This window comes from Cibotium barometz, chromosome 61, assembly GCF_041138505.1.
Source record: "Cibotium barometz isolate CiBa-2024 chromosome 61, ASM4113850v1, whole genome shotgun sequence".
Classification (NCBI taxonomy): domain Eukaryota; kingdom Viridiplantae; phylum Streptophyta; class Polypodiopsida; order Cyatheales; family Cibotiaceae; genus Cibotium; species Cibotium barometz.
This window is the reverse complement of record NC_141106.1, coordinates 10,474,573-10,540,041: the sequence shown is the minus strand read 5'-3', so window position 1 is coordinate 10,540,041 and position 65,469 is coordinate 10,474,573. Positions and strand designations below refer to the sequence as shown.

The 65,469-nt window shown below is 43.7% G+C and overlaps 1 protein-coding gene across 1 annotated transcript; it reads right to left on the bottom strand.

Annotated features, from left to right (window-relative positions):
- Positions 1 to 21,374: 21,374 nt before the first annotated feature.
- Positions 21,375 to 52,213, bottom strand: LOC147604537 (uncharacterized). Its single transcript, XM_086794877.1, has 8 exons — positions 51,404 to 52,213; positions 39,496 to 39,551; positions 38,596 to 38,692; positions 26,858 to 26,962; positions 26,653 to 26,757; positions 23,186 to 23,353; positions 21,979 to 22,218; positions 21,375 to 21,877 (listed from the first exon to the last, which is right to left on the bottom strand). The coding sequence occupies exons 1-8, from the start codon at positions 51,782 to 51,784 to the stop codon at positions 21,638 to 21,640; spliced, it is 1,392 nt and encodes a 463-aa protein (XP_086651003.1). The 5' UTR covers positions 51,785 to 52,213; the 3' UTR covers positions 21,375 to 21,637.
- Positions 52,214 to 65,469: the final 13,256 nt, after the last annotated feature.

The window sequence follows — 65,469 nt, the reverse complement described above, 5'->3', positions numbered from 1 at the left end:
GCCAAACCTACTAAAACCATCCAATTAGTCCACCTTGTGGTGTCTAAACGAGGCCGGCGTGTCAAGTTTCTCAACCATGGCTTCTCCTCATAATGGGAGCCTTACAAGACATAAGCTAATAAAACCCTTACAAAATAGAGTGAGAGTGGATATCCAACACCTCTCCTTAATGAATATCCTAAGTGTGGGATTCAATGCCAAGCCATTGTCGATGCCACTCCACCTCGTGTCTACCAAGAGCCTTAGTGAACAAAGTATCACAATTCTCTTTCATGGAACACTAGACCATTTGTATCTCCTCATGCAGATTGATCTCATGCATTAAGTGAGATTAAATCTCAATGTGCTTGATGCAAGCATAAAGTAATAGATTCTTTACAATAGCCATGCAACTTTGGTTGTCACAATGCAACATTTTTGGTTGCTACTCCCATATCCTACAAGATTCACTTGAGCCACTATGCCTCAAAAGAGGCTAACCATGCAATCTTATACTTGAACTCTATTGAAAGAAAAATGAAATAGAAGACTTCTTCTTGCTGATCCAAGAGATGCATCCCGAACCAAGTGTGCATCAATAATGTGCCATTGAGTGCCTAGTTTCCAAATCACCAACCCAATCAATGTCACAAAACCTACAAATATTTTTGCATGTAATATAGATGATGCCATAAGCTAGTGTCTCATAGATATAGCAAAGCATCTTGATCTCTGCTTTCCAATGGTTCTCTCACTGGTTGGAGAACCTACTTAAGGCACCAAATGCAAATCATCATGATGTCTAGCCTGATGTTACACAAGAAAATGAGACTCTCCACAAGTCTCATGTACATCACCTCATCTACCAATGGTGAGGCATCATTCCATAGATACCAAACTTAAAATCACCTCCCTTCAATCCAAAGAAACTAGCACTACTCCTATACACCTAGTTGACTACTTTTGATGCTCAGCTGACCCTATCTAACACTGTCAGACCCTATTGACTCATAATTTAATTGTCTGACACAGTTTTGATTAAACAAACTTTAGCTCTTCACTCACAATTGACTCTTTTCAGCAAGTTCCATAAAAAAACAACACATATAACACCAAAGCATAGAAATTCATCAATCTAGCACATTGTCAGGTCTTTGTATATAAAAAATTGAGGCAATCTCAACAACCCTGAGATGTGAGGTTCCAACAAAGAGAGAAAGCACCAGAAACTAGAGGGATTCTCGACAAATATATTCTAACAATAATGGTTTAGCACCACAAAACCAAAAAACAACCGCCACTTACAGCAGGTCTCAATACTATGGAGTGCTCCAAGTTGAGCAAAAAAATATGGTTTCATCAGGAAAGCTGCAAGGTATGTGATGGTTGGTGATGCTTTGTATTTGAAGGGAATTGATTTGATAATGCGACGGGTACCTTGGAAGGAAGAAATCTACAAAATTCTTAAGGAAAACCATGAAGGAGCATGCGGTGGACATTTTGCCTCAAAGATTACTTTACATAAGGTATTGCAGGAAGGTTATGTATGGCCAAGTGTACATAAAGATGTTAATCATTGGTGCAGGTCATGCAAACAATGCCAAGCTCACAGTAGACGGATATTAAAGCCTGAAATGAGGAAGACAATTCTTGCTTATGATGTTTTTGAAAAATGGGGAATTGATGCTGTGGGACCATTACCTATTACTAGCCAAGGGAAGTGCTACATCTTGACTACAGTTGATTACCTTTCTAGATGGGCAGAAGCAAAGGCAGTGAAACAAATTACTGCTAAGGAGGTGGCAAAGTTTGTATATCAGGATATTTGCTGTAAATTTGGTGTGCCATTGGAATTGCTTTCTGATCAGGGTCTAGGTTTCAGAGCAGAGCTTATGGATTATTTGTGTACAAAGATGAAGATCAGTCGCAGTTTTACCACACCTTACTATCCACAGTGTAATGGCTTGAATGAGCGTTTCAATGGTGAGTTGATCAAGATTTTATCCAAGATGACAGAGTAACAAGGCAAGAATTGGGATCTGGAGTTGCCTGCTGCCTTGTGGGCATACAGGACAGCAATTAAGACTGGTGTACGGGTTTCACTCCATTTCATCTTGTTTATGGGAAAGAAGCCTTATTGCCTATTGAGGTGGAGATACCAGCTGTTAAAATGTTGGGAAAGCTTTTGGAAGAACCTAAAGATGCCCTTAAAGAGCGGCTGTTATATTTACAAGAAGCACAGCTGAACAGGGATAATGCTTTGAAGCATTATGAAGATATGCAGGCAAGGACGTTGGGAAAGTTCAACAAGAAAATTAAAAGCAAAGGAATTATGAAGGATGATTTGGTATTACGTTATAATAGCAGGCTGGATAATTCCTTTTATAAGAAGTTTCAAATTAAGTGGGAAGGACCTTTCTTGGTGATGCAAGGATTTGCAAATGGTACCTATCAAATTGGCAGATTTAAATGGGACTTTACATGCTTCCAAGGTAAATGGATACAGGCTGAAGAAGTATTATGCACGTTTGATGGTGATTGTGCAGGATGCAGTGTCTGAAGATGTGATCTCAGATGAAGGGCAGTTTATGGATATGGATTTAGGTCTTGAAATGCTTTTTACTACTGATCATGAATGATTCAGCAGGCTGGGGGTTGGGCAAAGTATGTCAGGCATTTTTCTGTAAAGGTGTTTTGAGTCCGTGTACATATGGGATGCGTGGTGTGCAATAAAACTTTGCCTTGAATGCCCTGGGAAATGTACAAGCCGGGTGGTTTTGCAGTAAGCTGGTGTATGCACGTGTTTTTTTTCCGGAGCAGATGCTTGAGATATGGAAGTTTTATTGCAATAGTGTGGTGTGCAGATGGTTACTAAAAGCAGGCCACCGACTGGGCAAATGTCGTGTTTGGTATGATGATGCTGATGATGATGGCTGTGGGCAGCTCTTGTATTGAAAGTATGGGCGCCGCACATGAAATTGAGACAAATGATGATGTAAAGGGGTGTGGTTATTATGAAGCTTTAAAAAAAAAGAATAATAAAATAAAAACATGATACACATGGCCAATAAAATTAATGGCCACTTGGGAGTTTTTAAGGGCCGCCATCTTGATGTCTAGAAGGAGCGACGGCGTGAAGAATGGGGAAAGGTGGCAACCGAGAGAGGTGAGGAGGGCCTTGCACAGACGGGGGGGTGGTTCTACTACAGAGGCACGGTAGCTGCGAAAGGTGAAAAGAGAAGCTTCGGGCAGAGCCGGCGGCTGGGAATCGTGAAGGGACCGGTTGCAGAGTCTACAACAGACAGGCACTGGGGCAACCTAAGCTTGAGGAGCTGGGCTAAAGGCTGTACGAGAGGATCCTGGCGAGTGATCGTGCACACAGAGAGGCTGGAGGACGCCAGATGTGGACGCCGACGTAGGGGCTCTGGAGTGCAGCATGAAGCGTAGAGGGTAACTCTGACAGGCATGAAGAGTGGACTGGTTGCCGTCTGTGAGAAGGTGGTCACCTTGCAAAGGCGCTGCGGAGACAGTGTAAGAAGGAGCCGCCTTGTGAAAGCGGCCTGGAGCGAAAGCAGTACAGGTGAGGAGCCTGGCAGGTGGAGCGTAGATGAGCTGGCAGAGAAAGTGGGCTAAGTAGCCACCTAGAGAGATGCTGCAGCAGCTGGCGTGAAGACGTAGGTAGCCTACTGGTGCTGGAGAGAGGCTGGCCACGTGTGGGAGCCAGTGGGACAAGCCGTCGTGTGGTTGGCGACTGGGGAGGCGCCCTGGTCATTGAGAGAAGAGGGTGAAGGTACAAGGGCTATGTAGCCTTGCTGACAGAGACAAGCAGAGAGGACGGGCAGTTTTTTTAAAAAATTCTGAAGACGGCTGGCGTTAAAGGACAGGCTGGCGATGGGTTTAATAAGCCTTTGAAACTGGTGTTTTGGAGGGTTGGGTATTGGATGTGTAGCGGCGGTTGGCTACATAAGTAAAGAAAGTGCCAATTGTGGAAGCAAAGGAATGGGCTGAAGGTGTTAGCTACAAAGGAAAAGCGTGGATTGGTGGCTGTCGTGTCTACAGTGAAGTGAAGGTGGATGAGTGAAGTACCTTGGTGATAGCTGCAGAGGGAGACGACACCAAGACTGGGAGCAAAGAAAGAGATGTGGTAGCTGCTTTTTTTCAAGGCCTCTGGTGTAAGAACAAGAGGAAGATTTGGGCAATGTGTGTGAGTTGTTTGCTGTAAGTGTGTGATAAAAGGAGAGTGCGAGGATGAGTGGTTGAAGCTTGTCATTTGATAAAAAATATGTGTGATGGATCACCCCTTGTAAATGGACAAACAGGGTTTGTGTGATATGTGAGTGGCTTAGCCTTGCTGACAGATAAAAGGCTTTTTTAATGAGATATGTGAGCTGTTGAAACTGCCTTTCTTTGGGTATCTCTGTGTGGTATTTAGAGAGAATTCTTTCCAGCTAGAGAAGCTGGTGGTGCCCCTTATGCTTGTGAGTGTTCCGAAGGTGGTGAGTCGGCAAGCTATAGTGGCCTTCTTGTGTTCCTGAGCTGCTTCACACCCTTCACTAAGGAAGAGCTGATACAGCATGGGACATTGGAAGTCACCTGGTTGGGATGGTCTGATGGTTGAATTCTTTGTTTTGCTGTTTGGGATAAGCTTAGACTTTCGGTCTTTACCATGATTAATGTTGCATGGGAAACAGGATGTATATCTAATTCTTGGAAAGAAGGCCTTGTGTCTTTGGTACCTAAAAAAGCATATGGAGAATCCGTTAGTGATTGGAGACCAATCACAAATTAATGCAAGTTATCTATAAATTGGTAACTAAAATGCCTGCAAATGGTATTGGGGGTCTACTTTTCCATGGTTTACATCCACAACAACATGATTTTGTCCTCTGAAGATAAATTTCGGATCATATTGCTAATGTATATCTGGCGATGGAATATGCCAAATATACTTATCAAGATGTTCTTGTAATGCAAGTGGATGTAGCAAAATCTTTCAATGCAGTTCAATGGGACTACATAGCTGAGGTCATGATGCCTGCAATGGGCTTTGGTTGTAAAAATGTGACAAGCTATTTTTTGGTTATATCGAGATAGTACTTCCCAGTGTGTTTTAGTTCGTGATCTGTCATCGAATTGAACATTGCAAAAATATATGCATCAAGGATGCTCTCTTAGTGCATTACTCTATGTGATTGCCACACTTCGACTTTTGATGTATATGGATGTCCTCACTACACAATAATAATTACATGCTCTGCATTAACCAATGGTCCGCATTTTGTGGCCCAAGCCTATGCAAATCATTCTTTTTTCATGGCTAAAAATGATCCAAATGATCTCAAGTGCATCATGAGAGCTTTGTAATTGTTTGGTAAAGCAGTTGAACTTTATATCAACTTTTCTAAGTCTAAACTTCTTTCGTTGACTTCTTGTGTGACTGGCATGCACTGCTATGGCTAGGATAAATTATTCCATCGAACCACCTGGTTAGATATTTGGGATATCCACCACTGGCCTTGTATATGCCTACACAGGATGCCGTTCATTGGGTATTGAACAAATTGAAGGCCAAGCTAGCATATCGAAAACTTTATACATGGCCTTTACATGCGTGTCTCAGAATTGTTCAATCACTCATTATGGCCTGTGAACAATTTTATTTGGCATTGTTGATTTGGCATAAAATTGATATTCATACTTTTATGTCTGATGCCTTAGATTTTTTGTTGGAAAACCATACGAGAGCACTACATCTTCTGAGACGATGTTTGATCTGCACTCCTATAATGCATGGTGGGTTAAATATACTTGATCTATATTATTTATCTCTTGGTGAGAAAGGCCATCATGACTCCCATGTTTTTTCAACTTCGGCAACCATGGGCCATAATACTTGCAGGCATGTGTGCTTCCATCAAGACTAGAGCTTGTGGGTGGCGATTGGAACATTTCTCTCTAGGAAGCAATGCTTAGTAAATTTAAAGGAAAAATTCCTGGATGCCCTTATGCATCTTCCCTTCTTTGTGCTTGGAAATTAGGTTTATCTTCTATTCACTGGCATAGTAGAGATGCGTTGACTCAGAATTCTTTTCTATTAGAAGTATCCATTGGTCTTCGGTGTTTCATCAACCACTTGTCGTACAAGAACCAGGAAAGGCCTTTTTTGCCTTTATTGGGGAGTTACCATTGTGGCAAATGCCATAACAGATAAGTAATTTACCTTTATTGGGGCCTTTTTTGCCTTTTTGCCTTTATTGGGGAGTTACCATTGTGGCAAATGCCATAACAGATAAGTAATTTGTGTTGACTTTCCCACAAGCCTATCTAAAACATAACTTGGATCTGCATCACATCACTTAAGGACTTGTTGTTTAATAAAAATTAAAATACCATTTTTAACAAAACATAAATACGAGCGTGTGGACTTATTTTCCATGTGCTAATTCTATTAGTAAATAGAGTAAGGATCATTAGAATCAAAAACTAAAATTCTTGATCAACTAGATGTAAGGTAACCATAAACGTTTTTTAAAAAAACACATCTTAAGCATAAGAAGACATTAATAGAATAATAGAATTAGAGTATACGGCACAAAATGATGGTTGCACTCCACACTTATGAAGTCCCACAGATCAAGCTTAGTAGAACTCCTAAGAGTGTGGCTATATGATATGGAGGTAACATGTGTAGAGATGGCCCTCATGGCACATCTATATAGGCCAAACGTAGGGTGTCCCCACCATGACCAAATTTTGTTGGTACATGATCACAATCAATGCTTCCATCCGTAGTATAGCTTGGGCCCATGAAGAATTTCAAATAACTCTTATTCAATTGCCCACCTCCCACAATCATCCAGACTCATGAAGAATTTCAAATAACTGTTATGTAGTTACCCACCTCGCACAACCATCCAGACTCATCTTGGGCTCCATTTTAGCCCCACAATATCAAGACAAAAAGAGTAATGTCTACCTACCCTGGTGTGCCCTATTTTTCCAGGTAAATGGCCCACACCTTAGCCCATGAAGAATTCCACATGACTCATATGTAATTGCCCACCTCCTAAACGGGCATCCAGTCTCATCTTAGGCTCCTCTTTAGCCCCCCATTGTGAAGACAAAAAAGAGTAATGTCTTCCTACCCTAGTGTGTCTCATTTTTTGGCTAACGGTCCACATCTACACTATAGCCTATCTAGAATTATGCCAAACCTACTAAAACCATCCAATTAGTCCACCTTGTGGTGTCTAAACGAGGCCGGTGTGTCAAGTTTCTCAACCATGGCTTCTCCTCATAATGGGAGCCTTACAAGACATAAGCTAATAAAACCCTTACAAAATAGAGTAAGAGTGGATATCCAACACCTCTCCTTAATGAATATCCTAAGTGTGGGATTCAATGCCAAGCCATTGTCGATGCCACTCCAACTCGTGTCTACCAAGAGCCTTAGTGAACAAAGTATCACAATTCTCTTTCATGGAACACTAGACCATTTGTATCTCCTCATGCATATTGATCTCATGCATTAAGTGAGATAAATCTCAATGTGCTTGATGCAAGCATAAAGCACTAGATTCTTTACAATAGCCATGCAACTTTGGTTGTCACAATAAAACATTTTTGGTTGCTACTCCCATATCCTACAAGATTCACCTGAGCCACTATGTGCCTCAAAAGAGGCTAACCATGCAATCTTATACTCGAACTCTATTGAAGAAAAATGAAATAGAAGACTGCTTTCTTGCTGATCCAAGAGATGCATCCCAAACCAAGTGTGAATCAATAACGTGCCATTGAGTGCCTAGTTTCCAAATCACCAACCCAATCAATGTCACAAAACCTACAAATATTTTTGCATGTAGTATAGATGATGCCATAAGCTAGTGTCTCATAGATATAGCAAAACATCTTGATCTCTGCTTTCCAATGGTTCTCTCACTGGTTGGAGAACCTACTTAAGGCACCAAATGCAAATCATCACGATGTCTAGACTGGTGTTACACAAGAAAATGAGACTCTCCACAAGTCTATTGTACATCGCCTCATCTACCAATGGTGAGGCATCATTCCATAGATAGCTTTGACTTAATCTCCATAGGTGTCACAACTATCTTCTTGCACTTACCCATGCTAATGCTTTATCTCTAGAACTGCATACTTTTGTTGTGAGATGAAGACCTTAGGGTGGGTGGGTCTTCCCTTGGAGCTCGGGTTTGGAAGAAATCAACGAGAGATCTCTGCGTTGGTCCTTGGGTAGGTGTTGTTGGTCTGGGCCGCAATAGTGACTCCCTGTCTCTCTGCCAAGCTCCAGAAGGAAGAGCCCCACGAATATATAATCCGAGAAGTCCATGATCTAAACAGTGATCCAAACTCGTCTTGAAAGAGGAAATGGAATTTCCCCTTGATCTCATAGTATACTAGACATCGGCATATGTAGTGTTCCTCCATCTCGGTCTATGGCAAAGCTGACACATCCTATCCTCTGGTGTAGCCGTCCCTTGCCCATATCTCATTTGTCTCCACTCTCAAACTCTACAACTGGGATGAGCTACATTGCTTCATCTACCAATGGTGAGGCATCATTCCATAGAAAGCTTTGACTCAATCTCCATAGGTGTCACAACTCTCTTGTACTTACCCATGATGCCAAATGCTTTATCTTTGAAATGGCATACTTTTGTTGTGAGATGAAGACTCTGCTTGACTCCTAGATTTTAATACCCAACCAATAATGCATGAGACCATTGTTTGTCATCTCAAACTCTTGGATTAGTAGCTCCTTGGTCTCAATGATCTTCTATTCACATGACTACGTGTTATACATCATCCACATACAAGATGAGGACTATACACATGCACTTGTCAAGAAAAACATACAAGTTTGTCTCATAGCACTCTATCCGAAAAAAAGAAAAAGAAAACAAGCTTTGTTTTTTTTAATATTAATTCTTGTTTTATTGAAATGTTTAAAAAGTCTTATAATAATCCTCTCTCTAGTTGTATCCAAGTGGTGGTTCCTTGAAGGTAAACATCTAAAACTATATTAATGATTGCAAACAATATCCATACAAGGCACTACAAAATATTATATGTCACAATCCTCCAGAGATCTGTGCCATGGGGAAGGATTTCTTGGAGCATGTAATGAGTGATTAGAGTTGGTGACTCTAAGTCAGTAAGAAGAGTTGGTGACTCTAACTACTGTAGTTATGCATTCATGTAAGGGTTGGTGACCCTAGTGTCTGCATACATAAACTCATGAAAGAGTTGGTAACTCTATTCAGTGAGTATGTTAACTCATGGAAGGGTTGGTGATCCTGGTCAGTTAGTTGGGCTCATGCAAGGGCAAGGCTCTAGTGAGTACAACATTTGGGTCCAACATGGGTCATTCCCATGGTCGTGACAGTTTTTGTGTACAAGCTGGCAAGTTGGGAGATTTAATCCAAATCATCGTGCACAAGCATTTCCCTATGAAGTGCACTTGCATGTGTGACTTGTTTTGTTTTCTTGGGCATTGCATGGTATTTTGCCAGTGAATGTCCACGGGCATCGAGGATGCCTGGACACCCCGTGGACGCGCGTGCATACCTGTTTGGGATTAAGGCATTGAATTTTACATGTTTTACAGGTGGTTAGTGTGCACACCCAACCTTATTTAATTATTATTTCTTTGTTTACTAAAGTCTATGGTTGCAGGTTCACATTCGTTAAAGTTTGGGCAGACGAACTTATAATTTATAAGAGTGTTCACATCGGGCTGGACTATTTTAATGAACCGGGACCATTTATGAGGTTTGGGCACCCAGGCACTAGACCAAAAGCCCATGACTTGTTAAAAGAGATGGAGGAGTTATTTTTTAGGGCCATGACTTTCTTTTTCTGGGTGCTTAGGGTGTGGAGCTGTTGGAAATAAGTGCTCACTAGGAGTACTTTTAGTCTTGGTCATCTCAGTGTATGCCACGACTTTCTTTTTCTGGGTGCTTAGGGTGTGGAGCTGTTGGAAATAAGTGCTCACTAGGAGTACTTTTAGTCTTGGTCATCTCAGTGTATGCCACGTGGCACCTCTATAATTGTCCCATAAGTACTTCTCACCTATATATTGTGGGTGTCACATCAATGAAAGTATCTATCTTGTGTCTTGTCTACACTCATCTCAAGGTATGTCTAAGCTTTGTGTTTCCTTTTTAGTCTTGCTCTCATTTCAGTTTCAGTTTTAGCTTTGTCTTTCCCCCATTTTTCTTACATGGTATCAGAGCAGGTTTATCCTGGCTCCCTTCAACCCACCATAGCCTCAGCTCACCGACTATCTACTCGCTGCTCTTGCTCTCCACAGTCCATGGCAGCTCAAGTACTGACTCAGCCGTTGCCATTCCTAGTTCGCCCCTGTTTCCTATAAGCGACAGCCCTGCAGTCGCTTGGTTCAGAACAGGCCGCCCCCTTTGCTGTTGGACGCCGCTTAGCTGGCCCTGCTTTTGGTAGTCGACCTGCTGCTGTAGCAGCCCAACAACTAACTGCGCTTCTGTCATCTAGTATTGCACATGCAGCAGCTCAGCAATTTTTTGGAGCCGCCTCAGCTTTGGACGTTTATCGTACTACCTTGATGTGTTCCTTTGGCTGTCTTCTTCATCGACTCAAGGGGCTGTCTCTGCCTGGAATTTATTCCGCTTGAAAAGTCTACAAGGTACTGTGCATTGTCTCCTTCAGTTTGCTGGTCAGCCCCTTTGTTATCCTCATATCTGCAAACTGCTAATTCCTCATGCTTCGATGGGCTGTCACATGCTATGGCCTTGACAAGTGGTGAGAGAGCCGGCTTCTAAAAACAATTTGGATCTTTTCTTTCATTTATTTCTGCAATCTTGTAAGGGAATAGACACTGCCCTTGCATTTTAGCAAGAGGTAAGACCTTCCCACATGGCCTCTTCTACTCATTCTCTCATGTCTATTGACAAATTCAATGGGTCCAACTTTCATACTTGGCAAATCAAAATCAAGTGCCATCTTATGAAAGAAAGTCTTTGGGACGTTGTTCACCCTGCTGCTCCCAAAGATTTCGACATTGAGCAAGTTATCACTTATGCTCCCACTGCCAAGAATGACAAAGCCTATGCTATCATCTTGCTCGGTCTTGGAGATGATTACATTCATCACATCTCCGACACATAGTCTGCTTCTCGAGCATGGATTACTTTGGATACCCTTTTTGGACCCCGCTCTAAAAACTCTAAGATTGCACTTATGATCTCATTCTTTGATCTATATATGCAGGAGGGAGTTACTATAGCCTCTCATGTCAATTATTTTCGCAGTCTTATGGTTCAGCTTGCATCAGCTTGCATCAGTGAAGTCCCCCATCTCCGAAGATATTGCTATTGCTGTGCTTCTCAAAAGCTTACCTGACACCTATGCTACACTTGTCACTACCTTCAAGTATCACAATAATCCTACTCTTGAAGGTATCATCAATGCTCTCCAAGAAGAGGAAAGAACAAAACAACAAAAGGTAACTGACACTGCATTTCTAGCAAAGAAAGGAAGTTCTAAGGTAAGAAAGCCTTGCACCCATTGTGGAAAAACTAATCATATGGAGAAGGACTGCTTCAAGGCTCATCCATGCACCATTTGTGGCCGTGATAATCACCGGGAGAAGGACTGCTACTCTAAAACCTCTACATCAGCCCCCGCATCTACCTTAGCCCATGTTGCTGCAGCATCTTCATCGACAGATCTTGCTGTTCATTCCTCACATGATGAGGAGTGGGCTTTCTGATTACTTCACCTTTCTTTTCTACCACTTTAACCACCGATGATGTAGGTCAACAAGGGGTTCTAGTGTCTTACTCATTATGCTTTTTGACCTCTCTCTTGTCCCTACCCAAGAGGCAAAGATTTCCCTTGAGGAGGGGATGTCTTCAAGGTCCATCTTTCTGTCTACAGTCAGGTCTACAGTCAGTCTTCTGTCTATCTAGTCTTGTCTATCTGTCTATTTGTCTATCAATCTGACTGTGTCTTGTTTTAGATCCATCTTGTCCCTATCCTTGTGGACCCATATGAGGATATCACTTGAGGAGGGGTGTCTCAGGATCTTTTGTCTGTCATGTCTTGTCTCTCAGTCTATAGGTCTTTATGTCTATCTTCTAGTCTTGTCTTTCTGTCTTTCTCCTAGTGTCCACTTAAGGAGGGTGTTGGAAATAAGTGCTCACTAGGAGTACTTTTAGTCTTGGTCATCTCAGTGTATGCCACGTGGCACCTCTATAATTGTCCCATAAGTACTTCTCACCTATATATTGTGGGTGTCACATCAATGAAAGTATCTATCTTGTGTCTTGTCTACACTCATCTCAAGGTATGTCTAAGCTTTGTGTTTCCTTTTTAGTCTTGCTCTCATTTCAGTTTCAGTTTTAGCTTTGTCTTTCCCCCATTTTTCTTACAGGAGCAAGCTAAGGGCAACCAAGAGAGCTGGTCGACTATATCTCTAGAGAGCACATGGACTGAGCACATGGACTGTGGACATCAAAGAAGGGAGATATGAAGCTGGCCGACTACTTCTCTTCTTCTCTTTAGTGCTGAAACAGAGTATAGGTGGCTGGTCGACTATTGATATACCTGTAGAGCAAAGCTAGCCGACTACTTCTCCTCTCCTCTTTAGTGCTGGCCGGGTTATACACAGGCCAGAGGAACCACACAAGTCGCACATAAACTCCATAGGGCTAGTCGACTTTCTGTATTGATTCTCAGCCATACTTCATGGGTCTCCTTGAGATGGAACAGATACATGTTGTGCCAAGCTTCAACACAGTTTCATGGAATGCAAAACGATTGGTCTAGGTGTTGTTTTGGGCTTGTTTGGAGCTGCTGAATTGCACAATCATGTGGACAGCCATGAAACTAAGGAACAGTTGGTGACTATTAAGCCCAAGTTGGTGACCAAGGGCTTGGTTTCATTGGACAACAGTTGGTGACTGCTTTGGCCCTAGTCGGTGTGACCGATGGTTGGCTTTATTTGGACAGAAGTTGGTGACTGCTTGGGCCTTGGTTGGTGACTTAGGATTTGTTTTCTCTATTGGGCAGTTGGTGGTGACTACCTTGCTATGGTTAGTGACCGAGAGCTTGTATTATGTTGTTTTACATAGATTTGGATAAATCAGGTGCCATTGGAGGAGTGGAACTCCTAGGCACCCACATCTTGTACAAGAGATTACTCTATTGGTAATAAAGATGTGGGTGCCAACAGAGTAATCTCTTGTACAAGAGATTACTCTTGTACAAGAGATTAATCTCAAGGAGGGCTGGCCAACTTCAGCCCCTATTGTTGTGTCATGTGCAGGATTGTCTTATGCGGTTACAGGATGTATATGTACATGATTTACATGACAGATGTGTTAATTCATGCTTATGTTGTGATGTATGTTGAATGTATGCTGTGATTCGGGGCCACTAGTTTTCTGTATTACATGTGCTCGTCTGTGGACGACATAACGAAAACAATCACTATAGTGATGCCGAAACTCTACTCACTCTCAAGTTAGTTGATCAACATACACTCTTTCATGCTCAGCACTCTCTCTTTACAAAAACCAAGTAAGAACAAGCAGCTTTCTTTATTACCTTATTGACATATACATGACTAACAATAGGTATGGTACTTCTTGGAGTACCAGCATCTATAACAATCTCTTTACCTCTATGCATAAATGAGATCTTATTTTCTCTGTATGATTTCTTTGGCTCCATACAAGCATGCTAAGGCATTCCCAGCTAAACATCACAACTAGTGAGAGGAGGAACCATAAAGCTCTCATGATCAAGGTAGCCCTATATGTGAATGTGAAGCTTGCCAATGATTGGCGTAACATTCACTCCTTTACCCTCAAAAGCTGCATCTGCATCCTTTTGAGTGCCATAATCTGATACATCCAATCCTATGCGGGTAGCCATCTGCACATAAATGAAATTGTCCGTGGATGCATCATCAAAAAGAAACAGTGCGGGTTGATCTTTTAGTTGTTCCCCATGCTTTACATATGAGCCTTTCAGTTGAAGTATGTCCTATATTTCCCAATACATCTGGCACAACATTTACATGGGGCTTCTTGGTGCCACTATCTACATTTTTTGGGTTTCGTGGGCACCCATAATACACGTGATCTTTACTTCCACATCCAAAACATTTTCCCTCACATGTATACTCAATCCTTTGCTGTTTTGATAGCCCATGATCATTGTGTTTGCCCCACGGCTTCTTGAATGGACGTTCCTTTATACCCTATGCATCTTTATGATCACCTTTTAGGGGTTGTCCGCTCGTTTTCTAGTCATATAACCAGTCCTCTTTTTGGCCTTGAAAGAATCTGAAATTGACTTAGATTTGTCATGTTTTATGTGCAATGTCTCCGCCACGGTAATCTAATGCGTTAATTGCTGAAGGGTTTGGTTTGGGTACACTTCAAGGATCTCTTGAATGATCGAATGCAACCCAAACTCAAACTTTCTTGTCTTCTCTACATCAGATAGTCTCATGAAAGGGGTAACTTAACTCCCCTTCTTCTTTTTTCAGCCAATCCCATTCCTTACACACATTTTTAGCAAAGTTTGGTGGTAAGAATTGATCATAAAACTGAGTTTGAATTCAACCCATGTGCGGGCAACACTATGATCCAAGAGTTTGGCCATCCACTAATAACTAGTTGTATCTCTTAGATGCATACCCACATGTCTCAATTTAGACTTCTTCGAGAAGTCTTTATTGCAAAAAGCTCTGCTGCCATGGCCTCAAAGGCTGCATCATCAGGAGAAATTTTCCTTTTTATACTCAAGATTTTTTGCACATCTGGATCCTTTCTCATAGATCTTCCCTGCATAGTTTTATCACGGTATTGTCTAACTTGGAGCCTCAAGGCCTCCAACTCAGACCTTACACAAATACGAGTGGCACCGCAGGATGTACATAAAACTGCTTTCCGAACGCAATTTGGGATTTATGAGTTCTTAGTAGTGCCGTTTACACTTACCAACGGACCGGCCATGCTCAATCGGATGATGGACGTGATTTTCAGAAAGCATAGACAGTTTATTGGAACCTCTTCGATGATATCATTATGTTTTCCAAAGATGAAGAACAACACCGCAAGCACTTGGTTGTTGTGTTCAAAGAGCTTCGTAATCACAAGCTCTACATAAATGGTAAGAAGAGTGAATTCTTCTTATTGGAAATTCACTATCTTGGTCACATTGTATCAAAGGAAGGCGTACGCATGGACCCGATCAAATTGCAAACAATCAAGGACTGCTGGCTAGAGTTGCGCACAGTGCATGAAATTTGAAGTTTTTTGGAATTATGCTCGTATTACTAGCACTTCATTAAGCACTTTGTTGAAATTTCTTTGCCATTACATGATCTCCCCAAGAAAAAGACAGTTTTCAGTGGAGAGATGTACAAAAGAAAGCTTTTCATGGTTTAAAAAAGAAGCCATCATGTCTGGACCGGTTTTGATTGTGCCAAATTTGCACAAACCATTCTTCGCTGAATGTGATGCTTTTGGAGATTGTATTGGTGTCATGTTAAACCAAGGACATATTGTTGCATACGAAATCCGTTGATTGCAACATGTGAAACTTCACTTGTTGCAAGTTTATGAGAAAGAGCTTTTAGCAGTCATTTATGCTCTCATGATGTGGAAGCATTATTTTGTTAGGAGCTGAATTTACCGTTAAGACGGATCATCAAAGTCTTTGGTACTTTCTTACTTAAGCGAAGTTGTCCAAAAAGCATATGAGAAGGGCAAATTTCTCCTCTACGTTTCATTTTTAGATTCTACACTCTCGGAAAGAAGAATGTAGTGGCTAATGCACTTTCTCGAAGGCCTCAAGTTCATGCCATTACTGTGGCCTATGATCAAGACCTCTCAAATATGCGAGATGCCTATCACACGGATGATGATTTTCAGCATAAATGGGTTGATTTACACTAGGGTAATTTAGTCCCGAACTAGATGATGCACAACCACCTTTGCGTGCATAAAAACTGCCTTCTCGCAGGTCAGGACAGCCATATAAAGATCCCACAAAAAGCATCAGAAAGCTGCAGATACACATCGAAAATAGTTATAGCTCAAGGAGGGTGATTGGGTTTTATTCAAATTCCTAAAAGCTCGCCTCTGTAAGAAGACAGGCAAAGAGAGTGTATCCCAAGATATCTTGCAGGTATTATAATCCATTTCAAATCTTGGAGAAGATCGATGAGGTGTCTTTTTGATTGGTGTTACCAAATCATTGACATATACATAATGCCTTTCATGTCAGTCTCTTGAAACCATATGTTGGTCAAGATCCTTTGGAACCGATAGTGGAGTACCAATCGGAGATTGATGAATTGGAAGAAATCTTGAGCAGCCTGAGCAGATTGTCTTTCTTCACAAGGAACGAAAAGCGCCTCATGGCAAGCTTGTTCGTAGATATCTCATTAAATTCACAAACTACCTATAGCACTTGGGGTTGATGAGAAATACTTTAAGGAATACCCATATCTCCTTACAACATATATGGATGCTTTTCAGGAGAGAACAACTGATTAGAAGCCGAGGGGGATGTCACAATCCTCTAGAGATATGTGCCATGCGAAAGGATTTATTGGAGCATGATGGATTCACTCATGTAAAAGTTGGTGACTTAATGAGTGATTAGAGTTGGTGACTCTAAGTCAGTAAGAAGAGTTGGTGACTCTGACTACTGTAGTTATGCATTCATGCAAGGTTTGGTGACCCTAGTGTCTGCATAAACTCATGAAAGAGTTGGTGACTCTGTTAGTGAGTATGTTAACTCATGGAAGGGTTGGTGATCTTGGTGAGTTAGTTGGGCTCATGCAAGGGCAATGGCTCTAGTGAGTACAACATGGGTCGTTCCCATGGTCGCAACAACAACAGTTTTTGTGTACAAGATGGCAAGTTCGAAGATTTAATCCAAATCATCATGCACATGCATTTGCCTATGAAATGCACTTGCATGTGTGACTTATTTTGTTTTCCTGGGCATTGCATAGTATTTTGCTTGTGAATGTTCACAGGCATCGAGGACGCTTGAACACCCCATGGACGTGCGTGTGCACACCTGTTTGGGATTAAGGCGGTGAATTTTATGTGTTTTGCAGGTGGTTAGTGTGCACACTCCACCTTATTTAATTATTATTTCTTTGTTTACTAAAGTCTATGGTTGCAGGTTCACATTCATTAAAGTTTGGGCAAACAAACTTCTAATTTATAAGAGTGTTCACATCGGGCTGGACTATTTTAATGAACCGGGACCATTTATGAGGTTTGGGCACCTGAGCACTAGACCAAAAGACCATGAGTTGCTAAAAGAGCTTGATGAGTTATTTTTAAGGACCACAACTTGCTTTTTCTCGGTGCTTGGGGTGTGGCGCAAGCTAAGGGCAGCCAAGAGAGTTGGTCGACTATATCTCTAGTGAGCACATGGGCTAGGGACAGCAAAGAAGGGAGATATGAAGCTAGTCGACTACTTCTCTTCTCCTCTCTAGTGCTAGAACAGAGTACAGGTGGTTGGTCGACTGTTGATATACCTGCATTAGAGCTGGCCGACTACTTCTCCTCTCCTCTTTAGTGTTGGCCGGGTTGTACATAGGCTACAGGGACCACACAAGTCGCACAAACTCCATAGAGCTGGTCGACTACTTCTCCTCTTTAGTGTTGGCCGGGTTGTACATAGGCTACAGGGACCACACAAGTCGCACAAACTCCATAGAGCTGGTCGACTTTCTGAATTTGTACTAAATTACAACAAATCTCAATCATACCTCATGGGTCTCCTTGTTGAGATAGAACAGATACAAGTTGTGCCAAGCTTCAACACAGTTTCATGGGATGCAAAACGATTGGTCTAGGTGCTGTTTTGGGCCCACTTGGAGCTACTAAATTGCACAATCGTGTGGACAGCCGTGAAACTAAGGAACAGTTGGTGATTGTTAAGCCCAGGTTGGTGACCAAGGGCTTGGTTTCATTGGACAGCAGTTGGTGACTGCTTTGGCCCTGGGGGGTTGGTGACCGAGGTTTGGCTCTATTTGGACAGCAATTGGTGACTGCTTGGGTCTTGGTTGGTGATCGAGGATTTGTTTTCTCTATTGGGCAGTTAGTGACTATCTTGCTCTAGTTGGTGACCGAGATCTTGTGTTGCTTTGTTTTACACAGATTTAGATAAATCTGGTGCCATCAAAGGAGTGGAATTCATGGGCACCCGCATCTTTTACAAGAGACTACTCTGTTGGTAATAAAGATACCTTGGAGAGGGGGGGGGGAGGGGGGGTGCTGGCCCAACGTCAACCCCTAGTGCTGTGTCATGTGAAAGATTATCTTATGTGGTTACAGGATGTATATGTACATGATGTACGTGACAGATGTGTTGATTCATGCTTATATTGTTATGTATGTTGAATGTATGTTATGATTCGTGCCATTAGTTTTCTGTATTACACGGGCTCGTCTATGACATTATAAGAGCTTTGAAATTTCAGAATTACAAGTGACATGAAATTGCCACAAAAGAAACATGTTAAAAGGCCACTATCAATAGTTTGGAAAATATTGAAGAGAATTTGTAAATAGAGAGAGAGAGAGAGTATTGTCAAGATGCAAGATAGGCAAGGAGTATTGATTACTGATCCTGCTTGTGTTCTAGATGCATGTATGGACTTTTATCGTCATTTGTTGAATCCACAGGAGGTCATATGTCCTAATGTCATTGTAGCTAGAGAGTCTTTATTTCACTTTCACCAAGTATCAAATGTTTCTGCAAATGAATTGAAAAGAGGTATTTCTGAGAATGAGGTGGAAGTTGTGTTGAAGCATTTGCCTAAAGGAAAAAGTCCAAGATGGGATGGGCTCCCCAATGAACTTTTCACAAAGTATATTGATGAGTTAAAGGCCCCTATCACTTCTATTTTTCAAGAGGTGTGGAATATAGGTATCTTGCCTGCGAGTTGGAAGATTGGGCTTGTATGTTTACTGCCTAAAGTTCCATCCCCAGTCTATCTATGTCAATGGAGACTAATCACATTAATGGGAGCCATGAATAAGATATTTGCAAAGGTCTTGGCGGCCAATAGGTTCTAGTGTTTTCTTCCTACTTTGATTCATCCAAGGCAATATGGATTTATTAAAGGTCAGTACAAATTGGAATTGATTATACAAGGGCTTCGTGGCAAGAGGTGGTTATGATTCAACTGGATATTGAAAAGGTTTATAATCACCTTAGTTGGTCTTTTCTTTCACAGCTTATGCAAGCTATGGCATTTGGCCCTCGCATGTCTTCTTTGATTTATACTATTAGCCAACATGCAGTGACTGGGCTTATGATTAATGTGGGGTGACTAAGCCCATTCATTTGACAAGATTGGTCAAGCAGGGATGTCCACTTAACCCTCTCTTATTTGCAATTGTTACACATCCAATCTTATCTCAACTGGATAAGCTAGCGAAGGACGGTGAAGTTGTAGGTCTTACACTTCCAAGCGGACAGCAAATGGTCGGCCATGCATTAGCAGATGATTCTTTCATGTTCCTTAAGGCTCAAAGAGATAATGTTCAGAAAGCTATGGCTGTTCGGGATACTTTTGGTCTTGCTTCAAGGTTATGCATTAATATGCAGAAATCTGCTCTAATAAGCTGTACGGAGAGGGATTTGCTTGGTTTGGGATGGAATGGACAAGTCATACAAAGGGGATGGAATGGGCAAGTCATACAAAGGGGATGCATCACACGCCACTTGGGTTATCCGATTGGAGTTGATGTTAATTCACACGCTTTGTTGGCATGGATTTTTGCAAGGATAAATGATAAGTTTGTGTATTGAAAATCTCAAGGTTGGCCTATGCATGTTCAGCTCAAAGTGACATAACCCATTATGATTAGCATGATATCTTTTTTCTTGCCTTTATTGTCATGGATGGAAAAAGCTTTGCATCAAATACAACAGCCAATTCGATTTATGCTATGGAAAAGAATGAGAAATAATCCAGAGCAGACGTGGATTTCTTGGGAACATGTTACTACTTCGAAGAGAAGAGGAGGGGCAATCCTATTAGATGTCACATTACATATGGTAGCTAGGAGATAACCTTTATTGCAAAATATGTGCGTATCTCAAGAGCCATGGGTGGTAATATCTCTTCTTTCTCATTTGATGATCTCATGGAAGGTGGCATTGTCACACACTAAATAGAAGCCGTCAGATTAATGGTTGCAGTTAAATTTTCTGGCATGTGAGATGTTAACTACTTCACGACTTTCGAAGTGGCCTGGCAAACTTATCGAGCGACCAAAATTCAATAGACTAGTGGAAATTCTAGATGCTTTTTTTGCCACATAGAGACCGCTTATTGTCTTTTCGAAAAATCTGTCAATATCGTATTCCACATGGATATGTACAGTTATGGAAAAAGGCGAGGTAAGCAGTTACACCATTTGGTGATATTCCTCAGTTGGAGGATCAACAACCTTAGTTAGATTGAGCATTTAGAAAGCCTCAAGACATTGTCCAACGTATAACAAATCAAGTGTACCATATGATGGTGGAAGATAAGCGTTGGATCACTGCGAAGGCTAATAGAGTACAGAATATCAAGAAGAGTAGAACCTAGTGGAAGAAAGTAATCTTACAGGGCTAGTGGCCTAAGATTCCATATCAAGGAAAGGTGTTCCGATGGCGCACGCTAGTTGGAAGCCTACCATTAGAAAACCAGTTACGAAAGTGACGGATTGCTTCTGGCAATTGTGTGTTTTGTACTACATGCTTGGAAATATGTACGCATCTATTCATTTCATGTCCGGTGGCAAAAAGAAAGTGTAGAATTTTCTTTCTCACGTATGGACTCCATAGACAGGTAAGCCCGTAAAAGTTGGAGACTGGATTTTTGGCAAGATTATGAATGGACCAGATAACCCAGAACATTCAGTTTTCTTTCATTTTTTCAAGTGGACAGGTTTGGGGTTAACTAGAAATGCCTTCATATTTGATGCAAAAGTTGGTATTACAACTCACATAGGTCGTATAAAAGGGTTACTATTGTGACAAGTCTCTTTCTTGCGGTCAAGTCATTTGGTGGAGAATGACACGGCTATGAATTGGATAAGGGTACTCCGAGCTACACCTGTGGTTCGGAGTAATTAGTGAGGGAAAGCTAGTACATCACATGGCAACCATGTGGCCATTTGAAAAGTAATTTTGGTAATATATTTTCTATCACGAGAAAGAGAGGGGGAGAGAGAGAGAGAGAGAGAGAGAGAGAGAGAGAGGTAACATGCAAGTACATTATATAGGAAGTGTAAAACAATTATTACCGAGGGATATCCCCATTTGGGATTAGCATAAATGAAGGTACATAAGAATACACAACGTCATATTGATGGCATTCCCATTCGAATAAATACAAACAGCTTCGGATTATGAACAACTACACTTGAATACTCACAAATATGCAGAGGCATGCAGCAACCCACAATACAAACGTTATCCCTCCTTTGTGGAAGACCATGGATCATCCAGCATTCAAAGCCTTGGCTCTATCCCCACATGGTGACACATACAGAACCTCTACACTTGGGGGTTCTATCCCAAAGTTCTTGTATATGCATTGGAATCTTTTCTTGAGTCAGTTTTGCAAGCCTCCAATATTTAGACACTGCACCTCCAAAATTGAAGAGGCAGACTCTTCCACCCCACCAAACTCCGATAAAGTGGGCACAACCAACGTTTCCATGGCATGGGTTAGGTCCCTCATTTCTCCACCTAAAGCCCGGAACTCCCGCACTATCTTCTGCATTTTGTGCTCATGTTTGAGCTGCTCTTGTTTGTGCAAAGCTTCCAGGTCCCTTAGTATGTTCTTGTGGCGCTGCATGTTTCACAAACAACACAAATTATGTTTATGAATCACAAAAAAGTGTTGGTACATTTCAAGGGGATGACAGTGCATTGAATAGTTTAAGAGGATGCCTGGGAGCAACACTTGAGGTCTCTGTCTTTGTTCTTCCTGAGCTCATCCCGTGTTTGTGCTGCACGCTGGAGCAGGATTGCCATTTCCGTTTGTTGTTTTGCCCTCAACGCTTGCTCCTTGAGTCCAACCTCAGCATGGTAGGCTGCAAGAGTTGCTTGGAGCTCTTTCATCTCTTTACGGTCTGCATGTCTCTTTACTTTCTGTGCTTCTAAATATTTACCTTGCTTCCCAAGGAACGTCTGAAAATGAACAATACGTGTTTCATAAGATGCTGTGAAGCGCGCCAAGGATAGGTTTAGGTTGTTGGGTTGCTAAAGATCGCACGCGTCAGGGTCACTTTTCCGGCCGTCCGGAACCTAAAAACTGCAAAAATTTTAAATATCAACCTAGGAAGCTGTGCTCTATCCTGAGCATATGAGTGGCCAGGTTGGTGAGGATTGAAAACTGCAAGTTGTGGGTTCAATCTCCACCAGACGCAGTGGGTTGGGTGTGTGCTTTGATGCACGCATACACTCACTTTTGTGGGCATCTGCTCTCCTTCCATGCTGGGAATGCTCAGCTGGAAAAGGCTTTGGCCACAACATGGGACCTGCCAGTTGAATGACCCAAACCAAGCGTAGTAGAAGTATCCTCTGCACTGTAACACAGCCCATACCCACTTACTTGCAAAGCAACCCACACACAATCCCAAAATGATACTTTTTTCATCAAGGTACACGTTAATGCTGTGGGTACGGTGGGACGGCAAGATTACATGACAGATTGCCTGTCCATCCATGGTCAGTGATTACGATGGGCCCCTATGCTGAAGGGTGACAATGTTCTGTATCCAGCGACCAGCCTTTGATGGACTGGAAAAATGTATCAATACTGGGTTCTCACTCTGTTTCCATCAGCATAGTCATCACGAGTGAGGAAACCGGACACTTATCCTCCCTGAGGTAATCCATCCTAAGTCATGCAGTAGAACAAGAACTTAAGCCATCTTCCTGTCATCTACATGGCTAACATGGCAGAGCTTGCCTATGTGAGCCAAGAAGATTCCCATGCCACGAGCACTCCATAGCCATCCTATTGGACTGCCTGCTTCAACCAACCACACATGCAGTCATCTTTGCCAAATCAACTCTTACGCATTGCACAAAAGTGATGCTCATGCTTTTCGAAAATACTGATGGATGATGGAAGTTACGTTTTAATATATACCTGGACTTTCCTTTCATTGAGAAGCTCTCGAGATAATTGTGGCTTTTTTGGAGTTCTCAAATCCATTTTACTCCTGAAATTTTGCAACCCAATAGCATGTTGTTGTTTCAAAAACTGAGCATGCTGTATGACTTCATTCTGGAAAACCTTGAACCTCTCACCCCAAAGCTGCAGTTGAAGGTGCATTTATTGTATCAAAAATGGGAATTTCATCATATGCGCATACAAGAACCCTTAATAAGCAGTATACATTCCAGTTAGAAAATTGGACTTCAGACCACTTGAATATCCAAACAGGTTTTACAGTACAGATTGGTTGAATTATAATATTTCTAGAAAAAAAAAGCTCACCTTTGCCAGGCATAATCACAAGAATCATCTCGAGGTTTTTTTCATTCCAAGGTTTTTCGGGTTTCACATAGAAATATGATGTCCCTTGGCAAACAACCGATATGAAAGACGGTATTCTGCCGCCATCTTCTGGCAAGCCCACGGTCTCTCTCATTTTTCTCTCAGACCATTGGCATCAGCTTTGGGATACTTTTCAGCCTCGGATGATTACCTTCTTCCTTTGGCTATATGCTCACCATAGGTCTATGGTGGGCAGGCACACCGTTAGCCATTGCAGGCCACCAGCTTCATGCAGTCACGTGGCCCCTCCAAGAGTTGCAGCCCCATTGCCTTTGGGATTGCCCACAGGCAAAGCAGGTTTGGTGAGGAATGGTCCATTTGTTCCCCTGTAGTAGGCACATGATTAGCCATTCCAGGCTTCATGCAGTCATTGCGGCACCCTCAAAGAGTCGGCGTGGGGGGGGGGGGGAGTTTGGGGTGGTTGTTTTGTGGGTGGGCACATTCGGGGATTGTCACCAAAAAAGTTCAGAGTCCCCCTGAGTGAAGAGGAGCCCAGGCTCCAAGTGCGCAAGAAGGTTTCTCGTTGTTGCTGCATACGGTCCAAGTCACCAGTGAGGTGTTTTCACCAGAGCATGTGAATGATACTTGTCCAGCTGGAGCAGATAGTCCGAGTGAGGCACTTCCACCAGAGCGTGTGAATGATACTTGTCCGGATGGAGCAGACAGTTTTCACAGGCGGGATATCGGAACTGTCGAGCATGTGAATGATATTTGTCCAGCTGGAGCAGACAGTCCAAGTGGGGCACTTCCACCGGAGTGTGTGAATGATATTTGTCCATATGGAGCAGACAGTTTTCACAGGCGGATATCGGAACTGTCGATAGCCTTGGTGCATCAGGCTCGCCAGATGTGCCAGGTGGCAATGCTGCTAATGAGCTCCCACCACTGGCTGACCCAGGTCTTGGTGGTCCACTGGGGCACCGGGATTGAGGAGGCAGGGATCGCTGAGATTAGTAAGTGTGTGAACTAAAAGGCAAGACCTGTGCAATCTTCCTCGTACAGTAGAATGGATTGCACCTCCATGGCCCATGCAATCACACCACACATGATGAAGTGGAGAGTGCTAATGGAGAATCCCCCAGCATGCTTGCTGTGCCTTCAAGCAATCCCAAAGGACGGAGTTCTCCCTCCTCTCGTTCTTCTGGTGTAATTAACCTCATATGAGGGTTTCTTGTAGCTTGTTTCCTCTTTTGAGGGTTGAAGACTGTGCTGTGCAGACTCTTTCTTTTTGACAATTAGAAAGATCTACTCTGGGGAAATAAAACCATTTGGGGTTTGCCGCTTTTCCCTTGGGATGTGTTGACAGCTAGCCACAACCGATATACGCCGATTGTCACAATAACTGATGAAGTGGAGCAATACACCATCACAAGATTATGAGATTTGTCTTTGCAAGGTTTGTTAACGTAGATATGCCCTTGAAATCTCAATCTTACTACAAATAATGCATAGCCCAACTTAAGAGTTAAAAAATTTTCCTGATTTGCAGCATTTCTCTGCATGAAATAGATAACAAAGATTATGGGAAATGCCCAAAACACTGGGTTTTTGGGTAGTTTCTTCCATTTCAAGGTGTGCCAAGGTCTACAACTGTTACATGAGGAAGGTTAAAGAATCTTTTACTTGACAATGCAGAGATCTTCAAACTGATTTGAGAGAGAGAGAGAGAGAGAGAGAGAGAGAGAAGAGTAAACAGGATTGGGCCCCAATAACCCTCAGAAGGACTCCCACCCATAGGTGTGTGAAGTAAAGGACTAACCTTGTGGGCTGTCAAACCCTGAATATACTGACCAAAAGACTTGCAGAAGGCTGGTGTATAGAGCTGAATGCTGGCTCATGTTTAGTCTATGCTGGACAGTTTGTTGACTTGCGTTTTCAGCTTCTGCAGGCTGTCCTATGTAGACCTGTGTTTGCTCTTCAATGCTGATTTGGGACTGCTTGTTGACCTCTGGTACTTGTGTTTAGGGCTGAGGGCTGCCTTCTAGCAGTTGTATCAACTTTATGGTATGCAAGAATGATGAGATGTGGCTGTAGGGACTGGACACACCCTATAAGGAGCTGGCTGATTGGGATAAAGCAGGCCGACAAGGCGCTTTGCCTGGCTGTGGGTGAGAAAAAGCCCTTTTTGTGCTTTTTCTTCATGCGCCTACACATTAGGCCCCCTTGCCCATGGCTGTGGGTATCCAAACTCACTTATGGTATTGCTAGTGCCTTGTAAAAGGGTTTGCACATACCAGGACCTACACATTTGACTCTAACCTGACAATGGGCCCCCGACCACTGGCCTAATAAGTGCCCAGGACGACACGACGCATTACATCATACAAGAGGGTTACAAATGAGTGCAAGACGGGCACAACACTGACTTGTGCAGACGGGCATGACTTGACTACTCCTTGGCGGTACACTGGTGACTCGTCCTTGGACAAGGGCTCCCAATATGCCTAGTGTCCAGCCTTAGGGCCTTGCACTTGAGTTGGTGTAGTACGTTCACAGCATCCAAGTGCAGGATGCATGTGACAGCAACGCATTTCGATCATTAATGGGGAGAAATACTTCAAATGGCAAGGAAGAAACTGCTGAAAAGGCCGAAACACAATGTGTTAAAAAAATGGAAACAGCTGAGAGGCTCAAATCAGCTATTCTCAAGAATAGCTGTTTTTTTTTTCTTTTTTCTTTTTTCTCCTACTCTCCTATTCCTTTACAAATACATGCTTTTTCGCCTCCTCCCTTGCTGACATGGCATTCCCACATTTCAGCTCTCAAATGTTTCTCCGTTTTTGTTTCCCTATTCCCGTTTCCCATAACTATGTTTGGAAATGTCATGAACTGAAATGAAGGAGATATCTTAAAAGCGTGGTGAAGAAAGAGTACAAAAATAAGAAAGCTTCAACCCTAGACAAGCGTGCAAGAGTGCGGGCACACGCAAACACACACGCACGGACAAACACTCACACCCACACTCGTGCATGCTGCAATTACCCTCTCTTGTCAACAAACGCAGCCTTGTATGCCGCGCTCACACACAAGTGCACGGGTGCAGAGAGCGTAATTACCCTATTCTTTTCAACAAGCTCAGCCTTGTATGCAGCTTCAGCAGCTTCTTTTTCCTTGACATGTGTCTCCATAATGGTTGTCCTCTTCTTGTTTTCTAGGAATATCTGTGAAACGTGACAATACAGGACACTTCATTAGCGTCTTCAGCACAAGTTTTCATCTTAACTTCCTAGAAATAGGCTTTGAAAAGAGAGGTGATTCAACCTTTAAAGCTTGAAGTTGTTTGGCTACAATTGATGCTTGCAAGTAGTTTCCATCATTCTCCCATCTTTTTCTACAGTTCTCAAGGCTCTTGATCATGTCCTTCAGCTGTAGACACTGAGATCTGTCAGAAGAAAGGTGGTCATATCATATGCCAGGCAGAAATTTTTGGCTCGCCTTTGTACAAACAGGACTATGAGACATGTCTTGTTTGCTTAGTTATGTAACAGAAAACATAAATTTTAATTTAGAATTCTCTCTCTCTCTCTCTCTCTCTCTCTCTCTCTCTCTCTCTCTCTCTCTCTCAAGTGGCACGATAGCTTCAGATCCGAAAGATCCTCCAGAGTCAGGAGTGCTCCACTACACGTGGTGGATGTACAGTATCTAAATGAAGTCATAAATGCCGAGGAGATACATTGATATCTATTGGCCAAATAGAGATCTTGCACCTGAAATGTTGTGTCCTCCCTTTCTTTTATCTATTGGCCAAATAGAGATCTTACACCTGAAAATCTGACCCTTTGGTTTTTTGTACTGTGTGTGTGTGTGTGTGTGTGTGTGTGTGTGTGTGTGAGATGTTATTTGGAATGTATTGCGGGATCCGGGGGGAAATGCAAATATGGATGAGAGTTAAATCCCCTCATTTCTCTGTCATGTACATAAGATGCTTCCAATAAAGTGGGTTACCTATAATGTACAAGGTATTTGCCATCCTCATAAATGGAGATGTTTATGGGATTATGTATATATGAAGAGACCACATATAGTTTGTTTGCAAGAACATAATAAGCATGAGCATGGTGGCCAGATGTCACATGCGGAAGCTGTAGGAGTCTTCTTTAAGCCTTAAACACTTGTCCTGGAGCAACCTAATGCAAAACGCAAGCAAGAGATGGAGCGAGAGATAGCTGAGTTTCAACATATTCATAGTGTAGAAAAAGGGAGAGTCACCCTATATGCCACTATATTATGATATCATGAGGTTTGCCAGCATGGGAGACATATTACTATTGGGAGACTTTAATGCACATACAGGCACAGAGCAGACAGTGTTGTATGATACTCAGGAGGCTATGTACCCGGAGATCATGGCAGAGGATGTAGGGTTGCAGAGATCAGCACAGGATGAGGGGAAGATTACAGATTATTACAGATTATGGAAGGCATTTCCTCACACTCGGGAGTGCACTTGGGTTGGTCATATACAATGGCCTATTGAGATGGCAAGGATCAGATGCTCTCACACACTGGAACTCTAAAGGGGGAGCGAGCACAGTGGACTACTTGATGGGATCTCCTTCATTGATACCTGATGTGCGGGGTTTCACGATTTCCAGTCGGCTCATTGGCATAGCAACCGATCATGCATACCCGAGTTTCACACGAGTAGGTAGATCCCCGAGAGATGGGCCAGCCACTCATCTACCCAGGTACCCGAGGTATCAGTTTACACGTGAGACAGTTGGGGTTTACTGAGATGCAATATCTGATGACTTGTTTGCTTTAGACCCGCATAGCCCTCTGGCGAGATTACGAGAGGATTGGCAGGTGTACTACATGCATCCACCTCATATGAGTTTCCCTGCACTATGATCCCTCCCCCCCCCCCGCAGCATTGCCCCACAGAACAGTTGGTATGATGATGAGTGTCGTGAGACACGAGCACAGCTACAGCGTGAGATTGCCATTGGGACTCACACGCATAGACAGGCCAGGATGATCTTTCGGCCCCTTGTGTGGAGGAAGAAACGAGCCTACATGACTAAGTTAGAGGAGTGTGGAGGAAGAAACGAGCCCCACAGAACAGTTGGTATGATGATGAGTGTCGTGAGACACGAGCACAGCTACAGCGTGAGATTGCCATTGGGACTCACACGCATGGACAGGCCAGGATGATCTTTTGGCGCCTTGTGTGGAGGAAGAAACGAGCCTACATGACTAAGTTAGAGGAGGAGATCTACCAACTCTTCCAGGGGAAGGACAACAAGAGGGCATGGAGGATGTTTCAGGAGAGACAGCCTGGTACTCCGATTACTGCACCGGAGGCATGGCATGCTTATGCTAGAGAGCTATATGATGCACCAGGACAGCCCTCCACCCCCCCCTCCACTAGGAGCTAGACAGGCTAGCAGCACCTTTTTTACTATGAGGATGGTGCTAGATGCAATAGACAAGTTACAAAATGGAAAGGCACAGGATCATAATGGGCTAGTTGGAGAGCACTTCTCATATGCGCGCGACACTTTGGCTCCGCTGATCGTACATATGTTTAATCGTGCCATTTGTGAAGGTTTCCCGACAAGCTGGACAGAGCATATCATTGTACCACTCTTTAAGAGTGGGGACCCCATGGTACGAGGCAACTAAAGGACGATCATGATTGGTCATTACTTGGCCAAACTATATGGCTCTATATTGGAGTCGGAGCTGAGCCGCTGGGCAGAGGCATGGTCATCGAGCACAGGGATAGGCTCGCTTCATGAGAGGATTTACTACCTTGGATCACATATTGACACTGCGGCCACTTATTGAAGAGGGCAGGGCACAGAAGAGAAGGATATATTGCTGCTTTGTGGACTTCAGCAAAGCCTTCGATACTGCACCACGTGCTAGGCTTATGCACAGATTGCATGACATTGAGGTACCTGAGGATATGCAGTGGGGGATATATGCTTTGTATGAGTCTGTGTGACAGGCAGAGTCGGAGCTCTAGTCGGACTATCCGATATGGTGACCAGCACGATAGAGGTGAAGCAGGGATGCTCACTATTGCCCACCCTCTTTGGACTGTACATTAATGTGGTCTCCAATTATGTAGACAGATTGGGAGGCCCAGGGGCATGCCTAACAGGGTGTTGATACCCATCTTGTTATATCCTGATGATATTGTTCTAATCTCAGACTCTCCGGAGGGATTACAAAGACATCTGGATGCATTACAGGCATTTTGTGCGGATAGAGATCTGACAGTGAACCTTGGGAAAACCAAGTTTATGGTGTTTAACACCACACAAGCATGGGTGACGAGATTAGAGCCTCATTTCACTTTCCGAGGGGAGCCGGTTGAGTACGTCAGGTCATATGTCTACTTGGGAGTTACTTTCACAGGACCACGTTTCTCCCTGAAGGAGGCAGCAGCAGCTACATTAGCTCGAGGGCATGCATGTTTGGAAACCATAATTTAGAAAACCATAATTTTTCAGGGCATGAAGTGAAAATCTTCTATTTTCTCTGCAACTATGAGCTCTCACATGTTCATACATCGTCTTCAGTTACTAGAGACTGAGTTGAGTCATGAGACTCCTGATTTTGTTGATATGTGCAGCAAGAGATTCTCCTGTCTTCACTTGCAACTCAAAGAAAGTGATTTTCAAATATAGCTTTGAGTTTTTAGCACTGGCACCGAAGAGCAAATCAAGATTTGCCCAAGAGGAAGAGGGGGAGAAGCAACTGCAAAAAGGGCAAAGCTCTGCACATTACAAGAGCGGGGAAGCAGCAGCAGGCACTTGTGCCTTTGCCAAAGGCCCAGGTATCCCACACAGCAGCTTGCACAGAGAGGAGCAAAGCGCTCTAGGGCTTCCACAGCCAAAGAAAGAATCAGCAAAATGCCTCCCTGTGCAGCCGGCAAGCACAGTTTAATGGCCAAAATTTCCACACCTGGAAAATGAAGATAAAGTTTCATTTGATGAAAGAAAATCTGTGGAGTTCGGTGAAGAGGACTACCAATGCAACCTCTTCCTCCGATGTTGATGCAACCAATGAAGAAGAGCCCAAAACAAAACAAGATCTATGTAGAGCAGAGAGGGCATAAGCCATCATTGTGTTTGGGCATGACTTGAGGTGTTTCCATCGCATAATGGGGGCGTGCCTTATGTATGTCCATGAATGGTGGTAATCCTATGTTGAATTCTCCATTAAGAAGAGCTCTCATTGCTATAAACAACTCGGAATCTCCACTCAACCAGGCGGTTATAGTTGTGCTTGTCTGTGAAGCCATAAAATATAACAGTTTGGGGATGTTTAGAGAAGATTGGAAGCCATTTTTGGAGCAGGGTGGTCACCACTTCAGCTTGGAGTTGCCACCTGCCATGCTTGGGGATCAACACGTTAGTCTTATTTCAAATGCCAAACCTCCTCAAGGGCTCAGTAGACTTGATCTAACAAAGCTCAAGTAACAATTAGAGGAGATGTTGGCCAAAGGTTTGTTAAGACCAAGTTTCATCACTATTTGGAGCTCCAATAATTTTCATCAAGAAGAGGAATGGGAGTATGCACTTGTGTGTGGATTATCAAGCACTCAATATCAGGAACAAGTTTCTTCTTTCTCACATCAACGATCAACTAGATCAACTAGCTGTTAAAGTGAGTATCTCATGTGGAAATAAAGTCGTAACTAACTAAGTCGGCCATTTCCATTTTGAGGGTATATATACCCATGCCCACTATTGTATCTAATCATCTATTCATTGCTAATCAAGGTCAAGCGTTGTTCGTCAACTTTTCTCTCTCTCTCTCTGCGTCAACTTCTCTCTCTCTACGTGTATTCAAACTTCCGCTGGATCGATTCTGACATGGTATCAGAGCTGAGTGCTCGTTGATTCTTGGGCACACGGAGGAGTTGGAGAAGGTGGCTGCTGCAGCGTTTCAGCGTGGCAGAGCACAATAGCGAAGTGGCAGAGCACAATAGCGAAGGTGTTGGCGGCCGGTTGAGGTGAAGGTGTTGGCGACCGGTTGAAGCGGCTGGATGGTAGTCGGCTGGTGGTGGGATATTCTGGGCAGCAAGGAGTGTTTTTTTCTTGGCGGGGACTGCAGATGTTACGTTTTCGGGGACATTACCATACCCAGCGCTGAGCTGGACAACTGCCTCTTGGCTCGATTGTGATCGGAGCACGCCCTGCCCAGCGTTTCTTAAAACACTACTGCTCTCTGTGCTTGGCAAACTTTGGAGCAGGCAGACCGGGTCGACTGAGAAGAGGTGGACGGAGTTTTCGAGATGGGACTCCCGTGTTCGAGCAAGGACGACAAACTGAATGGCGACAACTATGCGCATTGGAATTTGATCATGAGGCTGTGGTTTAGCAGAAAAGGCTTATGGGACATTGTTGATGGCTCGGAGGAACGTCCCCGAAGGGATAGCAATCAGTTCACACGTCTTTAGGAGGAGGAGTTTCTCAAATCTCTTGTGGATTGGGATGCCCACAATGCGAAGGCGATGTCGGCGATTGCAGAATCTCTCACCAAGGAAATTTCCCCTGCCATTCAGACTTTAAAGACTGCCAAGGAAATGTGGTCAAAGCTTGCAGGAATGTTTGATCGAGACTCAACAATGCGAGCAGTAACCCTTCTCGGCCAGTTGTTTTCCATCAAGTTTGAAACCGGGACCTCTATGCAGTCACTTCTAATGAAGGCAAAGGTTATCCATGATCAGTTATCGGCTATGAATAGTGCATTAACTAGTACCCAGTTAGCTGCCTTGGTTCTTACGAAGTTGCCTGAGGAGTACGAGATGGTCTCGAGGGCATTACGCTTACAAGTCACGAAGGAAAAGCTGGAATTTGATGATCTCAGCTCTTTTCTCATTGAGGAGGAAGCAGTGCTCATTTCCCAAGGCAAGATTCGGGTTCCGAAGGATGTAGAATCGGCACATGCTGCATCGGAATCCAATAAGAAGTCTAGGAGCCGTTGTTATAAGTGCGGAAAGCGAGACTCCTGACATGACCATTCTATGAGATTCATCCTAGCTCTTCGATGGTGTCCATTGGTGATGCTTCCAACTTGGGGGCTCCTCGGTTGGTAATGTGCAACTTAACTCTTCCTTAGGCTAGCCTTCTACCATTCGGTATGTGCTTCATATTCCCAAGATCTCTAGTAATCTCCTCTCAGTTTTTTAGATTACAGAGAAAGGATATCGTGTCTATTTTGATAGTTTCGTCCTTGAGATCATCGACATCAACACTTTACAGATTGTTGCCAGGCATCCAAGAAGGTCCTTCAACTAGATGAAACCCTCCCACTTCACTTGTGTGGCTTGTCATCATGGCAAGCAACACTGAGATGCCTAATGAGGCATTGGGCTTCTCATATTGTGGACGGCATTTGGCTCGGGATTGCACATCCAAAGCTAAAGCTCAAGGCTCGACAAATGACAAAGGCAAAGGCAAAGCTGACGAGGATGACAGGGACAGTGATTCTAAGAGGGATGCTACGGCGTCTGCCGGTGTGGCGAGGACTTCACTGGCACATGCTCCAGCATTCTAGCTTGGTGGATGGATGCTACCACGTGCTTCAGCCAGAGAGAGGCATGTGAGTGGCAGAGAGGGGCAGTCTGTGCTCCCGTTTTGGTGATTTGGACCCGTGTGTCGGAGTTCAAGGCACATGCATCTGGCATGGAACAGCTTGACAAATCTATGGACGTGATGTGTTCGTAGTTCATTGGTAGTAGACTATGGATGGGATGAGTTCCTTGTTCATTGTGTAGCAGAATTTTGGGCGTCGTGTGTGACAGTTCAAGCATTCAGAGATTTTTGGACGTGATGTGTTCTCAGTTCAACGAATGGGGGATCATGGATGTGGAGTTGTCTGCAATTCATTATTCTATGTGGCAGCTAAAGCTCAAGATGGCATTTTCTTGAGGAGACATGTTGTTTGGTGCATTTTCCGAGGTGTATTCGGTATCCGGCCGGTACTGAGGTGTCCATGGTTGCATCTACATCAACTTGGTTTCTTCATCTATGTCCACTATGAGCTACAGAGAGGGTGTTAAAGTGAGTATCTCATGTGGAAATAAAGTCGTAACTAACTAAGTCGGCCATTTCCATTTTGAGGGTATATATACCCATGCCCACTATTGTATCTAATCATCTATTCATTGCTAATCAAGGTCAAGCGTTGTTCGTCAACTTTTCTCTCTCTCTCTCTGCGTCAACTTCTCTCTCTCTACGTGTATTCAAACTTCCGCTGGATCGATTCTGACACTAGCATATGCTGTAATCTTCAATAAGCTAGAATTGAAATCTGGCTATCATCACATACGGATTTGTGGGTATCTTTAGGGCTAGCAGATACAAAGCCTAAGCTATGGAGGTTCAAACTGAAACATGATGTGTGCAGTAATGACAGAAGGGTAGAGAGATAAGAAAACAAAGCTCAAGAGGCTATATTTGCACGTACAATAGTGCAATGCTCGTATTCATTGATTTGAAGTTCACAAGGTACAATGCTTTTATAGGCAAAATGCCATATCTTTCTCTCAACACTCTATTCAATGACATCATTGCACTCAAACACTTAAGTGGCTATAAGCCCTTGTTCACACACTTGCACACATTCACCTTTAAGAGGTGTTCAAGCACATACACTCATAGGGAGTGTTCACACACTGAAGCTTCGAATATCGAACAAAACCCTCTTCGGAGCTAAGGTGGAGATGCTAGGATGGCTTTCAACAGTCCGTGTCCTCCAATATTAGCAAAAAACACGACATGTTCCCTTCAACTGACTTAGAGGCTCATGAACATGGCTCAAAGGCTAATGAGCATGGCTCAAAGGTTCATGTAACATGGCTCAATGTGAAAGACTCACAGGTCATATCTTGCTTAGAGAGACAAAAGACAACATTCATCAACACAACAAAGAAAAACCCTCCATGTTTCCACGTAGGGATGAGATAACATGGATCCTATTATAAAATAAGGGGGTAAAAACACATAACAGACACGGAAAATTACACATAGGAGATTATTACATCTTGTTTTGGGAGACATCCCAAGCAGAGAACCCTAGACGCTCACACACATAAAATCAACCATAAATAGATTAAAAGTTGGGGTAGAATCCCCCCTCGATGCCCGGTGATGTAGACATTTTTGCAGCATCATTTCCAAACAATGTAAGCTTGGGCCCTCGTTTTACACTCAGGGGCTAGGGCAGAGGACCTGGAGTGGCACAAGTCTAAAGCAGAAGAGAGAGAGCCCCAGATTTTCGTCGATGCAAAGGCTTCATCTTGATGCTGGAAACTTATGCTCAAGATACCCCCAAACTTTTGAGACTGCATGTGCTTTAGATTGATGATTTTTTCAATCCCTAGTGACATCACTGCTTACACACTCAAACATTTAAGTGGCTATAAGCCCTTGTTCATACACACTTGCACACATTCACCTTTAAGAGGTGTTCACACACGTACACTCATAGAGAGTGTTCACACACTAAAGCCCCGAATAGCCAACAGGATTGCACCAGATGACATCCAAAAAAAACACATTTTGGACATCCTTTGAATTGTTCCTAGTTCTTGGTGATGCTCTTTGCATTGACCAGTCAACACGATGATGCTCCCAATTTTCTACTGTATCATTGTGTTTCTTGTTTGCATCCAAAGTCTTCAAAAAATCTAGAATGAGCATATTGACCATTTTGCATTGGCTACATTTATTCCATGAAAACCAAATGCACAAATCTGAGCTTTACTTGATTAAAGTCACCTTTTTGGGCCATATTATCGCACCTGATGGGATTTCTATTGTCTTAAAAAGACAGGCCATTGTATTGTCGCCCAAAAAAAAAAGTAAATGTACACAAGCTTCATGGCTTTTTGACCTGAAAATTTTTTATTGCCATTTTGTGGGGTATTGGAGCAGTGTTGCAATAGAAAGGAGTTGCCTTTGAGAGATGGAAGCTTCACCATGCCATGTTGGGTTACTCTACCTATGACCAAAAGCTTCTTGCGGTTTTCCCATGACTCCACCATCATGATCCACAGAGGGATGACCTAGAGCTGCACACTTCAGGATATTCCTTGATCACATGCCACACCATCCCTGGGAAGACTTGATACCACCACCTAGGAGATTATTGTTTGCATCATTGCCTGGCAAAATATGGAGAGCTGGATGTATTAGGGTGATTAAATGACACTCGATGCATTTGTACCATTTAGGGGAAATATTATTCATACCCTTATGGCCACTTGGGCCGTATATAGGGACCTTCTAGATTAGCAAAGCAAAGCCTATTTTCTTCATGAGAAAGTGGGATCATGGTATCTTCTTCTCTTCAACTCCCATTGGACTTTCTTGGCATCACCGCACCCTGACTGGCTGCGATCATAACAATGTTACTTGGGCTAGCAGAAAATGAGAGAGTGGGATCATGGGATCTTCTTCTCTTCAACTCCCATTGGACTTTCTTGGCATCACCACGCCCCTGACTGGCTACGATCATAACAATGTTACTTGGGCTAGCAGAAAATGCATAGTTTTGTGACGTCCAATTAATTACTTTGAGAGAAATTACTCCAAACGCTGAATTGGATCCCAATAACCCACTACACAGCTGTGGTGTATTTGTTTTTTTATCAAGTCAAAATTAGTACAATGCCCTAAGAATTGTTTCTTTATGTATTCCGATTGAAACAAGAGGCCGGAACTTACTGGTCCAAGCAAGGTCTGTGCCGAAGCACACTAGCTTCTGAGTGGTTGTGAAGGTCTGTGCCACACTGGCTTCCAATTGAAACAAGAGGCCAGAACTTACTCCAAGGAAGGTCTGTGCCAAAGAAGTGCACTGGTCCAAGTAGAGCAACTGACATGTGTCAAGACCCCCAGAAGCTGGTTGGTGTCAGGCAAACCCAAGGGGAGGGTTTCATGAGAATCAATAAGCCAGTTGGGGCTGCCAAGGAAGGCTTTTATGGAGCAACTCCAAAGGATGACGTTCATCCAAGGGGTGGCGCCAAGGGTTCCATGATCAGTTTCAAGAAGAAGGATTCATGGTTGTGTTCAAGGATAGGGCAAGAAGGCAAGGGGACAAAGTGGAACAGATGCGAGGATCTCTACATCAGATTTGGAGTGGAATCAAAGACAGGGCAAGGTTTTCAATGAAAAGGTTGCTAGGAGGGAAGGATGACAAGTTTGGGAGGGGATGTCAAGTGCACACACACATGGACATGGTTGAATCCAAAGCTAATCCCTGATTGGCAGCAGATAAACATTAGGTTTAGGGCACTAGCCAAGCTCGGACAGGCTCGGAAAAAGCTCAGATTGGACACAAATGAAATCGTCCAGGCATTCGAGGAGGGTTTCGTCAGGTCGACAGCTTTTTGTGTTTTTCTGTGTCCACTGGAGTTGGCCGACAGGGCCGACAGTTGGCCAGATGGCCTGGCTTCCAAGAGCCTATAAAAAGGCATAACATTGTTCATTGTTATTCATCTCTCTCCCATATGGAGATAGGTCCTAGATAGGATTTAGAAGGTCATTAGTCACCCTTTTGGGCAGGCCAAAGACCATGGAATTTGTACAGATATATATCTTTTTGTACCATATGAATACACGGCCATCTCTCTCTCCTCTCTCAGTCTATTGATTATTCTTGCATCAAGATGTTCCTATGCAATACTTAGAGCTGAAAGAAGACTCCCAGAGTTTCCACATGTTAGAGTGGGAGTCATGCATGCATATAGCTTAGGTTCTTAGCCAAAGAGAGTCTAGGCATGTCTAGGTCTAGGTAGTCATCCATGCATGTAGCTTAGCCAACTCTAGGTCTAGGTAAGCCACAGAGAGCATAGGACTTTTCTAGGGAGTCATGCATGCATGTAGCTTAGGTTCTAAGCCAAAGCGGCTAGGCAAGAGTCTAGGTCTAGGTAGTAGACAATAAGATCTGTGTTTTGCTTCATAGCAAGCATAAAAAACGGTTCCAATACTTTTTCCAAGGACAATTAGCAACTTGGAAGGACATGATCAAGGCTGATCTTGCTTGGATGAACGATTATGAAAATGTGCAAAACATGCAAAAAAAACCTGTGTTTGCCGTTTCGCCCAAATGTACAAAACAATTTTTTTTTCTTGTTCCCATTTCTGTCTGCCGCAAGCATCTCCCTCGCTTTGCTCCAGTCACCTACTGTCCATGAAGCCACTGCTACCCGTGGGGACTAGCCACCAACCACTGGGGGTAAGTCTCCTTCTCTCTCTCCTCATTTCTCTCTCTCTCCTTCTCTCCTTCTCCTTCTCCTCCCTCTCCTCCTCCTCCTCCTCTTTTTTCTCCTTCTACTTTTTCTTCTTCTTCACCTTCTCTTCCTCCTCCCCCTCTTCTTCTTCTTCTTCTTCTTCTTCTTCTTCTTCTTCTTATTTTCCCCTGTTTCCCTCTCTTCAATTTTTTCCCTCAATTAGGGTTTTTTTCCCCCCTCTTCAATTAAGTCAATTTTTCCTCAATTAGCCTATTTTTTTGTTTTTCCCTTTTCAGGTAGGTCAATTTCTCCCTCAACTAATCAATTTCTCCATAATGCCTCGCCAAAAGGATGGTATCCGGGATGTATGGGTTGAAAGTTGAAATTTCATTCTGCATTGGTCTCACCTTTTTAGGGTTTCCAGTCATAGTTGAGAACAACCTTTTCAATTTTGGAGCACTTGCTCACAGTTTATCATAGATATTGGTAGTAGGCTGTTGGAATTCTTGTGTGCATTTAAGTCTTCTGTTGTCATTATGTCTCTGTTAAACACTTGCATCTAGCCAGCAGCTTTACAGTCAGTAAAAAAGTGAGGTTCCCATGTTCTCATCTTGGAACTCTATGAGCTAAACATATCCCAAAGCGTCGAGCTTCACTACATTACAAAACGAAATTAAGACACCTAGTGATCATGCAAAGCATTTGATAACAGGTTATTTAGATCCCATCTTGCATTTCATACAAATGCTCCAGAAGGTGCATAATCCCTATCTTACAAAAATATAATTAATGTTTTTTGCTTGACCTGTTCCTCATGAGTCACAATGCCAGCCTCATACACCCACTTCCGACCAGGGCTCCTTTGCATAGTTCTGCGAGAATTCGTTGAACAGCCATACACACTGCATAAACAGTTATAACATACAGAGACAATGTTTTTCAGCATGAACTTCCCCTCCCAATAAACATTGAATTTTATAAATATTTGAGCCATAACGAATCACAACTTTTTTTGGGGGTTAAAGAAGAATGCAGTTTGTTAAAGGTTTCCTTTGCTGTGTCCTATCAGAAGTTCCCTCTTACAAAAGATTTTGTCCTTGATGCTGATTAATCCAATATGGCCACAGGGATGGTGGTTCTACAATTACTAACACTCTTGCTGTGAATATGTGAATGCCTACATGACTCCCCATCTAAGTATCTTCAGTTTCCAATGGTGGTTCTACAATTACTAACACTCTTGCTGTGAATATGTGAATGCCTACATGACTCCCCATCTAAGTATCTTCAGTTTCCAATGGTACCTACATATGAGGATGGTGGTTCTATAATCAAAAACAATCCCATGAAAATAGTTGTTGATGAGGCAATGTTTCATGACTAGTTTGTGTAACCATCTTGAGTGCCCACAACAGTACTCAAGTTTCCATGGAGTTTATAGTGCTAGTACACAAAACTGAAAAACAAACAAGAAAAGGAGAAGTATTATCAACGCCTTGTGTACAAATAAGTAAGCATGGCCAGTGGCACCTTGGTGCCTAAAAACATTGGTAACATTATTCGAGTGGTTCAAGGAGCTCATTCTTTGTGGGACGTTGCTTCTGATTACCTACGATGTGTCACAATCTTCCCATCATAAATGCAAGATATTCACATAATAATAACCTTTTTTCCAAAGACCAATCAGCCATTTTATCAAGTGTACCTTGAACTTGAGATAGATGCGTTTCTATTCACCTTCTGAGCTGACTGCAATGTTAACTGTTTTGGACATGCAAAAACAATATGCTCAGACAGTAAGAAACGAAGATCTTTTCACAGAAAAAGAAGGAGCAATCTCTCTTTAAAATCACAAAAGCCTTTGCATAGATTCAAGATTTCAAAGCACCTCTTTTGTGAGTACTTTTATGTAAGAAGTTCAAGATATTACTTATGCATATGACATGTGTTCCATTAGATAACTGCACACAGTTATTGAGAAAGACTTATTTAGAGCCATAATAATCAACGAGGATGTTGTGCTCTATTCTATGCTGTAGTGCTGCTCAAAACCTGATTTTCAGAGCACACCCAGGCATGTTCTTCACGGAGCTGTGGACACCCCCTTCACTGATGTATACCATTTTATACCCCCAGTATGGTACAGGATGGAGCTAGCTAGGTTGCATATCATGATTGTATACTCCATGCATATAGCTTTGCATTCTTCTAGTAGTAGAGCTCCATCCCATGCACACCCAGATTCAGCTTTTTTATTCAGTACTTTTTCATTTTGTTGGGATGACAGAGGATACCCCATACAGGTACTCCGATTTGTCTCATAGGCCGAGTTCGGTCTTTTGGAAGACGTTAATAAAATCTTTCTTTCTTTCTTTCTTTCTCAACTGGCCTCAAGATCCTAAGGTATGGTACACGCATAAGCATTCTCTCTCTCTCTCTCTCTCTCTCTCTCTCTCTCTCTCTCTCTCTCTCTCTCTCTCGACGCGCACGTGCCTTACATGTACGTGTAGTTGGGTGGGAAGATAAGGGAAATCCCCAAGAGGATGCAAAAGCTCTTGCAACAAAAATTGGAGCCCCTGATGTACCCATTACCGGAGCATGGCGAGTAGGCAGAGATGAAACCAGGGCGAAGATATTGATCATCAGGTTTGGTGACTTGGAGAAGAAGAAGGCCTTCCTCTCCAAAAGGATGGCCCTTAAGGGGGAAAAGATTTATTTGGATGAGGACCTTACACCGGCACAGATAGCACACCAGAAGGAACACATGCCGCGTGTGCTTGAGGCAAGGAAAGAGGGGAAATGGGCAGTATACAGAGATGGTCGAGTCATCATTACGGAGAGGAGGCCCGCTTGACGGTGCGCGGCCTATGAGACCTTGCGATTCACGGTGTGGAATTGCAACGGAGCCCTTAGAACAGATGCAGGATACTTTGAGGATACTTTCACACACAGTGATATTGCTATGTATACGGAGACCCATCAGTGCACAAACAAGAGGCTTACTGAAGTCCGGGGTTATAGATGGGAATCAGTTTTCCGCCCTCAGCCACGCATAGTGGGAGGTACCAGAGGATCTGGAGGAGTGGCAATACTTTACAGGGAGGAGCTTCGTGACAAAATACATGTGGTACATAGAGATGCATATGCGAGGTACACGTGGGTCCGAATATGCAGAGAGGGGCTCCGTGAGCTATATGTGGCGGTATGCTACTTTCCCCCAGCCCACTCCAGGTTTGCACCATCAGGAGAGTCGCCCTATATACCACTATATGATGATATCATGAGGTTTGCCAGCATGGGAGACATACTACTATTGGGAGACTTTAATGCACGTACAGGCACAGAGCAGACAGAGTTGTATGATACTCAAGAGGCTATGTACCGGGAGATCGCGGCAGAGGATGTAGGGTTGCAGAGATCAGCACAGGATGAGGGGGAGATTACAGATTATGGCACGCATTTTCTCACACTCGGGAGTGCACATGGGTTGGTCATATACAATGGCTTATTGAGATGGCAAGGATCAGATGCTCTCACACACTGGAACTCTAAAGGGGGAGCGAGCACAGTGGACTACTTGATGGGATCTCCTTCATTGATACCTGATGTGCGGGGTTTCACGATTTCCAGTAGGCCCATTGGCATAGCAGCCGAGTGTCCACGGCCCAGTAGCTGAACGTCCAAGATCTTGCCCACATCTGCAAGAAGGCGGGCCTGGAGAAGATCCCGGATCTCCCCTCTGCTAGGGCGAGTGCCGACTATACGACAGATGGTGGAATGTGCCTGGAGGCGTTCCACCTCTGCGGCGAGGCTCGCTTCCTCTTCTGGCGAAAGAGAAAGCCTGATGGGGGTATCCTCAGGGGCTGCGGGAGAGTCCCTCTAAGGTGGGGCGGGAGGAGCCTCCATCAGAGTCTGAAGCTATGTCGAAGGCGGAGCGAATGCGGAGAGTCCTGCAAGAACCGAGCTGCACACAAAGGGCGGAGGGGGAAGGCGGAAGGCAAAAAACCCCAGGGGACGAAAAAAACATAGAAAGAAGGGGAGGGGGGATAAGGCGGTGAGGACAGAATTAAACCCGGGGGGGGGGGGGGAAGCAGCGTGCAGAGGGGGGGGTTGGGGGGGAAGAGAGGCCGACGGCTGGCGGAGGGGGGGCGGGGCGCTGATGAAGGGAGGGGGGGCGCGAAGGCGAGGAGTAGGGGGCGGGCACGCTAGGGCGTGCAAGAAAGCCAGGCGGAGGGGGGGGAGCTTGCGTGAGGGCAGGCAGGGGGGAGCAGACGCGTGGGCGAGAAGGGGGAGAGTGTGCGCAGGCAGCAGCGCGAGCAAGGGGGGGAGCGTGAGAGGTTCAGCGAGCGATCTATCACGTCTGAGAGGAAGAATTCACTTCACTTAACAAACATTCAAAGTAAAACTTTTTACAAGTAAAAACAAAATTGCTAGAACACTTGTCTACATAGGAAATAACAAAATCTCGATGAAATTTCTTGCAAGCAACTAAATCGCTAGAAGATAAAGAATTGCTATAACAGAGGGAGTACTCTTTCAACAGAATTTCGTGAGTTTCTCAGAAGCCTTTCTCAAAATAGTAGCTTTCCAATGAGAAAAAATGCCTTGAACTCCTAAAGATTCTTCTAGCTTAACTACAAAAAACTAGATATGCCCTTTTCTATGGCCTTAAGAAGACAAGAGTCAACTGACGAAGAAAGTCTACCTTTAGAAAAGAGCTCTTTGAGCGAATGAAATACCAAAGAGCTCTTGATAGATGCCTTATTTCAGACGACCACATATATACATCGCCTACACACACTAGAGGATGTGTAACATGTAGCGGAATTATGCGTAGATGAAGGATCCTGTCACACTAAGTCTCACACCACCTTCTTTATCCTGAGTTTCGCGAGTCTTTAGCAATCCACTTTATCACTTCAAACTTTAAGTGATGAGAGAGAGAGAAAGATCTATACACCTTATTGGGTCCCAAATTACCCACTGAAGGGCCCCCTCCTATTGCTAGCAGTATTTACTTTATTATCTCTGAAGAGAATGAATGAAGGACTGACTTGGGACTGTAGATAAGGCAAACGCACGACCTTTGAAAGACCAAGACTCGGGCTGAACTGTACACGGCTATTGAAGCACCAATGATGACCGATCTCAATGCCAATGCACTCTTCCAATGGAATGTAGGAAGGCTGCAAACTGAGGCTGAGAGAAGGGCAGCTTTGGGACTGTTCTAGGCTGAGTTTATGTGCTGTAAATGAATGAACTAATGCGTTTTACCTTCACCAATAGGGCTGTAGCAAAACGATGATGAGATGGTTTGCTGAATTCTGTTTGTATGCTGAAAACGCAAGGTGTTGAATCGCCTCCTTGGCTGAATGCTGTATGTGATGCATTTTGATGATGAATGGCTGTATGCTCCAAGTGTTAATGCTCCCACGGCTGAGGGGCTGATTCACTTAGCTCCAAATATGATGATGATGAATTAAATGATATGAATCGATGCTATTTATATGCATTAGCTGCTGGTCAGCTGGTTGGGAAACTGGCCGACTGTAGCAATAAATTGCTACATGACTAGAATAAATGGATAATGCTGAAATAAATGGTAAAAATGCCAGAATAAATGTTGTAAAATATGGTAAAAATACTAGATGATATTCCAAGGCTTCTACAGTGGTCTATGTGCATATGGGATGAATGACATGCACAATGCAACCATGCTATAATGCAAACCCTAAGGCTTCTATTGACTCTATATGCATGAATGATTCTCTCCAAGTGGGTTAAGGGACTCGACTGACTGACTGACTCTCTAAGGTTGAGGAATGACCTACGTAGCTCGTGCCTGGCCTCTGCTGCACCAGATGCTCCTAAATCCTAGTTCTACTAATCTTTTACTGGCTGCCCCCTTCTGGATTAGCCCTGAGAAGGTACATGGCATTGATCATGCACATGACATCCCCCTCTGCTCTGATACCAATGTAACGCGCGGAAGCTATGGGAGTCTTCTTTCAGCCCTAAACACTCCTGGAAACCATCTGATGCAAAACGCAGATATGTAGAGAGAGTAGAGAGAGAGAGAGATGTGCTGGAAAATTCAGTATATAGATATAGTACAAAAAGGGTACTCTAGTTCTATAGCCAAAGGCTGCCTTATAAAAGGTGAACATCACCAAAATCTAGCCTAGCACTTGATCCACTCCATAGGGGAGAGAATGATTCTAATAATGAGCACACTTTTCCTTTTATAGTAGTCTTGGACACTTTGGTGTGATAGCCGACTGCTGGTCGGCCAGTCTTGTATGCTTTAAATGCCCCTTTTTTTTGCGCTGCCTGACTGGTGGACTTTTCTTTGATCATCATGCGTCAACCGCCGCCTTGTCCTCTAGAGCGCCTGCAGCCACCTAGTCTCCTGAGGTACAGCCGCCGTCTCTTGATCAAATTCAGCTGACAAACACCTGCAGCCAACTGCCTCTTCCATGCCATGCTCCAAGTCCAATACCACCAAACAGCACTCCTTGCTTCACTTCTGGTTCTTATCTCGTTCAAAGTCTTTATCTGGCTGCCTCTTCTGGATCAGCGTCTGAAGATTGTCCATGGCATTGATCATGCACATGATAGTACTCAATCAATCCTTCAAATTGTTGGAAGATCCGACTCCATCTGGCTTGCCGGTCACTCCATTGGGCACTTGGCATGGTCTGAAGCCACGTTAGTGCTTGGCAGTTTGTTTTGATTGTGAAAACCTGTCCATAAAGAAAAGGCTTCCAATGTTTGAGCGTTGTGATCACACCCAAAAGCTCTTTGTCATAAACCGAATAATTCTTTTTGGTGACATCCAACTTTCTACTATAGTAGGCCACGGGTCTTTTGTCTTGTTGAAGAATTGCACCTATGGCTAAATTTCTATCATCGGTAATGACCTCGAAAGGTTCATCCCAAGATGCTAACTTCAGAACAAGCGCTTTTGAGGCTACTTTCTAGAGTGCACAGAATGCATCAAGCGCCTTGCCTGTAACTATGACTTTTTATCTACGAGTCTTCACACCTTTGAGCAAGTCGGTGAGAGGTGCTGCAAGGTTGGAAAACTGGTGAACCTGCGTACTGTAGGCTTGGCAAAGACCTACGAAAGAACCAATCTCTCAAGCGGTCTAAGGGATGTCCCAATCCAAGATCTCTTGAACCTTTGAGATGTCCAATCAAATCCCAACGAAACCAACGATATAACCCAAGTATTGAACCTCTGTAACGCCGAAGATAGACTTTTTGACGTTTATGTAGAGCCCACTATCTCGCAAAAGTTGCAAAACTTTCTCCACATCTTTCTCATGCTGCTCCGCAGTGGCTGAGAATATAAGTATGTTATCAAGAAATATGAAAACGCACTTACCAATGAGGACTGCGAAAATCATGGACATCATTTTATTGAAGGTTGCGGGTGCATTGGTAAGCCCAAAGGGCATGACTACGAACTCGTAGTGACCACGCACTGTTCGGAAAGCTGTTTTGGGAATGTCACCTTCAAAAATGCGGACCAGATGGTAACCACTCTTCAGGTCGATCTTAGTGAAAAATTTTGCACTGTCTAAATGCTCCAAAATGTACTCAATCCTTGGCATAGGAAACTTATTCTTAATGGTGAGTTTATTTAATGCCCTATAGTCTACACAAAGACGTGCAGACTTGTCCTTCTTTTGGACAAATAGGATGGGTGCAACAAATGGTGAGGAAGATGGCCGAACGAATCCAGCTCGAAGGAGCTCAGACAACTACTTTTCTAGCTCGCCCTCTAAAGTTTTGGAAAGGCGATAGGGAAACCTGTTAGGAGGTTCTGATCCACGGACCAAATCGATATGATGGTCCTCAGGACGAGAGGGGGGAAGACTAGGCGGGAGATCGTCCTAAGCATAATGTCCTGGTGTCTAGACAGGAGGTTTGCTAACTGTGGGACTGAAGATGAAGATGAGATAGCCGCTATCGATGAGGTAGAGACTGTTTGAGCACGAACATAAATCAATGCTGCTTCCGCTCCCGTGTGGATAGCTCGTCGAGCCTGGAGATGAGAAATCAACAGGATGCCAAGAATGCTTTTATTCCCACGAATCATGTCGGGCTCAAGAAAACCTTTCCAGATAGTAAAAGTGTCATGCCTCCAATCTGGAATAGGCTCATACTGACGAAACCATTGGATTCCTAAAATCATGTCACACCCCAAAAAGAGGCGAGACGATGAAATCTTGTTGGAATGAGGCCTTTTGAACTACGAAGGAAAACTGTTGTGCCTTTTGAGATATATGGGTGCGGAGACCAGGTGTAAACTTGTCCACATCCAAATGATAGGGCACTAATGTACAGCTTATTTTGGTAGCCAATTGGGAAGAGATGGCATCCTCAGAAATGCCCATGTCAAATAGGACTACAAATTGGCGGCCCTTGGCAAGAGCCATAAAGCTCGGATGAGGCTTTTTTGTGCAGCATTACTCTCACCCTCCTGCTTAGCATCCAATACCACGGATGGCATATGATGCATAAAAGATAAAAGCTGAACTACGTTGGTGGTAGTAGGCAGGGCTGGAGGAGCAGGAGATGCTGTGGCAACTGTGGAAGAAGGGGGTTTGGAGGCTTGCTCCATTTGCCATTTCTAACAATCCTTCTTACCATGCCCAATGGTATGACAGAAAATCCATATGTTCTCTGACTGGTCCTTCCTTTGCTCCTCCAATGATGCCTACTTTAGCCTTTTCCTCAGGGGTTTTCTTAGGTTTGGATTCATTATTCATTTTACCCCCTGAACTAGAGCTAGAACTGTCATCCTTCTTCGCGTCTTTAGAAGACGTGTTACCTTCCCCAGCTGCGAAGCAGATTGCTGCTGGGGTTTGGTACTAGACTACAATTGCTTAGGCTTGCCTCCATTCATCTTCATTTTGAGCCAAAGTCAAAGCCCAGTCATATGTGCTGGGTTCAAAGTTACGAGCTGTGAACCGGATGTTAGGATCTAATCCACAAATGAATTGATCCATCTTGGCATGCTCACATAACCCTAATTGTTGTGCTAAAGTTATAACCTTATCGGAAAACTGAAGCACGGGTAACCCGTTCTGTCTTAGTCCATAGAACTCATCTACCAGGTTGGTCAAATACTGGGGAGGGAGAAATCTGGCCTTAAGGTCATGGACAAAGGTATCCTAGCGAAAAGTTGACACCTATGATGTGGTCTGTATGAATACTAGACCAACGCTGCCACCAAGTGATTGCCTCACCACGTGAGGTAGGGAACTGCTACGTGGACTTTGTCTTGAGGATCTGTTAGCTTTGCCAATGGAAAATAAGCATTAAACTGATGAATAAATTGATTGACAGCTAAATGATCACACTTACCATCATACTTACTAAAATTCGGTTGAGTTCGGATGACGGTTGATGTCACAAGATGCTAGTTGGTGGCACCTATGGATGGGAAAACTGAAGAGAAGTGCTGATATTTCAGATGCAAGGCCTTCTTTTCCCGTTGGTGTTCAAGTAACATGCGCTCTCGATCAAGCTCTTGTTGGTGCTCCCAAGCGGCGAGTTCAATCTGACACCGGCCTTCTTCAAACCTGCGTTGGGCTTCCTCATAGTCCCATCTGTCTGCTTTTTCTTCCCGCCGTCTAGCTTCGTCCTCTCGTCTTTGTTGTTCCATCTAAAAGAAGAAGGTGACGAAGTCGGGGGGTAACTAGAGGAGTGGGTTTAACCGTTGTTGCCTCCAAGAGTTGGAGACGCTCCATAAGAAGCTAGTTCTGTGCTCGGAGTAGAGCTATGGTATCTACAGTAAGAGGAAGAGGAAGGTCTCCTTCGGGGCAGACGTCTTCCTACTGATGTGTACTCTCCTCTGTAGACATGTTATTGAAGTCGGTGGTCATGCTGGAGCAAAGTATGACCATCCAAGGATGCTCTCATGCTAGGATGCAGTGTGTGTGTGGACAAGCTGAATCTGATACCACTGTAACACATGCAACGGAATCATGCGTAGATGAAGGATCCTATCACACAAAGTCTCACACCGCCTTCTTTATCTTGAGTTTCGCGAGTCTTTAGCAATCCGCTTTATCACTTTTGCTCTAATGCAAACCCTAAGGCTTCTACAAACTCTATATGCATGAATGATTCTCTCCAAGGGGGTCTCTAATAAGGCTGAGAAATGACCTATGTAGCTCGTGCCTAACATATGCTGGTTACAATGCGGTCACGACGTACAACAATATCAAATCCTAAAGGGTTCTACTGTTGTACGATGTTGCACTGATGATGAGACATCTTGTCACCATGCACTACAATGCACAGTGCATGTGACACAGTGGTAGCCTCCCCGGACTAGCTTTGGATTCCTCGATGCAACTGGACCGAGAGGGACATAGCCTATCATGGTATTCCCGGAATTCCAAGTGGTTCGCCTGCTGACACGGCCTTCAGATGGTCCACTCCCTTCCTATCAATATAGCCTTACCTCCTTATCTTCCTTGCTCTCTCAGCACAAGATTAACCACCTCATTTGGATCTGATATCTCTCTACACTAGCAAGACATGGCTCTCTCTCATGGATCTCCCCATAAAATTACAGTTTTATAAAGAGCATTTCTTGCATGTTTCTGAGGATGGTTTCATTGAAGGGGGCATATGTCTCATTCCATATGGATTGCCATTTATTAGCTCAGAGTTTTATCACACTTCCTTCGGATTGAGATTGGCGAGGCAAAGAGCATTCCACAAGAGGCACGGACCTGCATGATTTGCATGACTTGGGAGGTGGAAACAGAGGAGCACTATTTGTTTCAATGCCCATCCTATGAGGTCAAGGGGAGATGTGATTGCCTATTTTGAGATGCTCTTGGGCCTGGCCATTTGGCACACCTAAACACAAAAGCTCTAGCACATTTTCTAACCTCACCCCCACAGATCTTACTGGGCCATGCTCCACACTATTTGATACATTGGTACCCATTTTGCTAGCTTATGCAAACAACATAGTACTGATCTCAAATTGAAGGGCTACAAACACACTTGATGGCATTGCAAGCCTTTTGTGAGTGATAGGACCTCATAAGAACAAGGTTATGATCTTCAACACCTCACGCCTTGTGGATTCCAGACTGAGCAAGGCGGATCATCCTACGTCCCATTTTCTCTGATTGACATATGCAAGGGATCATATGGACATCGTCTCATCTTATGTAAACTTGGGAGTCACCTTTTCTAAACGCTACTTCACACTGTGCCCAATGGCTTAGGCTCGGCTAACGAAAGGGTATGCAGCTTTGGCTTGATTGGAGCGACAGTGCTTCGGTCTCGGAAATCAATGACCTGAGACAGTGGCCCAAATCCCTGTTTAAGGAGGCAATGAAACCTCCCTCGTATCTCATAGTACATTGGGAATCTGCAAAGATAGTGCTCCTTTGTCTCGACCTCTAGCAAACAGAATCGGCAGATCGTGTTCTCTGGTAGTACACTGCTCATCGAGTCTCCACCCTTGGGCGATGTGATGAGACTCTGATCTGGCCAATCGCAATCCTCATGGCATGTGACGTGTGTCTATAAAGATAGCCAGGCTTCTGAATGAAGCCATCCTCGTTAAGCCTCATAAAGTGATTTTGGTAAAACTGCATCTTCATAGGAAGCTACAGGGATCCACTACCAACCATGTGACACAAGTCTCCAGTCTGAAGAGGTCGGCTCAGATAAGTTGGTTAATGTCCTGACGGGTGAGAGGTAACAGTGGTGCATCCAAACTATAGTGGAATGAAGATATGCGATCCAGATGTATATATATATACCTAGATGAATCCACGAACATGCCCAAATTCACCTTTTAGGAATGTGCATGTTATATACACATGGTAGTCAACCCACAAGAGTATATAACTATCAACTCCATTATGCATAGTATGGACTAGATACTACGACATCCCCACTAACGTCATCAGTGCCCAATAGTGGGTGTAGAACTCTGTATCAAGATATGCTCTCTCTCTCTCTCACACACACACACACACACATAAGAGCATAGCCCATGTGAGAGGAACCACTTAGTAACCTTGGCATACCAAACCCTAACATGTCCTGTCTCGATTAGTCACCTAGATGACTCTAGGGCCAGCCGAGGGAGCTTGTCTTTGTCCAAGGTCTAGATTCAGTATATGAAGGTCACTGTTTGCAAGAGGGCATCAACTACCAAAGGGGGCTGCTCCAAACTTTGCAACAATAATAGAGTGGGGCACTGAAGGCTTACTCTGAATCATCCGTGAAAACATCATGACCTGCAATCTTTCTATCCTCCTCTAGTCATCCTCCCCGGGGTATGGTCCCCTAAAGGAGGCACAATGAGTGTCACGTGTGTCACAAAAGCACCCCTAGTGCTATTCTTGTGAAAGTGAGCGTGGGGACTCTACCTGATTGAGCTGCACCGCCACAAAGATCAGTGATGCAAAGGCACAGAGGCAGACCGACCATTGCAAGTTTCTTTCATCTAACCCAAGATGGAGGCCCTCGCCGAGACGACCACAAGATAACCCTAACCCGGATGCCCCTAGGCAGCACACACTGACAGCCCATGTGCCACAGATGCCGCCTCGCCCAAAAGGCATCTCCCTAGACATAGGGGTTCAGGTGCAGCGAGCAAGACAGCCGAACCCACTGGTCCAAGGAGATGCTCCAGCCAACATCTTCAGATCTGAGAGAGCCTCCGGAGATACAAGAATGCCCCTCCATCGGCAGTGGATGTGGACAGCCTCTATAGTCATCGATGTCGAGGACCCACTTGGACCCCCTCATTGTAGCATTGTACCAATGGCACTTACAGGATGCTTGTTTCTTCTCTCATCTCTAGTTGGGTTTTTTTATCGTGTTTTTTTCCATGATTTTGTCACTTCATGGACACATTGTAACACTTTTGGTCTCATAGACCCTTTGGTCTTTTGTAGAAGTTTATAGAACTTTCTTTCTTTCTCAAGTCATGCAATACTAGGATCAAGGATGTTCGGCCATGTATTTACTGGAGCTACACAGACATTGTGAGGGCATACTGAGAAAGTACCCCAAGACCGAGGGCACAAGAACACCTCGTAGACCTCCATCACAGATTTCTTCTCCCATCTTTCAACAGGGAGTGATCAAAGAGCGAGCTCCACTTATACTAAGAGCCACACGCCCCTAACCCCCAAGCCAGCTGCAGATCCCAGACTCCTCAGATGACACAGAGGTTCGACCCCAGGCCGCTTACATTGCAGCAGCTCTACAGGACATTATAGAGGGGGATGATGTCACTTAATAACCACACACGTTGGCATCATGTAGCACCACATGGCTATCCTAGCTTATGTAGCTATCATTTCGCACAATTTTTCCTTTTCCATGATTCATTATTTCACATGGATACTTTGTACTACATTTGGTCTCATAGACACTCTTGTAGATGTTAATAAAATCTCTCTCTCTCTCTCTCTCTCTCTCTCTCTCCCACACGCACTTTATTGACTGCATTGAGCAATCCAGGAGTGTTATAGACAAAGGTATTGATAGCATTCCATTGTTGGCAACACTGCTTTTTCTATAATAGAATGCTTTACAATGGAGGGTGACATTACCATGGCAACATTCTTTCCGTCTCTCTGTTCAACCCTCTCTTTCACAGAAAAGTAGGTCATCTTGATGGCTGTGGCAGGTTGCCGCTTGAGTATATCTCGTGTTGCTCTGATGCCAGAACGCCATGGCCCGCCAGCCACAGCTCCGAACAGATTGTCCATGCTTGCAAATGGGGACAAATGAGCATCCCTCCTCTTGGCGGCAGGATCATGGAAATCTACACTCCATCTTGAGTCCGGTTCAATCTGCCGTGCTCGGAATGGCCGCATAGCATTCATGTCTTTCCGGAAAGACTGCTGAAGTTCCATCCTGGAGGGAAGACTTCTTGCAGAATCTAGGTTTTCTGCATTTTCGCTGTACTGCATCTTTCTGATATAATCCATTAGGGCCTGATTGCAGAAGCTGGCTATGGTTTCTGTCTTGGAAGTCTCTGTCTCTGTTCAAAGAAGGCTGGGATTTCTGTTTACAGATGGCAAGGGTGTCTGTTTACATGTGATTATGGTGGCTAGGGTTTCTGTTCACAAAGATGGCTAGGGTTCCTATTTGCAGGTAGCTAGGGCGTCTGTTCAAAGAGATGACTGGGGTTTCTGTTTACAGAGATGGCGAGGGTTTCCTCTGCGAGTAAGGGCTTCTCTACATACCATAGCTATGTAGGATACACAGGCAAATGCATTCCCTGTGCCTGGAAAGCCTTAAGATGGTGTGCAATACTACTAACGTCGCCATGTTAACCATGCTGATTAGCCCCAGGGTGGTGAGATCATGGGACCTTGCACGCGATCTTTCATCCCTAAGTGGAAACACGTCCATTCAGAGCAGAAACGGTTTCCTGTGAAAATGCGCCGTTTTTGAATCTAATATCCGTTTCAAACTTATCGTCCGGGCGTGCCCGTGTTTGAACAAGCGTTTTTTATCCTTCCATTTGGAGGACCACATTAAGGGTGGGTTGGACACATCTTTTTTGGTTTTTCTTTGCTTTTTTTTTTCAGAAAGAGACTTCTATTAAGTATGGAAAAGACATACAACAATCACAACTATAAGCCAGAAAAAGAATAGAATCACCCCAATATGTAAGGTGATTTCAACCACCACTGATGAGGAGCATCATGATGCCATGAAAGACCTGTGGTACTAGAGGAAAAGAAGATGTCATGGTCCTACTCCCACATAAATATCACGCGCTTTGCCTGCGCAGAATGAGAGGGCCCCTGAATACGATCCCAAGTAGCCATAAGAGTATGGATACTATCACCCCATATAGTACTAATGCACTCAGACCCAAAAATCTAGACACCCTCAATAGCCTCCGTGCATCTAGCTCTCAAGATCTACCATGCTGTAATACTAGCAACAATCTCTCAACTGGTGTCAATCCTCTGTCTGGGGGGTGTATAATCAAAGTGAAGGACATCCTATAATAAACCATGATGGGCAATATCTCTACGAATGAAAATAGCAGAATCTGTACCACTGGCCTCATAAAATCTGTGGACCGGACTAGAAGAGCCAAGCAAATGCCCCCCAAGTCACATGCATGTCTCAGCCACTCAATTTGCCCATAAGTTAGGCTACATAACCCCAAATCTGATGTGTAGTGCTGGATCCCCATAAACAATGTTGTACAGTCTCAGAATCTGCCGCACACCTAGGGCAGGAAGGTGCTGCACCGAAAACCGATCTCCACTGATTGGTGGGAGACCACCATGTAAGAATAACCAAAAGAAATGAGAGATTTGGCTCCTTCTGTATGAGTGCCAAAGTCTATGCCAATATCTGTGTTGTATCACTGGAGAAATATCATAGCTCTCCCAATGAGTCCTAAGAGTAGGGGTCCTATGCATCTGTCGAGTGAGGAGAAGCCTGGCATTCCAAACGATGAAACTGAAAAAAGGAAGGCTTCTCAAAGGATGTTTTTTCTTTGCTTTTGAATTGTTTCTTCTTATGAATTACTTGAAATGTGACTTCTTCTTATTACTTGAAATGTGACTTCAAGTTGTGTTTCAGTTGCATATCCTTATTTAAAGAATAAGGATTATTTAATCTTAAAATTTATCCATAACATTTAATTTTTTTGTCAATACAATTTGTCTATTTTCTAAATGCCATCGTTCTCATTTAGAAAAGTAGAGACTTGAATGGCTTTTTTTAGTAAAATAGTAGGTGTATTATTTTTTCTCTCCCATGTAGCTTGGTTTTTCGTGCTTCTACTCAGTATGCTGATTAAAGCCTTGCCTAGTCCTTGGGTTGCTAACTCGAAGAGCTCTGATGAGGATGAGCTTCAACTATTTTCTAAAGCACTACATGTGCAATGTGCTTCTAGTTCTTTTGATGTCGAAGACAACGGATATTTCTTGTTGTGCCAAAACTAATTTATTTGCTTCCATGACAAAATCTACCTTCTATTCTCCCATGATGAAAAGCCTTCGCTTCTATGATCCCATGGAATCCATGATTTCTTTACTTCCATGAAAAAATGCTAGTTTCTCTACTTGCACAGCTAGCCCTAACTTCTCTGCTACCACGGAAAACCCTAGTTTCTCTACCTCCATGGCCAGAATCCCTTTACAAAGAAATCGCAAAAAATGATAAACGAGACATGCAAGCACAGTAAAAAAACAAGACAAGGTGTAAAGCTTCATGGTGGCTAATGATAACATTAAGCTCCATGCTCAAAAGGTTTCACTTGTGTTTTTCACCCCACAGATGCACTATGAAGCAATTAGGAAGATATCTTCTGCTTGTTGGGGAGGTTTTCTACTAGGGTTTTCATCCTTCGTTGATCATACAAAAATGGCTCCACTCTTATGAGAGGATATTATCCTTCTTTCACTAGATGATGCCCAATGTGGCTCCTACTCATAAGAAAGTGTTTACCCCTTTGTTGCCTAGATGGAGGCAACACACTGCAAAAGCCTCAGTCTCACGGTGCTTGACTTAAGCAATAATGTTTTGTTTTGCAAAAACCACCTCTATAGGGTAGCACAAATGTGTATACAAGAGAATCCATATATGGATAGCTCACTAACATTTCACTACATGTTTTATTATTTTAATTATTCTATTGTTAATGATTCATGTATAGAATTGGTAGGACATCCATTTGCAAATGGTGTGGCTTGTGTGTGTGAGTGTATTGAGTGATGTTGCTTGCTCTCCTCTTCTCCCTCTCCTTCTTATCTCCATATCTCTCCCATTCTTGCACTCATTGTTAACCTAACATTGAGACGTACTATGTTTTACGCCATTAATTTAAATATTCTGAGTCATGGGCCGGGCTTGTCGGCACCATATGTTAAGGATGAAGGGATTGGGTGATCGCCGATGAGAGGCACACCTTGAATATCAGTAGGATAAGGGTTAGGGTCGGCCGGCCATGTATGGGCGCCCAAGTGTGAACGGCCAAGTTACCTATAAGAGTCAAATGTAACCCTAAAATCCTCATTCTCATGTGTTGTGAATAGAAGAGTGCTCTTGCCTTATCCTCTTGGTTTCCTTCTCCTGCATGTGTGAGAGAGAGAGAGAGAGAGTGAGAGAGCGATCGAGCACTGTGTGGTAGCACGGCGGCGGCGAGGCGGTAGAGCGGCGACGGCGGCTCCTTCTTCACGGCTGCGACGCGGGAATCCTTCATGGCAGCGGTTAAGCGGTGAGTGACACACCTTTTGCATTCTATTTGAGCTTCCTTCCCTGGTTGTATGCTTGCAGCCATTCGTGGCTCGCATACGGTGTCCGGCAAGCTATGACCTGTGCGGCAAAAGCGCACATTTTTGGCGCCGCTGCTGGGCTGCCGGGGAGTTGCCCTGCACCAAGCTCCACTTTGCAGCTCGGGCTGCTGCGCGAAGTTTAATTTACACTGCAGGAAAGCGACTGTGTGTTTGTTGTTGAGGTATTTCCGTGTTCTGTTAGGATGTTTCTGCAATTTGTCTTTTGCATTTCTGTTTCTTCTGTTATTTTTCCGCTCCACGTGTGGGCGTGCGTTCTGTTATTTGGTTTTCTGCGTGCGGAGAAATTTTTGAATTCCCAGACCTGTGCTGTGTGTGAACTACGCCGCGGCCAAGGCTGAACCCTAGAAAGACACCGTAGAAAACTTATCTCAAAAAATTTAAAAAAATTAATAATTTTAAAAAATAAAAAAATAAAAATTAAATTTTATTTTTAAAGAAAAAACCAAACGCGTGGAGAGGAAAGATTTTTTAATTAGAGAAAAAAATTTTGAAAAGAAAAACCCCCAATTGACCCCGACCTCGGTCTCGATCTTTTGATATATATATATAGGAGAGTGAGCCTCCATAGCTTTCTTTCAAGTGAGAGCTTATGGGAAGTTGTGCCCTATATGTAGCCCACTCCCAAAGGAGTAAAGTGAGCATGTGGGATAAAGCCCTCACCCTTTCCTCCACAAGCAAATAGGCTTTTGCCCCTTCCCCCATAGGGAAACGGACTGTTTTGAGGACAACAGGAGCTCTGGATAGGCGAACACGATGCTGTAAAGCACGCTAGGACCCTTTAAACGATACGCTCGTTTCGAGCTATCACACGCCCTAGTCCAAGTTCGACCGTAAGTAAGGGGGTCAAAAACGAGTCAAAAACAATCTAAAAACAAGTAAAAACGGGGTGCGAAACACCTAAGAAACCACTTGTGTAAGTTTCAAGGGTAGTTACCAATGCACGTAGGGTACCCACGTCACATGCATCTACGTTTTGGTCGGGTGCTAGAGCTTGAACCACTAGAAAGCGTTTCAGTTTACGCAGGCTCACACCATCCCTCCACGTTAGCATCTTGGCCTTCGGCTGGAACCCAAGGGAGTGCAACCCAAGATCCACGAATAGTGGATAGTGACTCGTCTTCTGACTCAGAAGCCATGGAAGGACACCCTACCAAGAACCTTGATGAGGAGACAAGCCAAAACATGCCAATGTAGGCCCCACAACCCGGATCTAGCATGTTTAGTCGTCTAATAGAGACCTTTAGTAGAGCTACACGCTCTGAACATGCGACAAGCGAAGTAAATGAAGAAGGAGGGATAGTGGATTCGCCATTCACATCTTATGTAGACCCTACCCTCCCAAAGAGTGTCCATGTGGATATTCTACCCACTTCGTTTAATGAGGGCCCTACTGAGCTACCACCTTCCGATACTCTTCCTAAAGTAGAGGTCCCTAGAAGCCAATCCATAAGAAGTGACATTGCGTCCACTTCAAGAGAACCGTTTGGCACACCAAGTCTAGATGGGATATTTCTCAATGAAAATTGGGAATATGATCTACACACACAGACTCTAACGGACCTATACATGGGTTATACATACCATGTAGGTTGATTAGAAGTCCTACAATCTACATCTAGGGCCACTAATCTAGAAGAGCAACAGCAAATGATATGTGAGGTTATTCATAGAATTATCCAAATTGAGAGGCAAAATAGGGGAGTGAACCTAGTTTCCACTGGCCCTATGAGATTTTTGGATACGGGCAAGGCCAAACAACCAACCCTATCACAATTGGAGACTCCCTCGGTGAGTCCCATAGACCCTTCGTATGTTGTTTTGCCTGGAGTCTCAATGCAGGTTGAGCCCACGAGTAGTAACTTTAGCTTTCCAACCTTGGCTCAACTTTCCATTAGGGAATCCGCAATGCCTACCCCAATGATGAGCATAGCTGAAAGTGCACCTGTTACCACTGTAGTTAGTACGACACCGCTACCTAGTGGAACAGTACCTACAACAGTGCGTGCCAGTGCCTATCGACCCTATGTACCTATCGCTACTCATGCTCATGTAGCTCCTACGCCTCTTAGTATGCCAATGGCGTATGCTCCACAACCGCCTTATCACAACCCTTATCCAAGAGGAGCTAGGCCTAACCACATATCATATCCTACGTCATTTGCCAACATACTCAGACCAACGCCAACTCCTATCAGCCAGGCTATCCCAGAAGTGCCTCCACCAGCTATACCTGCTCACCTAGGTGATCTCGCAGTGTTTGCTCAAACGATCGGACGATCTATTGCGGAAAACATGCGGGGCATGCCTGAGAGAGAACCTAGAAGCAAGGCTATACAAGTGGCCAAGCTCACTCAAAACTTCAGTGGTATAACGAAGATGTCAGGAAGCACATTGAAGTCTTCGAACACGTGTGTGATTCTTTGGAAGAGCACAATGAGCTGCATAAGTGTAAAGCACATTGAAGTCTAACACGTGCGTGATTCTTTGGAAGAGCACAATGAGTTGCATAAGTGTAAAGCCTTAGGCTTAACCTTGAGTGGGAAGGCCGGAGATTGGTATCGAATCTTAAGGGTTGAAGAGCGCACTCACTACCCCACTCTCAAGAGATTGGAAGACAACTTGATGATTGCAGGTAAAAAGGTGTCTTCGGAGACAAAATCCGCAAGTATCTGGGCACGAGCCAATGACGGTGAAACCTATTGCCAAGGAGCCAAGATATCTGAAATGTCTATGTGACCGACCTTACTAAGGCTCTCCAAGAATACTTTAGGGGTAATTGAGCTCCCCAGAATAGCCATATGTACCCAAGGAGAGAGCAATAATGGTGTTTGGTGTGCTTAGGACCACATAGCACGAGTGAATGTCCCACATTCAGAGTTAAATTCAATGGGAATTGCAATGCATGTGGTAAGTACGGCTATCAATCTAAAGATTGCCTAGTACTTAAGCGAATGTTGGCAAACCAGGCACCACTAGCCTGGTCAAACACACCTCAAGTACTCGCGCTAATGCCTTCACAACCTGTCGAGCAACCGCCACAGCACATAGTTCCAAGGAATCCAAATATAGTCCAGTCTGTGCCGTTACCACCACCAGTGCTAGGACCACAACCCCCACATTCACCAAGGATTACCTCAATAAACCAGATGGGTTGTGAGTCACATAGTGCGTGTGGGGATTATGAAGAGGAGATAGACCCCACTGCTCCATACGGGATTGATACGTTTGAAATGATTCCCCAGTACTACATGGAGGATCATCTCGGGCAAGTCAAGCCTGTATATCAAGCGGCTGCTCTCGCCACAAGAGGGCAAAACCTTAATACCATGGCAAGGAGACCACCTCTTCAATGCTACGAGTGTGGTGGACCGCATCGTGTAGCGGAGTGCCCTAATAGGCTACAGAAGATCGCTACTCAGATGCAACCAAATCAAGGGAGCACATCGGGAATGCCGGTACTTACATGTAATCGTTGTGGCATAGATCATTTGATTGCTCAATGTCCACATAATCCTAATGCGCCCAAGTACATAAATAAGGGGAAACAAAAGGAAACTTCCTCGGCCCCACAACCAAGTCAATTAATGCCCTCTCGACCACCCAAACTGACTGAGACTCCCCAAGACAAGCCACGTGGGCCAAAAACCCTCAAGAAAAAGATTGGAACTTACCCAAACCCAGTTGAGGAGATTGAACAAGTGCAACACTTAAGGGGTTTGGTGGAAGAAACACAAAGAGAACTGGAGCCAAACCCGAGAAAAATCAAAATTCCAGACACCGTGTTTCCTACGCAAGTTCAGCCTCACGGGAACCATAAACCGTTAGCTATACCGAGTATCATTCGGGAGGAAAGTGAGGATAGGACATCCGAAAGTGAAACACCCTTCTTGCTGGAAAGGATGTTTAGTGAGGGAATGCCTGACCCCATTGAAGAGGAAGTGATTCCATTTTCACCAGTTCCTAGTCAAGGAGCGATATCTCGAAAAGTACCATTGAATGTGTCCAAGCTAATGGATTTCATGTCCTCTGAAATCAGAACCACGATCATATCCAAATTATACGGAGATCCTGAGCTATTCTTAGCTCTTCGGGCATTTCTCAATGGAGAACTAAAGGCGGGGCTACCACAATTTGCAAATATGGATAGACCCGACACGCTGCAAGATGAAGGGGAACATTGGGATCTACAACCCAACCCAGATGAAGACTCGGTCATTGAAATACCTGTGAACAAGTTGGGACAGTACTTTGAAGGTGACGAATCTAATGCCACCCTCCCCATTACTACCAAGGGATTAACTCTAAAGGGAATCCTTGATGGTGGTGCTGGAGTGAGCATTGTGACTAAAAACTGTTGGGAATCCATGGGAAGACCTTACCTTGAAGTCACAAACATAGTGGTTAAGATGGCAAACGGAACCATAGCTAAACCTATTGGAATGTTAAGGGACCTTAAGATCAAGGTCTTGGGATACAAGGTAAAACATACCTTCATTGTAATGGATTTCTCCAAGCATCCTATGTCATATCAAATGATCTTAGGACGTCCTTTCATTAGGGAAGCACAAATGGTGCATGACTGGTCAAAAAACCATGTCTATCTACAATTCCAGGACTCTGTCATTCAAGTTGATCTTGAGAATGGTCGTGCGCATCCTTTAGGAAGCAAGGTTATCATCGATAACCTAATCGATCGGATACCACTGTTCACTCCGCCCCATTAAGGTATTGCTATACATGCAAAAAAGAGATTGATGATGGGAAAGATTCTCCTTATATGGATGTCCTACCAGGTATGACTGAGTCGGATAACTGGATTGGGTACACCTAGCAGCAACCATAGACACATGGGGGAATAGAGGCACAAGCTGGGTAACACCTGAGGGGCAAGATATGCCACCGTTAGTGCCAATAAACATGATAGGTGTTATGCACTTGACTCCTGATGGCGAGGAAGTGGCAAACTCCCTTGACAATGACAGTAGCGCAGACTCTGACCAATGCAACTCTGAGTCATCTGAATTTGAAGAAGAAATTGACTCTGAGCCGGATGGGAGGGATGAATCAAATATTCACCCGAATGGGGAAGCAATGTGCTCAAGGCCTAGGACAATGGCCTCCTGCAGTTCATCCGAAAGTAAAGATCGACCAAGTGAGTTCGAATCTGATAGAAACAAAAATCAAAAACTTGGTAAGAAGAAAACGAGACATAAGCGCCAACGCTATCGAGCTAATGTACGCACTGCAATAAACAAGGAAAGATCCATTGCAGAATGGCTTAGTTATGTAGGAGCCATTGACGTTAATCGGAAGTTAGTGGATAATTGGGGACAATACCTCCAAAGTGTCATGTGGTGTATTCCGCAACCTCATGACGTCGCCCAATTAGAAATTGATGAGAAGCCAAAACTAAGTCGTACTGCAAGAAGGCGGCAAAACCAAGAGTTGGCTCAGCAGCAAAAGGAAGCAAAATTGAAAGAAAAAAGCCTGGCACAACAAGAACCAGTGGACTTACACCCCGCACCCAAGCATTTCAAATCATTCACCACAGGGGAACGTAAAGTGGTCTACACAAAAGCCCAACGAACGCCTACCAATGGGAGTAGCGGTGTCTACGATGGCCCTGCAGTAGTTAAGGAGATAGACTTAGCAGATCCGGGTGAGGAGTCTAAACCAGTTTTTATTGCTCAAGACCTCACCAAGGCGGAAGAAGCTGCACTTACGAAGCTTCTTAAAGAATTCAAGGACATATTTGCCTGGACATATCATGATATGAAGGGTGTTCCACCCTCGGTGGTGCAACACACAATGATTAGCACTGCTAAACTAGTCCAGCAACGTCCCTACCCAATGAATCCTAAGTATGCAAAGATTGTACAAGAGGAAATTGAGAAGCTTGTAAAATGTGGATTCATATACCCTATTGAGCACTCAGAATGGGTTTCTCCGATAGTCATCGTACCAAAGAAGAATGGGAAACTCAGAGTGTGCGTTGATCTCAAAAAGGTTAATGCAGCCACCAGAAGGGATCATTACCCCTTGCCATATTATGAACATGTTCTTGAAAGAGTGGCAGGCAAGGAGGCATATAGCTTTTTAGATGGGTACTCGGGTTACAATCCGATCACAATTGCAGTCGAGGACCAAGCTAAAACAGCATTTATCACGGAGTTTGGAGTGTTTGCCTTTCGCGTCATGGCTTTTGGCTTAACCAATGCACCTGCAACATTCCAACGATTGATAAACACGGTCTTTAAGGAATATCTAAGGGACTTCTGTGAAGCTTTCTTAGATGATCTTTGTGTTCATTCCTCTTGGGACGAGCACTTGATGTGTTTACGAAAAATATTTGAAAGGTGTAGATTATATCGCATCTCATTGAATCCTTTCAAATGCCAATTTTGGGTTAAACACGGAGTTATCTTAGGGCATATAGTGTCCAAAAATGGGATTTCCACTGACGAGAGTAAAATCAAGGTCATTCTGGAATTGCTCCCACCCACCAACTATAAGGGAGTCCAACGCTTTATGGGCCACGTTGGTTATTATCGAAGGTTTATCCTCTTCTTTGCCGAGATAGCTCGACCATTGTATAAGCTTCTCATCGAGTTTATTTGGACCGAAGAATGTGACCGTACCTATGAGCTATTAAAGAAGGCCTTGGCAAGTGCTCCAATCTTGAGAATGCCTAACTGGGATTTACTCTTCCATGTGCATATTGATGCATCAAACTTTGCTATTTAACTCAACCTGGAGAACACAAATTAGACTACCCCATTAGCTTTGCCAGTCGCTAGTTGAACGATGCTGAGATGAACTACACTACTACGGAGCAAGAAGGGTTGGCAATGATATATGCAGTAAGGAAATTTCGTTATTACCTCCTTGCCACCAAGTTTGTTTTCTATGTGGATCATCAAGCATTGTTGTATCTGGTAAACAAACCATGTTCCACAGGAAGAATCACACGATGGCTATTGATTCTTCTTGAGTTTGATTTCACTGTTGTTGTGAGACCTGGCAAAAAACATGTTATGGCTGATCATTTGTCTCGCATACCTAATGGTGAGGCTCCTACGGGGGTTGATGATGACTTACCTGACACTTCCCTGTTCATGGTGGAGACAATGCCTGAATGGAGTGAGAAGATTGTTAACTTTTTGGTTAATGGCTTTCCACCCAAGGAGCTTCGTAAAGATCTAGCTCAAAAGCTGATCAAAGAATGCGAACCCTATTGCCTAATAGCCGGGACTCTTTATAAAAGAGGAAAGGATGACGTTCTTAGGCGTTGTGCCCGAGAGGATGAGTATCTATACATTTTGCAAGAGGCACATATGGGTGTAGTCGGTGGTCACTTCTCAGGAGACTTAACTGCGCGAAAGATCTTACAATCAGGGTATTGGTGGCCCACTATGTTCCAAGCATCACTCTTTGTGAAGGGTTGCGATGAATGCCAAAGATACAAGAAATCCCAGCGGAAAGATCAAATGCCCCTACATCCGATCAAAGTAAACCAACCATTTGAAAAGTGGGGTTTAGATTCATGCAAAAATAAAACTAGTCACACCACTCACACACCCAATATGAAATTGCCTTTTCACAGATTCAACCAATTTAAAACAATCCTTTAATAAAACCATAGTATCACTGATCACAATCTTCCAATTTATCCGGTTGATTCTTAATTTTCCCATCATTCCTTCATCACAGTATCTATGGCATCATTGGCAACTAGGACGCTCACCACCTATCCACTCAGGGGCCGTTTCCTAGTTCCTAGCCCATAATACTCGGCAATATAATCACTTATCAAGATGGACTCTCGTTGAAGATCAGCAAGATCAACCAACAGATCCATATAAAGAGAGTGCTCCGCACCACTTCTTCCAGAGTTAGTTTGGATTCCCAAACGATATCGATCATTACCATCTAGCTTAGGAAGGGGAGAGCCACATGAAGCTTCTAGCTCCTCATGCCAAGCACACACTCATATAGAAGTTTCTACATGCTCTACACCTACTCTTGCCAACACCCAACAAAAAACCGATGAGTCTACGTCTCCCCTTGTAATAGTATCATCGAAAACCATTTCCTCCATTCGTCAATGGGAGCGTACACTACCATCTCTGCAATTGGATGTGGCCACAAGGGTCATAAAAAGCTATCTGCCCACATCACAACCTATGACCCGCTGGACAAATTGGTTCCAAGAGGCTGCAACATCATTGCAAATAATATGATCTACCCAAGGAAAGGGGGAGCATGTACTCACGCTCGACATTCTAATGCTTCCTCAACCTTCTCCCCTGACCATGTAATTGCCAAATTCAAGGGGATGTATATATATAGCTTCATGCATTTAAAAAAAAACAAAGAAAAGAAAAACAAAAAATAGTAAAAAGAGCAAGAGCACAAAAATAAGAGAAATATCCGTATACAATCAAGAACTAGATTGACCTGTCCTACTGATGCTATATCTGTGTTTGCAGATATGGCAGATGCCCGATCATCATACACTTCATCCACTCCTACCTTTGGTGAGAGGTATCATCTGTACCTTTCTCAGATATTCCACATGTGCTATCCTGTAATTGAAACTGAATGCGATCATATAGATGTACTAGCCAGAGAGGAAAATGTTGAGGAATTAGAATGGCTAATTCGCCTATTGACCATGACTGACCCCTACTCCGTAGAGGACATATCCCCGATAGCCCAATGCTTTCCTTTCCCACAAGATGACTATCCTCGCATGGTTACATTCTTGATGAGTTTATGTGGATGGGAAAATGAAAAGGAAATATCTGACAATGATGAATGGACGGATGAAACTCATGGCACTACTGAGGTTGACTTTATTTGTTTGGATGATGCGGATAGAGGCTTAGCCTTAGGGCTAGAGCCAGGACTCTACAACATCCTCTTACCGTATCCTCAGTAGTAGTGTGGTGACTGGTAGGTAGGTTAGTGTTTTCTAGTTTTTTCTAGTTTGGATTCCTTAAACGAGTCGTTAATTTTTCACACTGATATGCCTCTCGAGGTATAGTGCTTGTTAGTTGATTTTACAGGTTGAAAAGTTTGAGGTGGGTTCGCTTTCAAGTCCTGAGATAGCCGCAACACTCATACATAAATATCTCATCAAATTGCGGGCAATTCTCTCATCGCATCAAAGAGATCTCCAAAATACAGGTGTAATTCTTCCATACCCACTCTCTTTCGTTTTTTCTGTCAATTAATTGCATGAACTATAATGCATGACCACATGGAAATTGTCAATATACTACTTAGTTTTTGAAGTTGCTTGACGTGCTAGTGTAAATCATTAATGAGCTTAACCTTATTGGATATATTCCTGAGAATGCATGATGTCTTTAGTTAACCTTGGAATACGATTGTCTTAGGTCTAGGGTAGGTCTAGGGTCAAACCATCTTAATGTTTGACACCTGGCCATGTGTGTGTTGACCTCTAGGACATAGCTTTTACCCCTTTGTCGAAAGGATGCAAGACAAATTATAGTTCAGGAGCGAAGATCAAAAGAAATAGATTTATTTTTTAAAAAAAAGCCTACAATAAATGGCAATACAAGTCTATGATGTGCTTTAATGTTGGTCTATCGCCTTATAGATACTTAGGAGTATTCTACTCCAGACCGATGCCTTAGTTGGTAAGGGGTAGCCTTGCCTAAAGTGAGCTAATAGATTCCTGGATAATGCCTTGTGTTAAACATGGTACCAGGATCGATGTTAGTTTTGCCTTAGGAAGGTCGCCATTGTGTGAAAAAATTATCACGTGCATTTTTTTTAAAAAAAGGCAAAAGGCTCCTGTAACTCTGATGTTTCTTGTGTCCCTAGGCTCGTGGTATTAACTTGTTCTTAGAGTAGACACAGTGTGGTCATCTGTTTATTTATTAAGCTTGGTTATTTTCCTTGACTTAGACCAGTTATAAACCTTGATTAACCTTTGACACCTTGCTAACTCTTGATTTACTTCCAAAAATTTTAAACTCCTGTTAATTTGCTATACTAGCTCATTCATGTGACCCTTAAACTAAGTTCTCATAGCAACATCCATTGTGGTCTAACATGCTTGAATTTATACACTTTATATCTTTTGAATTCTAGCATACTTTCACTCTACTTCCCTGTTTTGCAGATGGTCCACCACAACAACCCTATCGAGCTTACCATACCATAGCTTCCGAGGATGGAATCTACATCAGGAAGGGGGGCATGTTAACCTATGACGGACATTGAGACGTACTATGTTTTACGTCATTAATTTAAATATTCTGAGTCATGGGCCGGGCTTGTCGGCACCATATGTTAAGGATGAAGGGATTGGGTGA

Bases quoted from the DNA above. Each gene is read 5' to 3' on its own strand.
- LOC147604537 (XM_086794877.1), bottom strand. From the start codon at position 51,784: ATGGATTATATCAGAAAGATGCAGTACAGCGAAAATGCAGAAAACCTA. The intron at 26,963-38,595 runs GTCAAGCAAAAA...CAGTGTCTACAG, and splicing joins TTGTGACTCATGAGGAACAG to CTGAAGGACATGATCAAGAG. The intron at 23,354-26,652 runs GTAATTACGCTC...CTTCAACTGCAG, and splicing joins AGCTTGTTGAAAAGAATAGG to CTTTGGGGTGAGAGGTTCAA.